The sequence below is a fragment of the Nuphar pumila genome, chromosome 3, assembly GCF_984573655.1.
Source record: "Nuphar pumila chromosome 3, dmNupPumi1.hap1.1, whole genome shotgun sequence".
Classification (NCBI taxonomy): domain Eukaryota; kingdom Viridiplantae; phylum Streptophyta; class Magnoliopsida; order Nymphaeales; family Nymphaeaceae; genus Nuphar; species Nuphar pumila.
In genome coordinates, this window is record NC_143251.1 from 142,539,799 (window position 1) to 142,611,887 (window position 72,089).

The 72,089-nt window shown below is 38.2% G+C and overlaps 5 protein-coding genes across 6 annotated transcripts; 2 read left to right on the top strand and 3 right to left on the bottom strand.

Annotated features, from left to right (window-relative positions):
• Positions 1–16,220: 16,220 nt before the first annotated feature.
• Positions 16,221–16,598, bottom strand: LOC149844180 (uncharacterized). The gene has a single exon (XM_090001054.1). It carries the CDS (start codon positions 16,596–16,598, stop codon positions 16,221–16,223), a length of 378 nt encoding a protein of 125 aa, XP_089857180.1.
• Positions 16,599–24,818: 8,220 nt separating this feature from the next.
• Positions 24,819–25,664, bottom strand: LOC149844181 (uncharacterized). The gene has a single exon (XM_090001055.1). It carries the CDS (start codon positions 25,662–25,664, stop codon positions 24,819–24,821), a length of 846 nt encoding a protein of 281 aa, XP_089857181.1.
• Positions 25,665–34,510: 8,846 nt separating this feature from the next.
• Positions 34,511–37,910, top strand: LOC149844182 (uncharacterized). The gene is made up of 2 exons (XM_090000378.1): positions 34,511–35,502; positions 37,191–37,910. The coding sequence occupies exons 1-2, from the start codon at positions 34,846–34,848 to the stop codon at positions 37,440–37,442; spliced, it is 909 nt and encodes a 302-aa protein (XP_089856504.1). The 5' UTR covers positions 34,511–34,845; the 3' UTR covers positions 37,443–37,910.
• A 6,100-nt stretch (positions 37,911–44,010) lies between these two features.
• Positions 44,011–51,877, top strand: LOC149844183 (putative pre-mRNA-splicing factor ATP-dependent RNA helicase DEAH2). Of its 2 annotated transcripts, none has more exons than XM_090000379.1 (7): positions 44,011–44,464; positions 47,947–48,134; positions 48,274–49,358; positions 50,036–50,161; positions 50,266–50,504; positions 50,581–50,699; positions 51,345–51,877. In XM_090000379.1, the coding sequence occupies exons 1-7, from the start codon at positions 44,198–44,200 to the stop codon at positions 51,475–51,477; spliced, it is 2,157 nt and encodes a 718-aa protein (XP_089856505.1). In that variant the 5' UTR covers positions 44,011–44,197; the 3' UTR covers positions 51,478–51,877. The 2 variants fall into 2 exon arrangements, with proteins under 2 accessions (XP_089856505.1, XP_089856506.1); XM_090000380.1 differs by having other exon boundaries at positions 50,581–50,721; positions 51,345–51,420.
• Positions 51,878–53,675: 1,798 nt separating this feature from the next.
• LOC149844184 (non-specific lipid-transfer protein 1-like) lies at positions 53,676–54,570 on the bottom strand. The gene is made up of 2 exons (XM_090002083.1): positions 54,179–54,570; positions 53,676–53,886 (listed from the first exon to the last, which is right to left on the bottom strand). Exons 1-2 carry the CDS (start codon positions 54,523–54,525, stop codon positions 53,877–53,879), a joined length of 357 nt encoding a protein of 118 aa, XP_089858209.1. The 5' UTR covers positions 54,526–54,570; the 3' UTR covers positions 53,676–53,876.
• Between the last annotated feature and the right edge of the window lie 17,519 nt (positions 54,571–72,089).

Consider the following 72,089-nt stretch of genomic DNA (forward strand, 5'->3'; position numbering starts at 1 on the left):
TAACGCCATGAGGTTCTACAAATCGATTGTTCTTATACATCATATAGGGGCACCTAATCCGACCTATGGGATCCACTGTACTGATACTTGTTGTTGCAAATTCAATAAAATTGTCAACACCATCCATATATTTAAGTGATACCTCATTGTCAACTATCCTACGGTACATCAATTCACAGTTTGCAGTCATTTTTTGTCGTATAATGTTACAGATATTATCCAAACTAGTTAAAAGAGAATCATCAGAATGCTATGATGAAGAAAATATCAAATTTATCATGCATTCGTGGTAGATGTAATGATTTGATATATCACACACACACACACACATATATATATATATATATATGATGTCATTCAATCACAAGAACAATGGTGCATGCATTGATAACTGAATATTTTCATGTGCAAAATCATTCATTTGAAGCATTGATAACTTATCATTCATTTTCATATGCAAAATCATTCATAACACAATACATTCATTTGAAGCATATTTTCATGATATAATTTCACATGGAAGTCATGATCAAATTGAAAGTAACTTCATGCAAGTATGGATACAATCACATCAAACATTGCAATACATTTAAATCATTCATATCAAAATAATGTCAAACATGTACCTACAGCAAACACACTCTAATGTCCTGCTAACTAATACCACGACTAGCATGGAATCCGAACTCCAAAAATAACAATACTTCTATTTTCATACATTAAAATCATGCTCAGCATGATATCCAAACTCCATCAAAGCAATCCTAGATATCCACAACTAAGTGAGTGTGTGAACAGAAAAGTGTTGCATCCAAGAAATTAAATAACCTGCAATGCACATGCATCACTTACTCACCGCGGGTATTTACCCGATTTACATTGCTTTTGTCACTTACTTACCACGGGTTGCGTGGCACAAACAAGATCCATTGCAGAATCTGCAGGAGACGCTGTGTTAAAATGATTGTCATTTACTGGATGACAAGGAGGGTGACGCCCCCTATCGGAAATGATCCCGGACAGAGAGACACATCCCTCTGCTGAAAGCAAGACAAGCAGGGGCGTTGGCCCCATGCCAAGGCAAAGTTTTCCGACAAGATGATCCGCCCCCTGCCGGGAAAACAAACAAGGAGCTTTGGTGCTTCGCCCCCTATCAAAATTATCGAGGACAGGGAGGGCGAAGCCACCCCCTGCCAGGGAAAACAAAAGGGCAGGGGGCTTCTCCCCCTGTCGATCATTCTTCGGCAGCGGGGCAGAGCCCCACTGCAGAAGAAGTCAAGAGGACAAGGGGGGCTCTACTAGAGATCGAGGCAAGGAGAGGGCCTGGCAGAGGCGATCGGGGCCTCTGCCAGCCCCCACCGACTATAGACGGGTGAGGAGGGCTCGACAGAGGCTATCAGGCCTATGTTGGTCCTCCGACAACCATAGGAGGAAGGGGGTGCAAGGGGCTCCAGCATAGGGGAAAGGGGGAGGGTTACCTGCCGACGGGTTGGGTTCATCGGCCCTTCGACAATGGGAGAGGGAACAGGAGAGAGAACGAGAGGTCATTGATAGAGTTCGTCGGTCGACAGGCGGGCGATGGGCTGAGGTCGGGCGGGCGACGGGAGGTCGACAGGCGGCGGGTGACAGGAGGTCGATGGGTGGCGGTCGGGCGGGCAAGCGACTGGAGGTTGACGGGCAGGTGACAAATAAATCAAAAAGAGAAAAAGGCTCGCATTAGGGATTTACGGGAAATTTAGCGACGGATTAGTGAAGGCAAAATTTCATCGCGCATCCATCATAAATTTGTGATAGAGTAGCGACAAAAAATTTATGTTGATGATCCATCGTGAAGTTTCGATGAAGTTTGAGATGAAATGTTTCTGTCGCGAATCCGTCGCTAAGTCGCGATGAATGCGCGACAAAATTTGGTTCATCGCTAATTCCGTAAATAATTTGAATGTTAGCGATAAATAGTTTTCTCTAGCTAATCCATCACAAATTTGCGACGAAAAAAATCAGTCACAATTTTTTGTCGCTAATTAGAGTTTTCCTTGTAGTGTCAGGTCCATTTACATCCATGCCCAATCTCGTGAACCCTACCAAGATTGTTAATTCAGTGGTAAACATGGTAGTCGACCTCTCCATTATAGGAAGGAGGCAAAGTGCCTTTAAAATGGTTTAAACAAAAATATTGTGATGTTATCGAGACATTTAGATTTATATTGGCTATATTTTAAGTTTACTTTTATTTCTTTTTACACAATTTTTAAAGTTTTTTTTTGTCGATTTTCCACCAATAAAATTGCAAGAAAAGAAAATTCAATCTCTCACAGAAATTTGGCTGCCATTGTTTGGAAGTCTTGAATTTCCATCTCACAGTGGGAAAGCATGCATCATATCATAACTCAGTTAATAAAGATTAATTTTGATGATAAAGTTTCCCGCTGAAGCCAGTACTCTCCTAGTGGGATCACCGACACCCAAGTTCTTATAAGCCCACCAGTTAAAGAGGGTAGATTAGGTGCAATAACATTGCACTTAAAGTGTGCCGCTATACTTGATCACCCTCCATCTTTGGTTGACAATGTAATGCCTCAAAGTCTAAAACCCCAAAAATTTAGCAAAGTTTTGATTTTTTTTTCAAACTTTAATTTGCAAAAAATGATAGCTTTTATACGAAAATTTAAACAACTTTGAAAAGGGTCACAGGCTTAATCAAAAGAAGATCAGAGTATCCATTTAAAAAACTCAAAACTATTCATACTACTTACAAAATTTTTCTCACAAAATAATAGATGAAAAGCTTAACAAATGCTTAAGTTCAAAATACACAAAATCCTAAGTCTGACCCTAGATCTTCATAAGTGTTGGTCCCTGACTATCAGTGTATCTCATCATCCATTATCCATCGTGTCAGTCTCCTAAAATCCCTTTAAAGTATTAGACTCATAAAAGCATGTTAAGTACATGTCATTTTACAGGAATAATTGATGCAACTTTTCTCAAAAGTATTTTTAAAAGATATTTTTAATAAAAAATGTTAGTGTAAATTATGCATAAAATTATAAATAATTAGTTTACACTAGTAGTGAAGTTCGGGTCAAACTCTAGGAACGGGTTTAACACCTTGTACTCCAAACAAAACAACTTTTATTGCCTTAAAAGGAAAAAGTAAACTAAGTGTAATTAACCTATCACAAAGGGACCGAGCAGAAATAAAATCATTACAACCCCAAATAAATAAATGGCTTAAGACCCCCCCCCCCCCCCCCAAAAAAAATAAAAATAAAGAAAATTAAAAATTACATGGCTCTATTTGCTCGCGATCTAGCTCCTTTTGTCCCCACATGTACTGCCTTTGCTGTCGCGTTCCAATGGAAATAAAAAGCTCGTGCCCACCTGTAAAACTCAAAACCAAAACAAGACGAAACAACTAGACTATCTAATCTAGTTATGGTTAGTGACAGTAAAATAACGATTAAAATAAATCTAAAAACTAAAATCTATATGTATCTAACTCTAAAGAAAAGACAAATCTAAACTAAAGAATTGGTTTAACACCCGATTTGCCAATGCGTGATTTCCAAAACAGATTTTTATTTTACAACTCAATATATAGCCAAAACCGAGAGCTAACAATGTTCAGCTAATACCAAAAAATAAATTTAATTAACTTATATCTATCACTAAACTAATGAAAAAGGAATGCTAACAAACTCAAGTGCATAGTCCAACTCAGTCGTGCCCCTACTAGAGTCTGATCAACAGATCGGTTTGGCAACTTATGGGGTTGGCAGATCAGGATCAGACTAACTGAACGCAGATTGGACTGGTCTGACAGGCAGCATACTACAGTTGGGATATATAAAATTAGGGTTGGCAAATCATGACCAACAGATCAGAATCGGCCTGGTCAAATTTGCTCATGTTAGATTGGTCAATCAGCTGACCAGGGTCAAGCTGGCCTGGTCTAGAGTCTCATCAGTCTGGTGTGCTAGCCGAAACTGACCAGATCTGAGCTGGTCAGATCAGACTGGCCCGAATATAGGCAGAGCAGGTCTGGTTTGTTGTTGCCAACAGATCAGATCTAAAAAAATTATCAAGCTGGATTGATCTGGTCTAATTTGGCTTAGATTGGCTCACAGGATCAGGATAACAGATCTGCTCGGCTGAATATGATTACAGACCAAAGTCGGCTAGATCTGAGTAATCAGATCTGGTCAGCTGAACTAGTAGGTCTGATCAGACCTAATCGGCTGAATGTTCAGCAGACCTGATCAAATCTGCCTGCTGCTTGTGCTAAATCAGATCTGTCGAAGATCTGATCAACAGATCATATCTTACTTTTTGTGTTTTCTAAAAAAAAAAAACCTAACTATGATGCTAACACGACTAATGAAAGAAATCAATTAATCTATATGCACCAGTTATGAAAGCCTAAGCTAAAAAGAAAAGAAAGTGGTCTTCAGTGCTTGAGTTGCTCATCCTCTCCCAGCATTTTGTTTATACTATGGTATTTTGAGGGCTCTCTGAGGGGCTCTGAGCGACCTTTTGAGGGGACCCTTTTGGGACCTTAGAGGGCTTGTTTGAGGGCTCACCACACGTCTGAACGCTTTTCTGCAAGAATAAAAAGATAAAGCACAAAAACGAGAAGGAAAACTACACAAAAATCAAAAGTCAGTATAAACAAAAATCACAAAAGTATGAAGTAAACTAACATGAAATAACAAACCACTATAAGACAAAATAGTAAAACTAACTATCTAACAAGAAAGAAACCAACCAATGTAACAAACTATGACTAACTAATTCTTGAAATAGACTAAACCGTGGATCTAAATTAGCTAAATTAACACTTAATTAAATCTAATTGAATATGTAATAAAATACACAAAGTGCTGATTCTAATTCAAGAAAACATTAAGCATGACATTAACTACTTTCTACAAACTAATGAAATCTATGTAATTTTAACTCACTAAGTTAATTCTGAATAAACAAGAACATTCATTAATTAACATGAAGTCTTAATCTAATTATCTTGCAATGAAAACAACTAATTGATCTTAAAACAAGAAATACGTGAAATAAAAAAATCTGTAGAACACGTTAGTTAATCTATCATGCACTCACTGATTAACGTCTAAATTACTAAACCAGTTGCAGTAAAATTAAACTATAAACTAGATAAAGATCTATCCTAACTAATTAATTAAAATTTCCTATTATAACCTAGACTAAACATGACTTAAAACTAACTAACAAGAATCAATGTCAATCACACTATTTGCGTGTTTGACGTTTATTGCCTAATGTAAACACCGTCTAACGCTATTTTTTTTACTAATGTGTGATATGCTAAAAAACAGAACAATAGCTGGTAATCGTGCATCCCACAACCCGTGATGTAGGGAGGTTGATTTGACTTTTGGGGTCTACAACAAAACTGCCGCGCCAAGAATAAAAAAAGAATAAAACTTTATTGTAAAATAGGGTTGCATGACCAACAAATCACGCAGCTCTATTGTCTTGGCTACCGACATGATTTCACGACCACACTGGTTTTGAAATCACGTCTTCATGGGTGATGCTCAGCTAGAACTTCCAACAATAAGCTACAAAATTTGTGATCACAACAATTTGTTTGATGGAAGAAATCACACAACTTTCGTTTGCTTGCGGGCAACCAAAATTTACACTAAAAGAAACTAATTTAACTATGCAGCTACTTCTATAAAAGATTAAGATTAACTAGAGTATCTACGATGCAATATGTGAAAATATAATATGTTGAAAATAAAACAAGTTCAAATCATGCAATATGCGATGAGGACAATAAAACTAACTACGATGCATGCTATGATCCTAAACACCACGGAGATGGGGGAAAAAAGGTTTACCTACGGCTTACCTCCGACGGAAGGGTTGAGAAGAAGAAGATGGTCTTTCCCACTACAACCAAACGAACTCCGCTCTCTCTTCGACAGAGGAGATGAGAAGAACCGACAATGATGAGGTTTAAAATAAGGAATGAAAAGCATAAGAAACAAGAAGAAGGAGGTAGGCAACCAGTCGATCGAACAAGGGAGAGAAAGGAAGAAGGGTAGGCAGAGAGGAGAGAGAGGGGCACAAGCTAAAAAGAGAAAAACGCTCTCTTTCTCCAAAAAAATCTTTTTATACTAGTCTAATTTGGTTTTTTAGATCTTTTTTCAAAAAGAGTCCAATAAATTTTCAATATTTTAAAAAAGGCCTCTCTTTGAAAAAGTAATTTCTAAAAAGTTAATTATTCTCCCCAAATTACTCCCCAAAGGCTTAGTTTACTCAAATTATAATTTTTGATAAAAACCATGAAAACCTTTGCAAATAAGCATTTTGTGATCATCGCAAAATTTTTCCTATTCTCTTGTGGTTTCTCTCTCTTCCTTCTCTTTTCCCTTTCTAACCTCTATTTTCCTCCTTTTTGAAGGGAGAAGAATAAAAGAAAGAAAAGTGAAAGAGAGAAGAGAAAAGAAAGAGAAAGAGAAAGAGAGAAGAGGAACTATTTTGCGCGGTCTCACTTGACCTTAATTTGAAAACATTTAGAAATTTAACTCGCCTCCGTTTTTGAAAATATTGCGGGAAAATGGAGAGACGGGATTCGCTCGTCGGTACGAGGTTCGACCGTTCCTGGCGCCTTTACCAGGGGTAATCGAACCAAGGATCGAATCTATGCCTTTTTGCTTTGCCTAAATATAATCTAAGAATTTATCCTAACTCTAAATACACAAAGAATCATGCTTGTGCAATGTAAGGATGTATGCTCTTTTGAAAATTTGATTTTAGAAATTTCCAAGTATTTTGAGATGAAATTTGGTAAAGGAGTGGAGAAATGAGTTGAATCTAACTTAGAACTCGAGATAGATCAGAGAAGTTCTAAGTCTTTGAAGTAAATCAGAGTTTGGAAGAATAAATGAGAAGGAATGACTTGAAGCTTTAAAATGAAAGGAAATGAAGTTTCAAAGTCAGAAATGGACTTTGAATTTGAACTTTGAATTTAGGAAAGGAAATGAATACTTGAGATGGAATTGAATTTAGATTTTGAAGTTTGAAATTTAGAATGGATTGAGAAAATCAAATGATATTTAAGAATAGAAATGGATTTAAAAGATTCAGATTAGATCCGAAAAATGGAATTGAAATCTAGAATTGGAATTGGATTCCGGATCCTAAACAGAATGGGATCCGAGATTTGGAATCCAAGATGGACTTAGGTTCTGGATCCTAAAATTGAATTGGATCGGAAATCTGAGATCCGATGTGGGATTGAGTTCTGGATCCTAAGATGGGATTGGATCTGAAGTCTGAGATCCAATGTGAAATTGGATTCTGGATCCTAAGATGGATTTGGATATGAAGTCTGAGATCCAATGTAGAGTTGGACTTTGGATCCTTAGATGGATTTGAATCTGAAGCCTGAGATCCAAGGTGAAATTGGATTCTGGATCCTATAAGGAAATTGGATCTGAAGTCTGAGATCCAAAAGTGAAATTGGATTCTGAATCCTAAAGGGGAATTGGATCTGAAGTCTGAGATCCAATATGGGCGTTGAATCCTGGATCCAAAAATGGATTTGGAGTTGTTAAATTCAGGAAATTAAGAACTTCCAAGTTTGAATTGAACTTGGGAAATGAATTTTAGAATTTGAATCTTGAATATACAAATGAATTTCAAAGTCAAATTAGACCTTGAATTTTGAAGGGAATCTCAAAGTTAAATTGAACTTTGGATTTGATTTGGAGTATTTGAATTTGGAATTTAGAAGATGAATCAAGAGTCTCAAGGTTAAAATTGAATTTGGAGTTTTGATTAGAGTTTTGAATATAAATTGAAGTTGGAATTTCAAAGTCAAATTGAACTTTGAAATCCGATTTGAATTTGAATACAAAAATGACTTTGAAATCTCAAAGTTAAATTGAACTTTGAGATTGAAAATGAAATTGAATTTGAAAATGAAATGATGAATTGGATTTTATAAGAATATATTGAGGAAGATATTTACATCACTTGGAGTTTTTTTTTTTGAAAAAGGAATTTTGAAAATATGATGCAGTTCTATCCTAAGTGATGAATAAATTTAAAGAATTTGAAATTGGATTTTGAAAAGCTATTCCATTCTTTAGATGAATTAAAATAAGATTGAAAATATAATACATCCTTGACTATGGTCATTAAATGTATTATATAATAATCTATATTTAAATTCAGGCGAAGAATGAAATATATTTGGTGCTTTTATAGAATTTAAAATGAAATTAACTCTCAATATACCCTGACTATGGCCATTGGTATATATTTTGAGTCAATTTTAAGTTAAATTCTAATAAAAGGAGAAAATGTTTAAGGAAATATGATGAATTTTGAAAAAGGGATCCAGTGTGGAACCAATGTTATTTCGTAAAAGATAAAATTCCTAAGTTTTGTCCACACCCTGACTATGGTCATTGATGCGGATCATCGACTTAGGATCAATTACCTCTTATGAAATGGTGCACGTGCCATTCATGTTTCACCATTTGTGAGAATTTGAGAAATAAATGAAATAATGCATGAAAACAGGCAATTGGTGAATTTATAATGTTCATTCATTCGACCTAAGACAGGAAATGTAAATTCTCATCACTAATCTAGCTATTACAATAGACACTTGAAAATGAAGCGCTGATTTAGAGGATAGAGTCAACATTTCTCATATACCCCTGCAAGACAAATTTTGGCATAAAGTAAGATATAAAGAATATATAAGAACTGATATGTATAGGAGGTGCCTTATTGTTAAAATCAGAAGGTATATTCAGGCAAGGTACCACACAATGTATTTATGCTACCTATATTCTTATATCACAAAAAAACAAATCAACCCCTATAGTATATATCGTTGAAGGCTATCAATAGAATCATCAGAGGGTTTTAAGAGCTTTACCTGATGTATCTTGATTAATTCCAATAAAAACCAGAATTACAGAAATGCAGAGAAGAGGGGATATGCTATGCATTTGCTTGTTCAGCCACTGAATGTTTGCCTAGCAGTCTTATTCCGACCGTGATCAGAGTTTGACATAACAGATTAAATTCTGTGGTTCAGCAATTCAGGAGGATTCTGTGCCGACCAGTATCTCGGATGTTTGACAAATCAGGAACTCCGATCGAGAATCAGTTTACATCCAAGGATCGAATTTCTTGTGAAATCGGTTCAGCAATTCCCCTTTTTCTGACAGCAATGACCCAATGAACTTCTTCCTTGACAATAAGACTGTTTCCATCAAATGGTCACTGTATCGGCTGGGAACTTATAGAGCAAATGGTTATACATGGATAGTATACAGGAGGACATAGGAAACCAATTTGTCAACATTAATACTACACAAGATTTTGCCAAACACTTCACACAGTTCATAAACTGCAGTCAAGAGGAGCTGACAAATGCATGTTACCATAAACTATGAAGTATAATGACATACAACAACTACAAGACCCCATGATGACCCAATTCAGCTTGCAAGCACGAAAACTGGTTACCACCTTTAATATCACCTTCAAGATTTCAGTAAAATTCACCAAATCCACCCTATTCGCCTCCAGACCATTATCAGAAGAATGCATACTAAAAAAAATGACCAAGGTACATCCAACATGGGTCATCAAAAAACCCTTAAACTGATCAGAATTTGCAGTTTATGCAAATCTGGTCATATGACACCTAATTTCAGAAAATAAAAGAAAATCCACATCACAATGCAAGACCAAAAATCAAGATTCTTGATTTGTTGAACTCCTAAAAATGGCTGCTGCCAAATCCCTATCTCAGTAAAAAAAAAGAAGCCCCCAATCACACAAGGTGCTTGCTGACATCAACTACTCTGGCACGACTTCCAAGGTGAGCTGCAGATGACGAAGGATGGAGTCTCCTCCCCTTCCGCTGCTCAAACTCAACCCACTTTTTTTATTTAGATATGGCTCTGACACCATGTCATAAAAGAAGAGAAGAAGCATAGAGAGGAACTCTTGAGGAAACTTCATTCAACTAAAATGCAAAAGATTACAGCAATATAAGGGGTTGGCCTCCTTTTCTAACAAGCAAAAGAAAACTGGACGAAAATAACACACTCCACAACAACCTTGCTAAAAGGACAAGAATACCCTTATAAAGGTAGCACTGACAAGAACAATACACTATGTTACACTTCTCAACTTTTAAACAGCAGAACCAGGAGATGATAGGACCTAATTTTTAATATGAAATGGAAAAGCTAATATGGTATTGGTAGGGATCATGCTACAAGTTGTAAGAATTATACATCAAATACCTATAACTAAAAGAAGAAAAAAAAAAGAACATCACAGGAAAAATATGATACCTCAGAGGTTCAAAAGAATGCTTATTTATACTTGGATGCAGTTTAGTTTTATTGCATCTCTCTGATATGGGCAACTTCAAGTGTCTATATAGAATATTAGCAACATCTGCAGCATTGTGAAGCGAAAAATTCACTCCAGCAAGTCTACATGCTTCTTCCTCCAACTGCCTCAGTTTCTGGATATTGGAATTTGTTAGACATTGGAATACGCAAAACTGAGGTTCATGCTAGAAACAATATAGCAGCAAATGTACGCAGCGAATGACCAAATATTACCTTAATAACAAACCAAGTCGAAGTGCTGGCGTCGGAAGCCAGAACACCTCTGATATAGGCACATTGTTTCGAGAAGTTTGTTCCACTCAGAAGTTTTTTTTGTTTTTTGTTTTTTTTTTTAAACTAGTAAGAGAATTCTTCATTTCTAGATTCAGAAAGAATTAATGCATCATCATAGAACAACCGACATATATATAGCAAAAAAAATGCATCTGTATATGATGATATGGCATCCTATTAGATACCAAATATTTGACATGTATATAGCAAACAAATATATCTGTATATGATGGTATGGCATCCTATTATATACCAAATCTTTCTATATACAGTGAGACAATTCAGCTATGTTGATGCAAAAAGAGATGGCACATTCATGGGATCCCATGCCATCAACAATGCCACTCTGCTTGACTTGAACTGGAAACGCCAAAAATTGCATCTGCAAAGGCATCTAGATCATGTGGACTTTACATCGTTCATTTCACGATTATGATCTGAGAACATTTTCGAATAACATCCAACCTTTCGCCTTAAAATTTTCTGCAGAACCACAGTCAAGTTCAATCTGCCATTTCATGATTTGATGAGATCACTTGCATCGCTGGAACGGTTGTAAAGAAACGCCAGATTCTTAAAAATGCTTGCTACCAAATGATGTACACCTTGAATCTGCTGCACAACAGCAGATGTATTGCCAGGTATTCTTTGGACCAACTGAGCTAGAGCATTTCAGGTGGATACAACGTGGATTTTATGGAGTGGTTGTGCCATAAACCCCTGCTGAGTACCTCAGTTAACTTCCGCTGTCCGAGCTGACTCCAACGTGATTTGCACCGAGTTCAAGCTTCAGTCAGGAATGAAGAACTTTGTCCAATGATTTACCTGCAGAACGACATCGAAAGCAGCAAAAGGAAGAAGCCAAGAGCCAAGTTTGAATGTCAAGGAACTGATTCATTCCTGTATAAATGTCCATATTTAGGCATTGATTTTGAGACAAACACTACATCCGACGTTATAACCATGAGGGTGTGAAGGGGAAATGTGAGTGTTGAGGGTGATTGTAAGAAATGAAGCCGTCATTGGGGTCACAGTTGGTGAGAGCTCGTATAACATTTGCCCAAATCTCACGATCATGATCATTGGGCATGTTGTGGTATGAAATACAGGCTTGCAGACAGGAACATCATTTCTCCCATGCATTCTTTCTCTGCTGCTTGACAAAAGTAGGTGCCAGGACACTCCAAAAAAAAATGACTGGTAATCATGTAAAAGAGCAAATTGTAAGCAGGGCCCTACCCAAACAGTTTCTATAATCAAAATGACAAAGCAAATGTTACCTGGGATCATACTGGAATTGAACGATCCATATCAATATATTGTTGCTATGTTTAGCATTGAAATTTCTAATATTAAATAGTTTATCACTAAAACAAACCTGCTCCAAACCTCAACTTTCATGCGTCCTGGAGGCAACAAATATGTATGACGATGAAGAGACTATCATGGTCTGCTATAATTCTGTCCCTGCAACACTTCCAAGCACATGAAGCACCATTATATGATGGCTGCACCCCTAACCGATACCCATCACCATGATCCAAGAACCAGAATATTGGAAATAACTTCATCAAACAGTGAAAACCCATTAATAAACCAACAAGCAAGCCATTAACACAAAAGATAGGCATATTCTCAAACTAACATTGAAGGAAATGGAGGCATATAAAGATCGATTCATAGAAAGTGATAGTAAGACAAGCACAGCAAGAGAAAAGGATGTACCAAAGTGAGATCGATGATCTCTTTAAACACAAGACCATGAAAAATACTTAATGATGCCAGAAGATGAAGTACACGCACTCGTATCAAGGCATAGTCATAAATGGTAATAAGAAGTCAGGGAATTATCAGGTTAGCAAAACCTCAAAGGGTCAATCGAAAATGGAGAACCAAATTCTCAAAACGAAGATAATAACCTAAACAAACACTTGAAATTTTATAGGAACATCAAAAACAGAAACGATATTGAGAATCAGCAAAAAGACCAAACTGAGATTCAGATGAATCGTGTATGGTTATTGAATCTGATGGCATAAAAAAATAAGAACAAGTAGATTACAAAACAGAGAAAAGAAAGAAAAAAAATGAAATAAAAGAAAATTAATTAGTGTAAAAGGGAAATGTCAGAATCCATGTTTTGTTGCTATTGCACATGGGCTGGTTGATGTTGCACAAGCAACTCAACGCCTCCGGAAGTGCATCAATGGGGGGGCCAGATTTGAAAATTAAGAGGAAAAGCCAGAGGGATAACACAAAAAAAAAAGGAAAACAAAGAAAAGGAGGGGGTTTCACCGTGGCTCTGCAGAAATTCTGAAGGATGGGATGAACCTTCCCTTTGGCCTACGGTGGGAACTCTCCATTTTAGAAAGACCAGGAGGAGACTTAGAGGGGGGGAAGCCCTTGTAACTCGGCGAATGAGAGATCAATCTTTGATTTGCTGAAGGAAAATACACCAGGGGGAGGAAAAACGGGTGCTGCTAACAAAGGGACGTAATTGATGATGGCGTTCCTGGGATCCCTTCCCCCCCCCCCCCCCCCCTTTCTGCCTCTCCCTTGCTTTCTCTTATAGGGTAGGGAAGAAGAACCGAGAACCTGTAAGCTGTTAGAGATTGACGAATGAGGGGAAAAAGAAGTAAGCGGTTGGTGATGGGCGGCGGCTATGGACAAGCTCATGGATGATCGGTGATGGAGGGTTTGGGAGAGGTGGAGAAGAAGAAAGGGTTTCGGTGAGAGAGGCGCCCTAACCCTCTCTCTTACGAAGGAATTTTGTAAAAACCCTAAAGGGATAGATTTTCATAGGGGGTCCTCTTATTTTCGGGACTTTACAAAGAGGAGGATTTTAATATATTTTTGCTAAAAAAGGTATTTTCATGAAACTCGATTTTTTCCAAAAGGTGTTTTTTAAAAGAGATTGTTTTGCAAAATGATGGTTTTCAAAAAGAGGTTTTTTTCCAATTTTTTTTTTGTTTCTTTTCTATTTTGCATTTTCCATTTTTTTTTGTATTTTTGGAATGAAAATCTAAGATTTTACGAGAAAACAAAGATTAGACACTAATTTTTTTGTATTTTTCTGAGAAATATTTACAAAAGCATTTTTCTGAGAATTTCGAACCATTTCGGGGAAATTTCTTCAGAAAAAGGTTTTTGACCCAGGTTTTGAGAAAATGTTCGAGTTTTGACACTCGAATCGAGAAAGTCAATGTGATGGATACAAACGGATGTCGAATGGACTATCCGAGTTATTTAAAGGCTATTTTTGGCATTTTCTATAATTTTAATTTAAAATTTGAACAAGGAGATTCAGATTTGGATCTGGGCAATGGATCCAGATCCAAAATCAATTTAAACATATAAAATGAATTTAGTTTCAATAAAACTCGAGAAATGAACCAGAATTTAGATTTAAAATGACTTATTTACTCAAAAAAATGAATTTAGGGGCAAAAGGGGAATATTTAAAAGATTTTGAAAATTTTGGGGTGTTCACACATTTTAAAGCAATTATCGCACATGATCATGCATGAAAATGTATGAAATTATGCATAAAAATCATGCATGATAAAATTCTCTCATGCTTATTATTTGCTAGTCCTCGAGCAAACTGGCCTAACGACAACAAAAACAAACTAAAAAAAAAAAACCGAACTCACTTTCATAGGATTCATGATTGCATTTAGCATATTCAACAAACCCTTTAAACCCCTAGGTTACCCCAGTGGATGAGTAAGGTCTCGTGAGGGTTTGCAGTAATGCTACCCACAAACATCTATGTCATGTATGCATAAAAATTCAACTTCAAAAAGCATTTGACAATTGAGGAGTTGGTTTTCACAAATAGTTTATGCCATTACACTTTCAAAACATAATTAGAGTCTTTTATAGGCCACCATAGAGTAAAACTCTTTCATTGACTTTTTTAAATATCACAATCATTTATGCTTTATTCTCAGAAAATTAAATATATACATGTTATTATTTACTTATCCTCACTCATATATTTTCTGCACAGATTTTCTCAATATTTATTTCTAAGCAGTGAACTTTTTCTTTTATGCTCTTTTTTTTAGTTTTTTAATTTTTTCACACTTTTTCTTTCTTTTTATTGGGCATTATTTTAAATTTCCAGTTTTTGTGACCCATGTAACGATCTTTGGGTCAGTGACTCCCAGACCAGATGACCTTAGGGCACCAGATATAGAGTATACCTCAAACTTAATTGCTCGAGTCACTAGACCTTCCATTTTCATAGTTTATGTATAGCTTACTTCTTGTCATGTGCAATGTCAATATCTATTAGGCTGTCTATAAAGTTTATGTAACGGGCTTTCGGGCTGATAGCTCTCAAACCAGATGACTTTAGCGCACCATGTGTAAACACCCCTTAGGCTCTACTCGCTCAAATCAAATAGGCCACAAATATCAACTTAGATAGAGAAGTGACTTCCTTCGCTATCCTTTTTGACATGGGAATCAAACAGTTCAACTTGTATATGAGCCCAACTACTAGAGAACACAAAGACATTAAACAACTAAATGTATGCTCTTTTTCACTTTTTCACTTTTATTTTCAATGTTGTTCATTTTCTTAGTTTTCAAAAATAAACTATGCATATCCATACTTATGATTCAAAACAAACTCTAACATGCATCTATCATCATTTCTTTGAAATCCATATAAATAACCATATTTTTCTAAATAAGTGTCAGAATTTTTTTTTTGGCTTAAAAATTCTCTAAAAATGTTAGATTATGTAAAGCATTTCTATAAGGTCAAACTCATTCGTTAAAAACCCAATTTTTATGAGTTTTCATCAATATGCACATAAACAAAAAAAATTGGGTGTGAAAACTACACCCTCCCCCATGCTTGAATGACACTGTCCTTAGTGGCACTCTCCCATGCTTGCATGAAACTATATGAATGCACATGAGAAACAGAAAATATAGGAGGAAAGTAACAGAAGTCACCTGATCCACACTGTAGAATCTTACTTGATGTTGCATTGTACTGGCTGTATAGAGATTCCACCTATCTCAATGAATATAATTCATAAAAAAAATGCATAAAATGCATAAAATGCAATGCATACATGATCTAACATTCATGCTCATGAACAAAGAAAATGACATAAAAATAACAAAACTACTAAAATTACGACACTAATATGGGTTGTCTCCCATAAATCGCTAAATTTTACATCTTCAGCCAAACGGATCTCTAGCGATCCTTCATCGTCCATGAGATCAATAGACATGAAGTCATGCTCAATCGAGAGGTCTGAGGAAAATGGTTTCATCTATGACCCTGCCCATAATATTTTCTTCAACTTTATCCCTCTAAACCATGTAATAGCTCTCTGGCATGCTAAGAGTGAGCTTAGTCTCCACGTGAACACTATTCTCATAATATGGTGAGCCATAAACCGAATATCTACCTATACAATCATCCAACTGCGGATCGAATTACTTCCGTTGAACGCCCGTCACTTAGAAGCATTCATCATTTCATGTCGCTCTCATGGCAACATCAAAGATATTTATGCTTAAATGCTTGTTGCCAAAAGAAACATCCATCTCCCCAGTATGACAATCAATACGAGCGTAAACAGTGGACAAGAGTGGTCTTCCCAAAATGATGGGGGTCTGGCGAGTGACATCAGTGCCTTCCATGTCCAGAACGAGAAAATCAATAGGAAAATAAAAGTCCTCGATCTTGACTACCACATCTTCCAAGATTCTGCGAGGGCACTTGGTAGACCTGTCAGCCAACTGCAAGACCGTCATCGTGGGCTTCAAATCCTCAATCCCAAAAGTATCATAAAGGGAACCTGGCAATATATTCACATTTTCCCCAAGATTGAGCAATACACACTCGATGGTCATGTTCCCTATAACACAAGAGATGATCGATGCCCTAGGATCTTTCAATTTAGGTAAAGCTTGGTGTCGAAATACTGAGCTCACCTGCTGAGTCAGGAAGATCTTCTTGGGCAACGATTTTGATTTTCTTTTCTGGGTGCAAAGTTCTTTGAGAAACTTTGCATAAGCGGGCTCTTATTGGATGGCGTCAAGCAGGGAGAGGTTTATGTGAACATGCTTGAATATGTCAAGCATTTCGTGCATTCTAGCCCCCTACTTGCTAAAACCGTTCAGTTTTGCTAAGGCCTGAAGAAATGAGGCTCTAAAAATATACGAAAGAGAAGGCACAGACCTTGGGCCCTGCCTGCTTTCCTTGGACCTAGTGGAGGAGATCAACTGGTCAATAGGTCTATCATTGGGCTCTTCGGTCTTCTCCTAAATAGAGTGGAGTTTCTTCTCACTCCGAAGGGTCGTAACACCCTTACACGAAGAATCAACCATCTGTCTGTCTTTCTCAGTCAGGCCATCATAAAAGTACTACACCAATTGCCAATGGGGCACCTGGTGGTGGGGATACTTTCAGAGAAGATCTTTTATTCTCTCCCACGTCTCATGAAACTGTTCTCTCTCAATCTGTGAAAAACTGGTGATGACTTTTCGATATTAGTTTGTCTTACCAATCAAAAAGTATTTCTTGAGGAACTCTCTTTGCATGTGTTCCCAAGTGATAATCTGAATTGTATTTAGAGCCTTCAACCAGTGCTTGACTTTGTCTTTGAGGGAGAAAGGAAACAATGTTAACCTTAATGCATCATCCCTGAAATTATTGATCCACACTATAGAGCAGATCTCAAGAAATTCATGGAGATGACAGTAGGGGTTTTCGTTGCTCAAGTTATAAAAGGATAGTAGCATTTGAATGGCACTGACCTTAATCTCAAAATGATTGGCTCCTACACCAGGTCTAGCGATGTAGGAGGCGTGAGTATATTCATTAGGTATGAAATACTCTCTCAGAGGATGGGTCATCTGTTGTTCCTCAGCCATGGGGCCGGATCGACGGACTCTCCTAATAAGAGACTTGGGGTCAAGCGAGCGTCACCCTTTCATGCACTTGAGGGTAGACTTGTGCAACAACCGTCCTAAAGAAAAGGCTTTCTACCTATCTAACGTGCAGAGCGACCAAACCACAAAGCAGGTAAAGAAAAATAAAAATAAAAAGCAGTAAACACAGCACCACACACTTGCACCCAACAGATATCTTTCGAAAATAAACTAAGAGCATGATACCAATCGTGCGTAGTCACCTCCTAGGGAAAGCCTAATAGGTGGGTCATGCAAGAAAGGTAAGTTGGTATCTAGGGTTTGCAAACACGTGGGTCTAAATCCTAAGTACTAAAAGAAACTAGCAATCTTAAATAAAAAACATAAAGAAAACTAGCAACCTAAGTAAACGAGAACACACAATGACAATAAAGTGAATACTCATATTTTAATCATCGTTCTCTGGCAACAACGCCAAAAATTTAATGCAACTTTTTTTATGAAGCATTTTAAAATAATATTTTCAATAAAAATGTTTGTGTAAATCATAAATCATATCATAAAAATCAGCTCGCACGAGTGGTGGAGTCTGGGTTGATCTTAGAGAACGAGAAAAATACTTTGTATTCCACAGAAAAGCTAAAGTACTCTTTATTGTCTTGAAAATAAAAATAATTAATTAAATAAATGAGAGTACGACCCTCTGTGGAGGGCTTAAACAAATAAAAACAATAAGTGTCTTATTACAAACCCAAATTGAATTGAATCAAATAAAATAAAATAAAAGCCTAAGATAAAAAGAAAAGAAAAGGGTCTTCAGTGCTTGAGTTGCTCATCCTCGCTTTGCATTTTGTTTATACTATGGTATTCTGAGGGTCTTTGAGGGGCCTGAAGAGCCTTTTGAGGAGACCTTTTCAGGACCTCGGAGAGCTCTTTGAGGGCTTGTTTGAGGGCTCACGGCATGTCTGAATGCTTTTTTATAAGAATAAAAAGACAAAACATGAAAACGGGAAGAAAAACTAAACAAAAATTGAAGGTAAGTATGAACAAAAATCACAAACATATAAAGTAAACTAACATGAAATAACAAACCACTACAAGACAAAATAGTAAAACTACCTATCTAACAAGAAAGAAACTAACCAATGTAACAAACTACGACTAACTAATTCTTGAAACAGACTAAATTGTGGATCTAAATTAGCTAAATTAACACTTAATTAAATCTAATTGAATATGCAATAAAAATACACAAAGTGTTAATTCTAGTTCAAGAAAACATTAAGCATGACATTAACTACTTTCTACAAACTAATGAAATCTATGTAATTATAACTCAACTAAGTTAATTATGAATAAACAAGAACAATCATTAATTAACATAAAGTCTTAATCTAACTATCTTGCAATGAAAACAACTAATTGATCTTAAAACAAGAAATACGTGAAATAAAAAAAATCTATAGAACACGCTAGTTAATCTACCATGCACTCACTGATTAATATCTAAACTACTAAACCAGTTGCAGTAAAATTAAACTATAAACTAGATAAAGATCTATCCCAACTAATTAATTAAAATTCCCTATTATAACCTAGACTAAACAGAACTTGAAACTAACTAACAAGAATCAATGTCAATCACGATGTTTGCGTGTTTGACATTGATTGCCCAATGTAAACAACGTCTAATGCTATTTTTTTGACTAATGTGTGATATGCTAAAAAAATAGAACAATGGCTGGTAATTGTGCATCCCACAACCTGTGATGTAGGGAGGTTGATTTGACTTTTCAGATCTGCAACAAAACAATTGTGCCAAGAATAAAAAAGAATAAAACTTTGTTGTAAAAGAGGGATGCGTGACCAACAAATCACGCAGCTCTATTGTCTTGGCTTCCGACGTGATTTCACGGCCATGTTGGTTTTGAAATCATGTCTTCGTGGGTGATGCTCTATTAGAACTGCCGACAATAAGCTATGAAATCCACGATCACAACAATTTGTTTGATGGAAGAAATCATGCTTTCGTTTGGCTGCGGGCAACAAAAATTTATACTAAAAGAAACTAATTTAACTATGCAACTACTTCTATAAAAGATTAAGATTAACTAGAGTATCTACGATGCAATATGCTGAAAATAAAACAAGTTCAAATCATGCAATATGTGATGAGGATAATAAAACTAACTATGATGCATGCCATGATCTTAAACACTATGGAGATGGGGAAGAAGAGGTTTACCTACGGCTTACCTCCGACGGAAGGGTTGAGAAGAAGAAGATGGTCTTTCCCGCTGCAACCAAACGAACTCTGCTCTCTCTCCGACAGAGAGGATGAGAAAAATCGACGATGACGAGGTTTAGAAGAATTAGTGAAAAGCATAAGAAGCAAGAAGAAGTAGGTCGACAACCAGTCGATCGAACAAGGGGGAGAAAGGAAGAAGGGGAGGCATAAAGGAGAGAGCAAGAGGGGTGTAGGCTACAAAGAAAAAAATGTTTTCTCCCAAAAAATTCCTTTTATACTAGTCTAATTAGGTTTTTTAGATCTTTTTCAAAAAGAGTCTAATAAATTTTTAATATTTCCAAAAAAGACTCTCTTTTAAAAAGTAAATTCTAAAAACTTAATTATTGTCCCCAAATTACTCCAAAAAGGCTTAGTTTACTTAAATTACATTTTTTTGATAAAAACCATGAAAACATTCGCAAACAAGCATTTTTAAGCAATTATCACACATGATCATGCATGAAAATATATGAAATTGTGCATAAAAATTATGCATGATCAATTACCTCAGTGAACGAGTGAGGTCTCGTGAGGGTTTGCAGTGATGCTGCCAATAATCATCTCTGTTATGTATACATTCAATCTTTTTTAAAAAATAATGGGCGTTCAAGAAAGCTACTTTAAACACATATTTCATGGAATTGCAGTCTCATGGCATATTAGAATCAAATCATGCCACCACAACAGTAAAATTTTTCTTTCTACCTTTTTAAAATTCACAAGTATTTATGTTTCTCTCTTAGAAAATCATGCATATTCATATTATTTTCCATTTATCCTCACATAAATGTTATTTGCACAAATTTTCATAAGTTTTCCTTAGCAATGCATTTTTATTAGGTTGTTCTTTTCTTTTCTTTTCTGAGCACTATGTTAATTTTCAAGCTTTAGTGACTCATGTAGCGGACTTTGGGTCAGTGACTCCCAGGCCAGATGACCTTAGGGCACTGGATACAGAGTATCCCTCAAGCTCAATCACTCGAGTCATTAGGCCCTAGATTTTCATAGCTACATATAGTTTTCATCCTATTATTTGCAATGCCTATACCTCTTAAGTTTTCTAATGGGTTCATGTAATGAGCTTTGGGTCAGTGGCTCCCAAACCAAGTGGCTTTAGGGCACCAGGTATAGAACACCCCTCAGACTTAATTGCTCGAACTCAAAAGGCTACAAGTGTATAATTGACAAGAAGTTTGACCATCTTAGTCATCCTATTCACGTGAGCGCAGACACTTCAACTTGTGTCTGAACCCAGTTATTAAGGAAGGAACAACTAAGAAAATCAAAGCAAATTACATGTGTGCTCGTTTCTTTTCTTTATATATCCATTGCTCTTTTTTTCTTATACTGTGTGTATTCATACATGCGATTCAAAATAAACTTTAACATTCATATATATTTTCTTTTCATAGAAATCTACATAAATAATCACTAGTTCTAGATTGGTTTTGAAAAAAAAATCACGTGGGGTTAAAAAAATCCTCTATGATTTCATGTCTTTGCAAAATTCACTAATATAATGCTAAACTTGTTTTCTCAAAGCCTTATTATTATTATTATTATTATTAGAACAGATATATGGACAAAAAAAAATTGGGTGTGCATACTATACCCTACCCCATGCTTGAATGACATTGTCCTCAATGACACTCCTCCATGCTTATATGCAACTGAATGCATGTACACTAGGGCATAAAATAAACACGAGGGAATGGATAGATACCACCTGATGTATGCGATAGAACCCCGCATATGCTGATTTATGCCTCATCAGTATACCACCACCACACACACGCAGATGCATGATTTCTTGTCGAAGTGGTTCTATAGTTGCTCTTTGAGAGTTTTCAAGTTGTCTTGTCACCTGTAACTCATAAATATTAACCAAGAAATGAAATGTATACATGATCTGTCATTCCTACTCATAGAACAAAAAGAAATAAATAAATATGCATCAAGAACTACTTAGCTGAAAAAAATGCACCATAATCCTAACATAATATACAAATGATGTGCGCTACTCTATACATCAATGAGGTCAATAACCTTGATGCCCCAGTTCACTGCGACATCTGAAATATAGGGCTTCAACCTCTGCCCATTGACCTTGAATCTTTTGCCCATTCTAGGATCCAAGATATTGATTGCTCTATGGGAAAATACCTCATAAACTATAAACGGGCCATCCCATCTTGATTTAAGCTACCCTAGAAAAAGTTGGAGTTGCGAATTAAATAGCCAAACTTTCTGTCCAGGCTTAAACTACTTTATCAAGATATGCTTGTCATGAAAGTTCTTGGTTCGAGCTTTATAAATTTTTTCACTCTCGTACGCATCATTTCGCAACTCCTTGAGCTCTCTCAACTGAAGCTTGCATTTTGTGCCAGCTTGGACCATGTCGAAATTGAATTTCTTTATAGCCCAATAGGTCATGTGTTCCAACTCAACAGGGATATGGCATAGCTTCTCAAATACCAACCGATAGGGAGACATGCCAATAGGGTTCTTGAAGGCAATCTTGTATGCGCATAAAGCGTCATCTAAGCGCTGAGAACAGTCCTTACAGTCTGGACTGACTGTCTTTTTTAAAATCGACTTGATCTCCCTTTTAGAGACCTCGACCTAGCCACTGGTTTGTGGATGGTATGGTGTAGCAATTCGATGATGTACTGAGTACTTCCTAAGTAAGGAAACAACTTATACATTCTTGAAATGCTTACCTCCATTACTAATTATCGCTCTCGAGACTCTGAACCTGCTAAAGATATTATTCTTAATTAACTTAAGCACCTTTTTATGATCGTTGGTCCGGGTGGCTACGACCTCGACCCATTTGGATACATAATCAACTGCCACCAAAATATAAATATTTTTAAATGATGGTGGGAAGAGACCCATAAAATCAATGCCCCAAATGTCAAAAATCTTAACAACCAAAATGGAAAGCAGGGGCATTATATTTCTTTTGAAAACATTTCCTGTTTGCTGGAACTGCAAGCATCGCTTGCAAAACTCATGCGAGTCTCTATGTAGTGTAGGCCACCAAAATTCAGATTGGAGGACATTGGTTGTAGTCTTTCAACTGGCAAAATGACTTCCATAGGCTAGGAAGTGGTGAAAGGCCAAGATTGATTCGCTCTCCTCTTTTGGGACACACCTCTAAATCATCTGGTCAACGCATAACTTGAATAACTCCGAGTTCTCCCAGAAATAGTGCTTCATCTGCACTAAGAACCGATCATTCTCATTTTTATTCTAATGTGCAGTGACCTTTTTTATCACAAAATAGTTGATAATGTTAGCGAACCAGGGAAGATGCTTAACATGCAAAATATGCTCATTCGAGAATGAGTCATCTATCTATCCCTAATCAATGGATGATTCCATTGTCAGTCTAGATAAATGATCTGCTACAAGATTTTGACATCCACTCTTATTTCAAATCTCGAGATTAAATTCTTGCAATAGTAGAATCCATCGTATGAGCCATGGTTTGGTGTCCTTTTTACTCATCAAGTACCACATAGTGTCATGATTTGAGTAAACAATGACCCTCGAGCCCAATAAATAAAATCAATTTTTTTTCAATACAAACACCACAGCTAACAGTTCCTTCTTTGTACTAGTGTAATTCATCTGAGCATTAAAGAGGGTTTTACTGGCATAGTAAATAAGGTACAATCAACCTTTTATCCTAAAATGACCCCTACTACATAGTCAGATGCGTCACACATGATTTCAAAGAGTAATGACCAATCAGAAGATCTCAAGTCGAGTGTTGTGGTCAGGGCTTTCTTAAGAGTGAGAAATGCCTTCAGACATGCATCATTAAAATTAAAAGGTTGATCTTTTGCTACCAAGTTATAGAGCGGTCATGAAATCTTGCTAAAATCTTTTATGAACTGCCTGTAAAAGCCTGCATGCCCTACAAATGATCTGATCTGCCGCACTGAGGTCGATGGAGAAAGTTTGGCAATAGACTCTACTTTCGCTTTATCAACCTCAATCTCCATTTCGGATACAATGTGTCTCAAAAAAATCTCTTGCTTAACCATAAAATGACTCTTCTTTCAACTGAGCACAAGATTAGTCTGCATGCATCGTTTGAGCACTCTCGATAACTTTTGGAGACAATCATCAAAAGATGAGACATACATTGAAAACTCATCCATAAAAATTTCTACAACGTCGTCCACCATATGCAAGAAGATAGACATTATGCACCTCTGAAAAGTTGTCTGGCATGTGAGTCGCTCTGAAATTTGATCGATGAATAACAACGGAAAATGATCCTTTCATGTTGCATTGTTCAACTTCCTGTAATCAGCACACACTCACCACCCTGTAGTAGTTCTCGTGGGGACACTTTCTCCTTTGTCGTTAACGATCACGGTGAGCCTAGATTTCTTAGGGATGACCTGAGTTAGACTCTCCCACTGACTGTCAGATATAGGATATATGATCCCAGTGTCTAACCACTTAACTACTTCCTTCTTCACCACCTCCTTCATGTGGGGGTTTAACCTCCTTTGCAATTCTCTAGAGGGTTTAGCATCCTCTTCGATGATGATTCGATGTATACAAAAAGAAAGATCTATCCCCTTTAAATCTACCACAGATCATCCTATTGCCTCTTTGTGCTCTTGTAAGACCTGCAGAAGTTGACACTCTTGAGTGTTCATCAGGTCTGTCATAATAATAACAAGCAAGGTCTGCTCTTTTCCTAAAAAGGCATACTTGAGAGAAGCTGGTAGAGGCTTCAACTTAAGATCAGGTGGATTCTCGATCGATGGTTTGGCATGTTGCTCTACCAAATTCGGGAGAGGCTCGAAGTGCCAAGTCCAATTCAACTCACCTGACAATCTATCAATCGATCCCAAGCCATCTTCTTTGAGTGATTTATCATCCTCATTTTAAGGCGGATCACTCAACGTCCAAAGAGGCTCTGCTTCTACCAGGTCTTGAACCAAATCGACCTGGAAGAAAACATCCTCGCCAGTAGGGCCCATGGCAACATTAAAAATATTCAACCTCATCTTTCTATTGCCAAATGATACGTCCATTGCTCCCGTGTGGCAATTGATGCACGCATTGGCTGTAGCTAAGAAGGGTCGTCCCAAGATGATGGGTGTCTGCTTAACATAGTCAACTCTCTTCATATTAAGAATAATGAAGTCGATAGGAAAGTAGAAACCCTTCACCTTGACCAATACATTTTCAAGAATCTCTCGCGGGACCTTGATTGATTTATCTGCTAAATACAGGGTCATAAGTATAGGTTTCATATCCTTTAACTTGAATGCGTCATAAAAGAAACCCGACAAGATGTTCACACTTACCCCAAGGTCGAGCAAAGCGTGTTCAACAGTAATGTCTTCAATGACACATGAGATAATAGGAGCCCCTAGGTCCTTGAGCTTGGGTGGAGTTTGGTGTTGCAACACCTCACTTACCTGCTCGGTCAAGTATACTTTTTTGGGTACATTGGACTTCAACTTTCTCTTCTCTGTGTAAAGTTCTTTCAAGAACTTTGCGTATGCAGAAACCTGTTGAATGGCATCCAACAAAGGGAGGTTTATTTGAACGTGCTTGAATATCTCAAGCATCTCTTGCATTTTCACCCCTTGCTTGTGAAAAGATTTCGGCTTCTCAAGTGCTTCAGAAAAATGGGCTTTGGGTATATACGATCTAGAAGGCTCAGGTTGTAAAGCCCTCCCACTTTTCTGGGGTGAATATAAGGAGATCGACTGATCACTCATCTATCTCTAAAACTCTTCAATTGTCTCCTTGGTACCATAAAATTTCTTCTCACTTCTGAGGGTAGTGATAGCCTTGGCCTGCTCTTGGTGTGAGTTAGTCATATGCAGGCTATGGATAGGTTCTTTTCTCTTCGGATTGACCATGAGTTGGTTAGGTAGTGTCTCCTCGCTATGTCTGCTTAACACCTCAGCTAGTTGTCCCATCTTAATCTCTAGTTTTGCTATTGATTGTGTGCGGGAGTTCAGATTTGCCTTTATGTCTGCAAAGGCCTGAAGCATCTTCTCTTTAAAGGTTTGACTTGATGTATGCTAGCTAAATATCGGTTGAGCCTGAGAGAATCTGGGACTTTGGTTGCTTGATTGATAGCTACCTGGCCTAATCTGGGTCTGAAAAGGCGCAGGGGGTTGTTGTTGTGGATTTCTCCATGAGAAGTTTGGGTGGTTTCGCCAGCCAGGGTTATAGGTATTGGAAAATGGGTTATTCATGAGCTTGACAAAACCTTGCATCACCTGAACTTGTTCTTGTAAAAATTTAAGGTATTGTGATGTGATGAGACAATCAATCATATGGTGTGCTGGGCTAGCACATTGCGTGCATACCTGCATGGCTGGGGTGGGATTTGACAACAACTGATCCAATTTTTGGGTCAAAAGGTAAACCTTTTTTTTGCAACTCAAGGTTTGTCCCAACTTCATACATACCAACTTTCTTCACTTTCCTAGTGGGAGGTGTTACCCTTTTCGCTCTTGAGGCTGATGCATAGAATTCTCACTCAGGGTCTCGAACAAGGCCCATACTTCGTCCTCACTCTTGAGCATAAATGTGCCTCCATAGGCTGCGTCAACCATTTGCCTATTTTTGTCTGTCAGCTCGTCATAGAAATATTGCACTAGTTGCCATTTGGGCACCCGATGGTGGGGGCACATTCGAAGAAGATATTTCATCCTCTCTCATGTCTCATGGAACTGTTCACTCTCTATCTGAGTGAAACTAGTGATAACCTTATGGAATTGGTTCATCTCACCAATTAAAAAATATTTTTAAAAAAAATTCTTTTTGCATTCTATTCAAAGTAGTAATTTGAACCGTATCCAAAGACTTTAGCTAGTACTTGGCTTTGTCTTTGACAAAAAATGAGAACAAGGTTAGCCTAAGCACGTCATTTCCAAAATTGTTGATCCTAACAGCAGAACAGATCTAAAAACTCATCGAGATGACGGTAAGGGTCCTCATTACTAAGGCCATAGACAGATGGTAATATTTGGATGACACTGACCTTAATTTTATACTGAAGTGCTCCTACATTTGGTCTCACTATGCAGGACACATGATTGTACTCCGTAGGAATGAAGTACTCCTTCAAAGGACAGACTTGGGTAGGATCTTCAGCCATGGGTCTAGTTCTACAGGATCTCCTTAGGATTAATTCTGAGTTCTCAACATGATCTACAAGTTCAAGGCCTGAAGAATGTCATCATTGCATACACTGTTAAGTTGAGACCCGATACATTGCTCATCCTAGGAGCTTTCTACTTAAACTAGCGTGCAATCATAATCAAGCCACACCACAAAACAAGCAAAAGAAAAGTACAAAAATAAACAACCACCACCCAAATGCAAGTATAGAGCTTAAAAGCAAACTAGATGCTCGGTCACCTAAGATGGTATCCTAGTAGGTAGGTCATGCAAAAACATTAAGCTGGTTCTATGGTTTGCACTCAACGTGGTTCTAACAATCCTAATTAATGAACAAAAGCAAACTAAACAATCCTAGATATCAGAAGAAATTAAACTAGGCAATCCTAAAAAAAGTGCGAAAGCAAACTAGCAGTCCTAAATATATGTGAAATAAAAGCAATAAAGTGAGTACTTAGTCTTAAATTGTTGTTTCCTGGCAACAATGCCAAAAATTTAATGCAACTTTTCTCAAAAGCATTTTTAAAAGATATTTTTGATAAAAATTTGTCAGTGTAAACCATGCATCAAATTATAAATAACTGGTTCACACTAGTGGTGAAGTCTGAGTCGAACTTAGAGAACAGGTTTAACACCTCGTACTCCAAACAAAACAACCTTTGTTGCCTTAAAAAGAAAAAGTAAACAAAGCGTAATTAACCTATTACAAAGGGTCTGTGTAGAAATAAAATTATTACAACCCCAGATAAATAAATGACTTGAGGCTCCCAAAAAAAATAAAAATAAAGAAAATTAAAAATTACAAGGCTCTGTTTGCTCGTGATCTAGCTCCTTTTGTCCCCACGAGTACGGTCGTTGTTGTCGCATTCCAATAGAAACCAAAAGCTTGTGTCCACCTGCAAAAGTCAAAACCAAAACAAGACAAAACAACTAGACTATCACTACAAGAAAAATGTTAATTAGCGACGGAAATTTGCGACGGATTTTTTCCGTCGCAAATTAGCGACAGATTAGCTAGAGAAAACTTTCTTAATGAATCCGTCGCTAAGTAGCGACGGATTAGCGATGAAAGTTGTTTCATCGCTAATCCGTCGCTAATTAGCGACGAATTAACGACAACAAGTATTTCGTCGCTAATTTTCAATACAAGAAAAACATTTTAGCGAGGGAAATTTTCCGTCGCTAATCCGTCGCTAATTAGCGACGGATTAGCGACGGAAATTTTCCGTCGCTAATCCGTCGCTAATTTTCGATTTAAACCAAGCGCAAAATTTTCCCTCTCTCCCTGTTTGAAATTTAAATCGACCGCGCTCGATTTAAATCGACCGCGCTCGATTTAAACCGAGCGACGTCGGAGAGCTTATTGGAGAGCATGTACATGAGAGTGGAGGACGGTGACGCCGGAGGACAGTCGGCGATCGCTGGAGGACGTCGGCGCCGGTTGACGGAGGACGACAATGCCGATTCACGGAGGATGGCGACGCCGGAGGACAGTCGGCGATCGCTGGAGGACGTCGGCGCCGGTTGACGGAGGACGACAATGCCGATTCACGGAGGACGGCGACGCCGGAGGACGGTCGGCAATCGCTGGATGATGTCGGCGCCGGTTCACGGAGGACAACAACGTCGATTCACGGAGGACGGTCGACGATCGCTGGAGGACATTGGCGCCGGTTCATGGAGGACGATGACGCCGGTCCACAGAGGATGACGGCGACGCCGGTTCACGGAAGATGACGGTGCCAGTTCATGGAGGACGGCGACGCCGGAGAGCACCAGTTCATGGAGGACGGCGACGCCGGTTCGCGATGAGGCAGAGCGATCGTTATGTGCATGCAATGCCTGTCGGGTGCGGTATAAGTCCGGCTTAGTGCTGCCGGAATACCGCCCGACAAGGATCAATTTTTTTTTATTTTTTTTTTAAAATTTAGCGACAGATTAGCGACGGATAATTTCCGTCGCTAATCTGTCGCAAATTAGCGACGGAATTAACGACAGATAATTTTTTTCGCTAATTAGCGAGCAAAAAATCGCGATGGCCTCTATCCATCGCTAATCCGTCGCTAAGCCGTCGCTAAACAGTTTAGCGACGGCTTAGTGACGGATTAGCGATGGATAGAGGCCGTCGCTAATCCACGGTTTTCTTGTAGTGTATCTAATCTAGTTATGGTTAGTGGTAGTAAAATAATGATTAAATTAAATCTAAAAACTAAAATCTATATGTATCTAACTCTAAAGAAAAAAAAATCTAAACCAAAGAATTGGTTTAACACCCGGTTTGCCAAAACGTGATTTTCAAAACATATTTTTATTTTATAACTCAATATGTAGACAAAACCTAGAGCTAACTATGATCCGAATTTAATTCACTTATATCTATCACTAAACTAATGAAAAAGGAATGCTAACAAACTGAAGTGCACAGTCCATCTCAGTCATGCCCCTACTAGAGTCCGATCAGCATATCAGTTTGGCAACTTAAGTGGGGTTGGCAAATCAGAATTAGACTAGCTGAACGCAGATTGGAGTGGTCTCATAGGCAACAGGTTGCAATTGGGATATATAAAAATTAGGCTCGGCAAATCAAGGCCAACATATCAGAATCAGCCTGGTCAAATTTGCTCATGTTGGATCGGTCAGTCAGTTGACCAGGGCCAAGTTGGCCTAGTCTGGAGTCTGATCGGTCTGGTATGTTGGCCAAAACTCACCAGATTTGAGCTGGTCAGATCAGGCTGACCCGAATATAGGCAGATCATGTCTGGTTTGTTGCTGCCAACAGATCAGATCTAAAAAAAGTATCAAGCTGGATTGATCTGGTCTAATTTGGCTTAGATCAGCTAGCAGGATCAGGATAACAAATCTGCTTAGCTGAATATGATTACAGACTAGAGCTGGCCAGATCTGAGTAATCAGATCTGGTCGGTTGGACTGGCATGTCTGATCAGACCCAATTTGCTGGATGTTCAGCAGACTCTATCATATCTGCCTACTGCTTGTGCTAAATCAGATTTGTTGTGTATCTGATTTGTAGATTAGATCTTATTTTTTGTGTTTTCTCAAAAAAAAAGAAAACCTAACTACGATGCTAACATGACTAATGAAAGAAACAAACTAATCTATATGCAGCAGTTATAAAATTATATTATATGCATAGAGAAACTCAGAAAAATTGATCTATGTGCAAAAAATACAAAGAAAAGGGAGAGAAGAGGCTTATCTGGGGTTCACCTTCGACGGACTGGGTAAAGCAGAGCGAACTTTCCTCTTCTATACCATGTATCACTCACCTCCAATCGAAGAGAGGAGAAAGAAGAAGAAGAAGAGAGAGGAGAGAGAGAGATAGGCATGAATCTCAATGAGGGAAGACACCCCCCCTTAACCTCTAAAAATTATATTTATAATGAAGGTTAGAGTTAGAGGGTTGTTTTTAAAACTTTTTTAAAAAAGTATTCTAATTTCGAAGAATTTTAAAAAGCTTCCCTTGTAAAAAAAAATAATTAATAAAAATTTGTTAGAAAAACTAAAAGATTCTTAAATACAAGTGGGTCCAAATTGTTTCCTTTTTTTCATTAATTGCCATAACAGGTGACCATGCAGGACAATGCATAAAAATCAACTAAACACAAGCTTTTAATACTGATTTTGCATAATATCATGCATACAAAATATATAAAATTATGAATAAAATGTGCATGATCAATAATAGCATTGAAACTATCATGATAACATACAGTTATTCGAAAACAATAAAACATCTTATACATTTCGTGCAACATATAGATATTCAGAAGTAACATTTAAATCATGTTCATTAATTATGTTAAATTAACAAGACATATCTTTAGTACCAAAATTGTGGGAGTCATGAAGTCTTTGTTTCACTTATTACCATTCACTCCGGGCATGTGGGAGACGATATCCACTAACGGCTATAACATCTCGAGGGTATATTATTCTCATAAGTTATATATCTATAACCTAGAACACATTTGATAACACTGATAACCTAACCTACGAGTGATTGGAGATCAATGAGATGTCATTGCTCTCGAAAAAGTTACAACCAAAGGTCACTTGAGGTTGTACCCCTTACCCTCTTCAAGGTAAGTAAAACACTGAATGGGTTATCTGATTTTATTAAATTAAAGCATGTCTATTTATTTACTGATGTCTGCCATAACCAGGCATCTCAGGAGTCATTAACCCAAGTACCTCTGAGTACGAACAAGTCACAAGTTTTTATAACTCATTCATTATACTCAGATGTTTAAACCAAACGAGCATCTTGCCTGTGAAGGCGATCCCAGTATTAATTGTGCATGTATATTATCATTTCATAAATGAGAGCGCTTTGTGCCTCTCTTTGGATTTACAACAAACCCTTGCTCTGCCAGAGCGATACCCATACATGCATGTCGGTGCACATCTTATGGTATCAAAACACACATATTTCAATAAATAATTCATAGATGGTTCCTTGAACCATAGGCTCTGTCACGAGCTATAAACATTTTTATGCATGATATCTATTTTTTCAGCAAGTAGTATCATTCATCATTTCATGCATGAAAAACACACAAGTAAGCATTTGTTTTATGATCATGTTAGTATATTTTTCAATTAAAATTCCTTGAACTATCATGCATGTGAAGCATTTTATGCAAACTTTATTGAAAAGTGTGCGTGTGAGCTATCATGTACAAGCATGCATACAAAGTTTCATATTTAAATCATTCTTGAAAATCATGCATGTGAAGCATCTTACACAAACTTTATTAAAAAGTGTGCATGTGAGCTATCATGTACAAGCATGCATGCAAACTTTCATATTTAAATTATCCTTGAAAATCATGCATGCAATCTTTTATACGTAAAACAACATCAATGAGTATGCATGCAACTATCATATGTAAAAATATTTTGCATGCGAGTTTATTTTACGTATAAATATTATGGATAATCATAGATGCAAACTATTTTACGTAAAAACATCATTGATAAGTATGCATGCAACAAGCATATGTAACATCTTACGAAAAAGTGTGTATGAAAACTATATTTCACGTATTTTGATAAATACATATATTTTAACATGAAAAATATACAAGAATATGTATATACATATTGTCAATATTAGAAAGCATACATGATTATTTTAATATTAAAATTTTTATATAGAGGTATAGAAATTCTTTACCTCGTAATCCGTAAAATTCTATGAGAAGCAAAAAATCTTGAAAATGACCCAAGGGATTTTCTTAACAAACTTCGCAATACAAATCATGCTCTCGTTGTCACCAATTTGGAAGTGAGCGGGTGCCTCATGTCTTGTGTCGAGGAGGGGCACTCAGCTTGGTTTGAGCTTAGTTCGACATGCTGGAAAGAGAAAGAAAAAGGTCACTAGAACAACAACTTTCTTGTCGGTGGTGGCAAAACTGAGTGAGGGTGACAGGTGCTGGCATCGCTGGTGGTAGTGTGGCGACGAGGCTCCGTCAGCCGACCTTGAATGAGATAGAGAGGTGGCAACCTCGGTGGCTATCGAAAATCAGAAGACGAAAAAGAAGAGGGCGGTTGGGGCTTTAGGTCACTGGAAAAGCAACAACCTAAGGAGAAGAAGAGGAAGGGCATGAGTGGCGGCCATCACCTTTCTCCTGTCCTACTGATCTAGAACAAAGAGGAAGGGGAGGTTGGGGGTGTATGTTTACCGACAGGGAGGTGGCTGATGCCTGTGGGATCTTGCCTACCAAAGGGAGGAGACTCGGTGGTGGTGGTGTCCAACCAATTGAATCAAAAGGAGGATACCCAACGGCAGTGGTCGGGTGGTCCTTGCACCATCAAGAAAGTAGAGGGGGAAGGCACGATTGGTCCTTTGGGTGCTCAACAGGAGGCAAAAATAAGGGTGGTGAGGCAGCGGGAATGTTTGCCCCCATCCAATAGAAGAACAAAAGGAGGAGAGAAGAGGTGTCAGGTGGTGGCGTTCAACCAACCTCTAAATAGAGAGAGTAGGGAAGAGGTGCATGGAGATGTCAGTGGTGGTAATTAAAATCAACCTCCAAATGCACAGTCGGACCCTCACATGTTAATTAAAAAAAAACCCTAAAATTATCATTTATACTAATTAAACAAAAAAACTTTAAAATTCTAAGTTCTAACCAAAATTAAGTATTAAATACATGATACCATAAAAGCATAATCCAAAATTCATATAATTTAAACAAATACAAAATTGAAAATTTATTTCTTACGTCATCAAGTATAATTGTAATATTCAACATTTTTTGGCATTTTTTTAAAATTTTAGATTATCTAGATAATAAAAATTTGATGCATTATTCATGATTTTCAAGCATTTGGTTGCGTTCGTATTGAAATTTTGAAAAGTTCGGTCTTTGTTTCATAAAAAAACAAAATTATATCGAGTTCGGTAGGAACATTTTGAAGTTGTTTTGAAGGCATTTGGGTCTAGAAGGACATAATTATCCAACTCAGTGTTGACCACCCAGTCAACTGTAGGAAGACTATTATTGGCTGACCAAGTGACATGGTAGTGAATTCTATGTTTGACTAGGGTTTTAAATGGGTCATGAGGACGGGATGGTGGTGGAGACCTTGTCCTCGCTCCCGCTCCCGCCTAGTCCACTACCATCCCTATGTACTACCAATGGGTTTTGAACCTGCAACGTCGCAACCCAGCTGCTCCTACCAGATATGCGGAGCACCCCGTTGGTAAACCAAGAATGCCTTCGCATAATACATAAAACATTTTGTAAATATCGTGATTTTTCGATATCGGACGTTTTTTTTCAAAATATCGGCTATATTTGTGACATAGCCCTCAAGGGCGTTCACGTCTGGGAAGGTTTCGAGTTTGCTGCACCGTCCATCCATTAGATCTACGGTCAATCTCTGTGAGCGTCTTGTCTATTCTTTGAATGCTTGAATGGCCTTGGTGTAAAATAACGTGAACTCTCGGCCTACTCTTCAAATAGCGTAGGTCGGTTCCATGATCCATACAACTCCGGCAAAAAAATACCGCCGATATTTTGCATATATTTCAAATTTCCTGATGCTGAACACCAATATAATCGCAAAGATATCGCGATATTTTAAATGTCATCCACTTGAAAATACGGTGATGTTAACCAGATATTTAACATTTTAAAGAAAACTTTAACTTTATACTTTTTCTTTTCATACAATAAAAACCACTTTTATCTTTTCGAATTTCTATTTTTAAAAAAGGAAGGTCGAACTTTTAATCATCTCTTTTTGACGCTTTTTATATATTTCGCGACTACCGATTTGTACCGATATTTTTCAGAGAAAACAAAAAGGTTTGATTTATCGTCTCTTTCCGTGATGACGTAAGCCCTAGGCTCCTATTGGGCTCCCCACAAGTGCGAAGACAGAGATAGGAGAGGAAAACAGCGTGCTATTTGAAAGCACAAAAGGGAATTAGGCGTACTCGAGGGAATCAACGTCCGATCGACTGCCAGGTCATCGATCCAATACATCGGACGGCTGTAAGATGAGACGGAGGCACGCAGGGTTCGTGTAAGCAGGAGAGAGAGAGAGAGAGCTCGAAACTGGTGGTGGAATCGATCCCCTTTGTTCCTTTCTCTCTCCTTTTCTTTTTTTATATTTCCTTCCTTTTCTTTAATTATCCGGAAATAGAGGGAGCGCTTGTACTGTTTGAGAAAAAGTTAGGGTTTCCTGGTTTTTTAAATTTCCGGATTTTATTTTTTCTAGAGAGAGAAAGAGCGGATGGCAGCCATGGGTGGGAAGGGAGAGAAGGAGAAGGAAGTGAGGGTTCTGAATGGGAAGGTTGAGTATGATGTTGATGTTGATGTTGATGTTGATGATGATGATGATGATGTAGAAGAGGTGCTTGAGGTGAAGGACGACGATGAAGAGGAGGTGGATGGGGATGAGGATGATGGTGATGATGACGACGACGATGATGATGGTGATGACGACGATGAAGATGATGATGATGATGATGGGGAGGAGGAAGAGGCGGAGGAAGATGATGGTGATGATGATGTGATGGTGTCTAGACCATCCGCTCCCCAGATTCAGGAGATAGATGGCGAGGATGATGACGAGGACGATGATGATGATGATGGTACTGGGGGAGGTGACGACGACGACGACGACGACGACGGTGATGATGACGATGATGGGGAGGAGGAAGAAGCGGAAGAAGATGATGAGGATGAGAGTGTGATGTTGTCCAGACCAACTGCTCCCCAGATTCAGGAGATAGATGCGGATGATGATGATGAAGACGATGAGGATGATGGAGGCGATGGTGGTTCCGGCGCATCGGGTCGTGGTGGTGATGAAGATGATGGGGAAGAAGTTGATGATGATGACGATGATGATGAAGGGGAGGTCGATGAGCAAGGAGAGGAAGAAGAGGTAATTTTTCTTCTTTAGATTGTGACGATCTTTTTCCTCTTTTTTCTCTCTATGTCCTTCTTTAGGATGGATTGAATTAAGCATGATGGCCATTATTGGAAGAGCTTTTTTTTTCAAAATTTTCAATGGTGGTAAATGTTATTTTCTCGTTTTATTCTTAAAGATAAAGACTAGACATAGAATTCATTTTGGTAAATGGAAACTCTTTTTTTGTTTGACGGCGAACGATTTATTGTTAGACTGTGCTATTGGTGGATGAGAGTTTTTGCAGTGATTTCCATATTCTATTTTATTTATCTACTCTTGTAGTTTTTTGTGGGGTAAAATATAAAAAAAACTATTTAGGTTTTCTTCTTCTTCTTTTTTGTAGAACATTTTTTTTCTGAAAATTCAAATTTTGAGTTTTATTTTTCTTCAGGAAGAAGAGGGTGAACAGAGGGTTATAAGTTTCTGGTATATTTTCATTGAATTTGGGTTTCTTCTTAATGGAAGTAATAGTGGTTATTTTAGCTTTCTCAATATTTAAAATAAATTTTTTTTCATTTCCTTGTGATATTGGTTTTGGATTTTTATTCGGCGATGAGAGGTCCTCTAGGAAGAAATTTGGAGAAGATCTGTGGTTTGTTCTTATTGCTTTTGCTGCTTTTTTCCTTTTCTAAGCCCTCGTGCAGTCATGCTCTCTTATGTAGTTGTTTCTCTTAATTGCTTTTGAGTATTCTGGTTACTGCTTATTTTGGGTCATATTGTCTGGATTTTTCACCTGGGTAGTGCTATTTCTTTGATTCATTCCTTGTTCTCTCTTCTTTCTCGAGTATTTTTATATACACTATTGCACTTACCGTATGACTGCTTCATAATTACGCTTGTCCTGTTGGATGAGTGATTCCTTGATCTCCTTTTGGTAGTTGGTTTAATGCCTAATCTTCCCTTTGTTCCTTCTCTACCATTCAAAAGTTTGAGCATCCACACACCCTGTATCAACTTGATATTGAAACTCTTTTTAAATGATTGGAGACCATAGCGTCTCCATATAAGACAAGGTAAATTTGTTGTTGGTTTTTGTTATTTAATTGACTATAAAAATAGATTTATGCCCACAAACTTGTTTAATAGTGCTATAGAATCATCATATGGTTATTAAAATCATCTAAATCTTCATGGTTTAAAAGATCGAATTGGATTTTTGTGTAACTTATCGAGAGAGAATTTTATTTGGTTATACAATGTGTAGTTGGTTACCATACATCTGTTTTTGGCGAGTTAACTCATAAACTTTGATCCTTATCATGGTAGGTATGTTGTATTGCTTCTTAAATGGTAATCAATCTATTATCGCCCAAATGGTAATTGGTCTCCATCGTCTCCATTGTTTGCAGAACATTGAAAACACTTTTGGTATAATTTTGTCTTTTTTTTTTCAACTTTTTTATTATAGCGTTTTTTTCACTTTCCATGCCGTTCTTGTTCTTCATAGGATATAGTGTTTCTAAGATTGGTTGGAGTTATCTTTTCTTGGCTTTCATTGCTTACATTGGGTGTTTTTTGACTTGACATTTTTTTCTTTTTTTCAACGGGTATAAGGATCTCTGCATTCATCAGTTTCCAATCTGCTGTATGTTTCGTTTAATTGTTTAGTCGATGTGTTTGTCTATCTTAGCTTATTGCCTGAATGTTTACTGCGAATGCAGGAATTGGGAACCGAGTATCTTGTTCGGCCTATAGGGCGTGCTGAGGATGAAGAAGATGCTAGTGATTTCGAACCCGGCAAAGAAAATGGTGAGGATGAAGATATAGATGAAGAAGACGAAGATGATGATGAAGATGATGACAGTGATGGTGGTACTGGTAGTGGAAAAGTTGAAGTTCCTGTACAGAAGAAGAGGTCTAGAAGTGCTAATGTCGGTGACAGGGAGGATGATGAGTGTCCATCGAAGCGATAACCCAACTTGCTAGCATTTATAGACTGCTTACACAGTTCCAGATCAAGCATTCTCAATCCACAACGATATCTGCAGAAGGCAGTAGATAACAGAAAAGATGGTAAGGATGGCCAAGATGCATCAGGTGCTAATTCAGAATCGCATGGTTCAGTGATGATAAAAACGATGGTACTGGGTTTTCTACAAAGGTTTTGGATGGTGCAACAAGTTTCTTTTGCTTCACAGGAGCTGAAAACTAATGTTTTCTCTTTGATGTTTTCTGTTCCTGGCATTTTCCTACATTCCTGCTCTTACCCATTGAGTATCTTGCTAGGCACATCTGATACTTAGTTTAGTACTCTTTTTTTAAGTTAACCTTTCCTTTGTAATTATTGTATGCAAATTTTCCCGTCCTTTTTATTTGCTCTTTCTCTCTGACTTTTTATTTGCTTGTTTTTCTTGGATATTGATGGTTTTTTTTATGTTCAACACTTCGTTTAGTGCTCTTTGTTTAAGTTAACCTTTCCTTTGTAATTGTTGTATCCAAATTTTCCTGTCTTTATGTGCTCTCTCTTTCTCTCTGGCTTTTTATTTGCTTGTTTTTCTTGGATATTGATGCCTTTGGATTTTTGATGTTCAATCCATCAACTGACATGGATAATGTGGCACACTTTAAAACCAAGAATCCTTTGGTATGGTTTTAAATGATTGTATGTTAAGTTTATATTTGGTGTGGAGTACATGTATTTTTATAGTAAAAAAGATACAATTTCCCGTGTGCTATGTTCAATAAAGGGTGCATGACCCCAACCAAGGTAGTTGATTAAATCACTATTTGTTAGATTTTTATGTAAATTATAGTGAAAAACACCTTTCATCTTTAATCTCTTTAATGGAAAAAATATAAAATAAACCTTTCCTTATGTCTTTTCTGTGGGCTGGCAACCTTCAAAACCAATGGGCATTCAAGATATCTCTTTTCTTGGATGCGGTCATTATGTTCCATATATTTTGTTAATGCGGGTTTAGAACACTTTTATAACCACCATGACTCCATAAATGAACCAGCCTCTCTCTCTCTCTCTCTCTCTGTGTGTGTGTGTGCCCGCGCGCTTGGAAAGTGGCAGCTGCCAATTCTTAGATTTGGCTATTAGCTTCTTTAAAAAGTGGTAGTTATCACCAAATACATAGACTGTCATCATAGCTTCCAGTTCCCAAACATGGTTTTACTGTTTCTTCAAAACAGGCTGTTCAATTTGACATGATCTAAAACCTATTTTCTACTAAACAGACTACGTAGATCTAAAACCTTCTTACATTTTGTAGATCTATAAAGTTAGAGCTACAAAAAACTTTGGAAAAAAACTTTAAAAAATGATGTTTTCTAATATATTGTATATGCACAAATGACTATAGCAAGTATTTATCATTTATCTTTTTGCAACTAAATTGAGGTGCAGAACAATAATAATGAACTAGAAGAAGTCTGCTGATTATGTCTACAAGAAATCTACGTACCATGACATCTACTTCCCACATCAAACATTCAAAGATGAGGAATTCAGAAGCTTGGGCATAACCACTTGAAGCTAGTTTCGGTTATGTAAGTGGTGGATCATTACATAAAAACTATTAGATGGCCAATTGTACTAACTGATTATAAGCACCCGCAATTAAATACTGGGAAATATTTTATAAGTGCAAATTCTAAATAAGAAGGGAACACCTGCTTGTGGCTGAATACAATAAAATCATTCACAAGGGTATGTATTTTATAGAAAAGAACATGACGGCATTGATTCAAGACTATTGTAAAAGAAAATACCTTAAATGAATAACCACGTATTCCATTTTGGATACCCAATATACATGATAACTCAAATCAGATTATAGAAGTGTCAAGGGTTTTGCACCTTTCTATATGTGTTAAATTAGCAAACAGCCTACATAGAGTCCATAATAAAAATGATTTCAGGGTTTAAATAAATGTGAGGAAGAAAAAAGCATATAACCTTGACTCCCATGAGAGAGAGAGAGAGAGAGAGAGAGAGAGAGAGAGAGAGAGAGAGAGAGATTTTGTATAATACAGTGCAATGGGTATACATGAAATAAGGTAGAGTTTTTTTTTACTGACGGCAATTGCAACTTTCAGACATTGAATAGGTTGGGAAAGAAGCAACATGGGAAACTTTGAACACAAAGACAAAAAGATTGGTTTGAGAGTAATTTAGTACTTAAACTTATTAATTCAATTTGAGTTAGTGATAACTCGAGTTAAATTGACAGATGCTTTTCTATTAACAAAACATAAATAGGTTGACCTGGTCCAGTTTCATCCACATTTTAAGTGTATATTTATATAGAGAGAGAGAATTTTTAGTTCATTACTTTGTTCACACACACACATATATATATATATATATATATATATATATATATATATATATATATATAATTGTTCCAGTGTAACATTTTTTTATCAATACACAGGTAGTAAGGATCTCCCAGCTTGCACAGTTGGTAAGGTCTCATCAGATCTCACTATTATCAGTACACAGGTATAGGGGTCTGCCTATCCTATAATATATAAAAGCAAAAGTAGGGGTACAGTAGATTTCGATTTGTACAACTATTTCAAAATTGACATCTTTGTCCTATGCCTGTGAGTTTGAACTTCAAATTCTTTAGCCAATTGTAATTAAAAAAAAAAGACTGGTTTTTTACATGGCATTTGATGACTAGGGTCTCTCTCTCTGCATTTGATGGCTATATGACTTAAAAGGGTCTCTCTCTCTCTCTCTCTCTCTCTCTCTCTCTCTCTCTCTCTCTCAACGGGGGCAGTGGACTGGGTGTAACGGCCTCAGCCCCATCTCGCCCCGTTTGGACTAGAGATAGAGGACATGAAACCGGGGATAGAGATTAAAAACAAAACCCATGCAGGGATGGACTTACCCTTTCTCCCACCCCCATTGATCCTGTCTTGCCCTGTCCCCAATCCTTGTTTAGGAATGGCAATAGACCGAAGGAAAATGGGGCTCCTCCCTACCTCGCCCCGTTTGGACCAGGTATGTAGGACATAACTGGAGGACATGAAACGAGAAAAGAGGTTAAAATCCAAACCCATGCAAGAATGGAGGTGGGGATGGAGGGCAGAATTTTGAGACGGGGCCAGGGTTGAGACCACCCCCACCCCGGTCTACTGCCATCCCTAATCTTGCAACAATGCACTCCATCTAAACGGATATACTTGTTCAATAATTTCTTATAACTTAATTTGAAACAATTTACTCCTTGTTCATAATTTTCTTGAAGTCATCGGATATGTAAATTCCTTCGTTTTCATTATTTTCTTCAATCTTTTTAGGTATTATAAGTTGTGCTAGTTCGTGCATATTATTTTTGTTGTTTATAAATTATGGTTTTAAATGATTGTATGTTAAGTTTATATTTGGTGTGGAGTACATGTATTTTTATAGTAAAAAAGATACAATTTCCCGTGTGCTATGTTCAATAAAGGGTGCATGACCCCAACCAAGGTAGTTGATTAAATCACTATTTGTTAGATTTTTATGTAAATTATAGTGAAAAACACCTTTCATCTTTAATCTCTTTAATGGAAAAAATATAAAATAAACCTTTCCTTACTCATGCCTTATATCATATTCCTAATATATTTTATTTTCCCATTTTTATTTTTTTATAACAAAAAATTAAATTTCTACTTAGTTTGCTACAGTCTGGCCATACAGATGTTCCACAATAGCAATATCATTGAAGCTGGAAATAGAGACGAGCTGCTCATGGTTCACCTCGTGCTCAGCTTGTAAGGAGCTCATTTGAACTCGAAGGATAACCTTGGCTCTAGGGGTGTCCATCAGGTCGGGTTGGCGGGTCAGCATACCTCAACCCGAACCCGACCCGTTTATTAAACGGGTCGGCTGTGGCAAACACAAACCTGACCCGTTTATTAAATGAGTAACCTGACACGACCCGCCAACTCGCTTAATAAACGGGTTGGGTCGGGTAAACGGGTTGGCAGGTCAGGTTGGCGGACGTGTTGGTGGGTGGCGGGTTGACCCACACGCCTAACCCGTTTATTAAACGGGTCAGCCAGGTTGGCGGGTTGCCATACCCCTAACACAAACCCGACCCGCTTAATAAACGGGTTAGGCAGGTCAACCCGTTTATTAAACGGGTTCATTTTTGCCAAACCCGAACCTGCTTAAGAGGCGGGTCATGTCAGGTTTTGCCACCCCTACTTGGCTCAGCTCGGCTCATACAAAACTCGCTAAGTAGTACTAAATATGCCTTCAAATATTTTATATTAGATAATGAGTAATGGGTCGGTGCTAAACCCATTTCGTGCTAAAGTGCATGCTAAATGGGGTTTTCAAGCTTTTTTTTATTTTATTTTTAAATTCTGACCTTACATATGTGATCTATGTATGGATCAGCTCTTGAAGCGTTTGATTCCAACAAATGGGTGGGTTTTTATAAAGTTCGAAAAATCAATGGTTCAAAATCTTTGTGAATTTTCGAGGCTCTAAACATCATTTTTTTTCATCCAAAATACATGATCCAAGTGTGGATTCTTAATAAATCTACCATGCCCAACACATTTATGGGTGCATAATCACAGAAAAAGCACCGAAGAAGCTGAAAAACTCATTTAGCACCAAATGGGTTTAGCACCGACCCATTTTCAACATAATATAATATATAAGAACATTGCATAATATAATATATAGAAACTAACCAATGTGTTTGACTCACAACTGATAGGTTTGGAGTTCAAATCCTATTGCTTCCGGCTTTGAAAGTATATATTTTTCTAAGTAAATGAGTCAGCTTAAACTTGGCTCACAAGTTCTAGAGTTCAACCAACGGGGGGCTCCCCTTGTCTGGGTAGTGCACGTCACTTGTGTTGAGACGTTGCAAGTTCAAATCCCAATGGTATCGTTGTATAACTAGTATGGTTCTGCCTAACCTCAACTTGCCTTAAAAAAAAACTAGTTTTAGAGTTTAGTGGACCCTAAGTACTAGAAGGGTCCACTAAAATCCCCGAACTAAAGGGATCTAAACAGTTAGGTTCAGATCGTATATCTGACTGAATCCGAATTAGTTTAGTCAGATTCAATAGCCCAAATGAGTTCCCATTAATCATCAGACCCAAATCTGAATACGAATATGAGAAAAGTCTGAATCCAATGAACAAGACGGATATCAATTTGGTTTTGGCTGATCCCCATCCGATTATGCTAGATTCGATTAAGTTGGACTTGACAATGCCAAGATCTGATCTCACTCCGACCTGTTTACATCCCCACCCATAGTTAGCATAACTCTGTTTATAACACGTTTCTTTCAATAAAACTTTGGAAATGAAAAAGTAAATTGAAACTCTATCATTTTTTCAAAAATCATCTAAAGAACACGTTATTTTGAGAGAAGAATTAAGAACACCAAAACTTATATTTAAACAAAATACTTAAAAAAAAAATCAATTATAGATTCAATTAGATCAGATCTTGGGTTTGTATCATAGTGATTCTTGAATATGGATCTCATTGTTCTTGTATCCAAACTTGTTCTCATAGAAAAATCTCATGTATATGTGCATTTTTTTACCCCATTTTATAAAATTAAAACTAATTAAACCCGTACCATGATTATTTTGCAACTTGCTTTTTTTTTTAAATTTCAAATAACTTATTAAATATTTAACTATTTTGCTGTTTCTCGCATTGCTAACTACGCTCCATAGTGACAAACAATTTTTTTGGCAAAACCTCGTTTTTCAAAAAACTCGCAAGAAATTGAATTTTTTTCATAAATCTCGACAATAAAAAAATAAAAAAATAAAAAAAATAATAAAAAAATATTTTTATAAGACAATATTAATAAAAAATATTTAAAAATAAAAATACATGAGCTTTTCATGATAAATAGCCATTTAAAACGTAAATATCATGTTTAAATCGTGATATTTATGTTTTTTCATAAATCTCACGATATTTTGAAAATCTCACAAAAAATTGATGTTTTATACTTGCAGGCAATTTCTCACGATATTATCACGAGATTTTCATAAATCTCGGAATATTTGTGATACCCACTCAAATTCGAAGCGGATCCCGTTGTGATACCCACTCAAATTCGAAGCATGGACATCCCTGTCAAGCATGTATTCAGAGTTCGGATAGGGTACAATATGATTGCACAAAAAATTGTGCATTAAGCACCCCCATCACCGTCCATCAGGCCTTGGTTCCACACCTGACAGGCCCTGCCCCCAAGATGGAGGGTGATAAGGTGCTTAATGCACAAATATTTGTGCAATCATATTGCACCTGATCTTTTCACTGTAATTCATCTCGAATGCAAGAGCAAGGCTTGGCAGTTGGCCCGACCTTGATGTCGGATACCGGTTCGGTCATGAAATCCTTATACCGAATCCGAATCCGAATCCGATTAAAAGGATTCGGTATCGTTGGATATCGGATATATCCGACCCGCTGACATCCTTAGCCCCAGCCGTCTCCCTTACAAAGTTTACAATAGAAGAAGAATCGAGAAAACCCTATTGTTTATTATTTTGGGGCTTTCATCCTTCCTTTTTTAGGGCATCCAAGGGCGACGAGTTGCAGAGCGTCGCCTCCTTTCCCACTGGACGGGAAGAAGAAGCAGAAGGAGGAAGCTCCAGATCTCAGAGACTCTTTCTCTAGGGTTTGAAGAGAATCTCGTTGGTTTGGTTTTCTCTGGTTGGTGCTGTAGCGATGGCGATGGAGAGGAAGCGGAAGGTGAGCCTCTTCGACGTGGTGGACGACAACAAGCTGCTGAAGGCGAACGGGATGGCGGCCGTGAAGATCTCGGCGAACGTGAATCGGTGGACCGGGCGGCCCTACTCGGCCCGGTACTACGAGATCCTCGAGAAGAGGCAGACGCTCCCCGTGTGGCTGCAGAAGCAGGAGTTCCTCGACGCCCTAGAGAAGAACCAGACCCTCATCTTGGTCGGAGAGACAGGCAGCGGCAAGACGACTCAGGTCCGTTATTTTCTCTCTCTCTCTCTGTCTCTTGGCTGCTTTTCTTTCCGACGATGGCGAAAAAATTAACGCAGTGCGCGGGTGTTATCTCTGTTTCCTTGATAAGTGGATGAGTGGTGCACCAACTCCTCTCTTTCTCTCTCTCGGTTTTCTAATTTTGCGTTGTCGATTGGTCTTGTGTTTGTTGTGGATGTTGCGTCATGATAGTTTAGGGTTTTTTCTTTTTATTTCGGTTTGTGCGATTTGTGGGTGTTTGTAGTTCTAATGAAAGGTTTTATTTTTTGGTTTTCTATTACCCGAAAATGGGGCCTTTGGAAGTCCCGTGTTGTTCTCTCCCCAGGCGAAGCATGTGTTCTGTTGTTTTCTTGATGGTATGGGTAGATACTTTTCTAAGTGGGTATGTGCGGTGTTGTTCTGGTTATCCTGTATAAATTGAAGGTTCTTTTATTGGATTTGGTATATCATATCGATAGGATTTGAAGGTTGTGTTGTTGTTTGCGTTTACTATGTTTTTTGGGTAGTTAGTTACTGATTCATGGTGATGGGATCTTGCTTGTTTCCATTCAAGTTTTAACGAACGCTTTCAGAAATGGTTGCGATTGTGAGGATACATTTCATTGTTGATCAGAAGCTTATTTTCAAATAAGATATTTTTTACATGCTTTGTCATTGGAAGATATTGCTCTGTATTGGGGTTTACGATCTTTCTAATTTGTAAAGAGAAGAAAAAGTTGTTTTGTCCGCTTTGGAGGTAGCATTTTATGTGCTTTGGAGGTGGAAGATGGGGTCGTCAATCTGAACACTTAGGACTTACCATTAACATTAGCCTCTTATGCTTGTAGAATATTTAATGTTTACTTTACACTTTTTGCATTTATATGTTTATGTTCCCCAGCTTTATGCCTTTCATGTTGTTTCACTTCACCTTCCCTTCTTGCATTCAAATTTTTGGGCTTTCTTCTTTAGTGTCTCATGCAAGCTAAAGATCATGATGTTCTTCCTTTTCAAGTAAACCATGTTGGATTATTGGAGTTCATGTGCTCTTCCAGATGCAAGATTTTTTTTTCCATTATACCTTTATGACTTATAACTTAACCTAAATTCAATAAGTTTCTTATAAGGGTAGATGCGTACCCGATACAGGATAAGCTGCGTCAAGCTGCACCTTAATCAGATAAAACCCTTGCCTATCCTTGGTTCTGGGTTAAAAAAAATTTGGTTGGGCCTGGCCTGACTTGACTTGAACCTAGCCAGGTTGTCCACATGCATAGGTCCTTGCACTGAATAAGTTAAGATTTAGGTCAGGTCGGAGCCTGAGCCTCTAGTGGGTATGGTTGCATCAGAATCATGACTACTATATCTTAGGCTTAATGTACACGTTGTAACTTGAAGGCGCTCATGTTTGGGGTGAGCATAGGTCAAGTAGAACCTTTGGTTCGGGAAGCCTATAATGTATTAGTTACCATGATATTTGTTCATGGCAGCTATTTTGGGCTTTGAATAGATGGTGCTTCATTTTCCGTCATTTTAGATAGTTGTTGCTATATTGTGTAAAAAATGAGTAAATAAGATGAAATTGCAGGAAACTGGTATTGATCTTGCAGCTATAGATCCCAGGCTGTATACCCAGCTGAAGTCTCATACAATTTTTTTTTGCTTTGAGGTATTTGTTTTAAAATGTTAAGAGTTTAAATGACTGTTAAACTGGAGTAGTAGTTGTGCTCTTGTTGCTATTCTATCTGCCTCCTGCTGATGTTGATTCTACTACTACTAGTGTTGCTGCTGCTAGGACATTTTTTAGGAAAACCTGAGCTCGAGTAGAACTGAAAGTTGTGCAGGAAAAAATGTCATATATGCAGTGTGCTCATAGCTAAAAATGTGAGTTGTTTTCTTCCATAGGTGTGGATGACTTGCTGATGTCTAGTTTACTAATAATATATAGAATTATGTCATCATAGAATTATAGCCTTTGTGGTCTAGCCATCGTGCACTTGGGGTACGTTAAATATAGGATATTAGCCAGACCCCTGGAGTACTATTTTGTGTAAAAAATGAGTAAATAAGATGAAATTGCAGGAAACTGGTATTGATCTTGCAGCTATAGATCCCAGGCTGTATACCCAGCTGAAGTCTCATACGATTTTTTTTTGCTTTGAGGTATTTGTTTTAAAATGTTAAGAGTTTAAATGACTGTTAAACTGGAGTAGTAGTTGTGCTCTTGTTGCTATTCTATCTGCCTCCTGCTGATGTTGATTCTACTACTACTAGTGTTGCTGCTGCTAGGACATTTTTTAGGAAAACCTGAGCTCGAGTAGAACTGAAAGTTGTGCAGGAAAAAATGTCATATATGCAGTGTGCTCATAGCTAAAAATGTGAGTTGTTTTCTTCCATAGGTGTGGATGACTTGCTGATGTCTAGTTTACTAATAATATATAGAATTATGTCATCATAGAATTATAGCCTTTGTGGTCTAGCCATCGTGCACTTGGGGTACGTGAAATATAGGATATTAGCCAGACCCCTGGAGTACTATTTTGTGTAAAAAATGAGTAAATAAGATGAAATTGCAGGAAACTGGTATTGATCTTGCAGCTATAGATCCCAGGCTGTATACCCAGCTGAAGTCTCATACGATTTTTTTTTTTTTGCTTTGAGGTATTTGTTTTAAAATGTTAAGAGTTTAAATGACTGTTAAACTGGAGTAGTAGTTGTGCGCTTGTTGCTATTCTATCTGCCTCCTGCTGATGTTGATTCTACTACTACTAGTGTTGCTGCTGCTAGGACATTTTTTAGGAAAACCTGAGCTCGAGTAGAACTGAAAGTTGTGCAGGAAAAAATGGCATATATGCAGTGTGCTCATGGCTAAAAATGTGAGTTGTTTTCTTCCATAGGGGTGGATGACTTGCTGATGTCTAGTTTACTAATAATATATAGAATTATGTCATCATAGAACTATAGCCTTTGTGGTCTAGCCATCATGCGCTTTGGGGTACGTGAAATATAGGATATTAGCCAGACCCCTGGAGTACATTTTTAAGGTGACATATCTTTCTAAATGAGTGGTTTAAACAGGCTATAAGGTATCTTCTGTGGCCTCTTTTTTTTAATGGCTGTATCCCTATTCAACTGATGAAACTGGAACAGGTGAGATAAAACTGGAGCGGCAGAGTCTCTATGTCAGATCGAAACCCACAAGCACTATTGGTCAGCTTCAATGTCTTACCTCCCTTGACCTTTTCTGTTGCAATTTGCAAGCCTGTTTCCCCATTTTTATCCATACTTCAACTTGTGTTACATGGTTGTAACCATATCTTTGTGAGGTAGCTTGGACACTGTGCTTTTAATGCTTTGTGCTTCCAAAGATAAGAGTAAATATACCCAATGTGATCAACCATGATATTTGTGGTTAAATTGTAGATGGTATGTTGCTTTTTGTTATTTCATACAATGAATATTTATGTGACAATGTTACTGTTAGGCAGATTCCTCAGTTTGTGGTTGAGGCTGGTTATACAAGCAACCGCAAGCAGATTGCATGTACTCAACCTCGTAGAGTGGCTGCAATGTCTGTATCTCGGCGCGTTGCAGAGGAAATGGATGTCACAATTGGAGACGAAGTTGGTTACAGCATCCGATTTGAGGATTGTAGTGGCCCTAAAACTGTTCTAAAGTAAGTTTCTGGCTGTCCCTGTTGTTTTTTTATTCATAATTTGTGTATTACCTAATTCTGTTGCTATATTTGTGCTGTGGATGGATTTTATTTTGTCATATTCATTATTCTTGATTTTCCTGTTCCATGGTTCCAATAGGTATTTAACAGATGGTATGCTTTTGAGAGAAGCAATGACGGATCCACTTCTGGAGCGTTACCGAGTAATAATTTTGGACGAGGCTCATGAGAGAACCTTGGCAACAGATGTACTGTTTGGGCTTCTTAAGGAAGTTCTGAAAAATAGAGCTGATTTGAAGCTTGTAGTTATGAGTGCAACACTTGAAGCAGAAAAGTTTCAGGGTTATTTTTATGGAGCACCACTCATGAAAGTACCTGGAAGATTACACCCTGTGGAGATTTTCTATACCCAGGAGCCTGAGAGGGATTATCTTGATTCAGCAATTAGGACTGTTATGCAGATACACATGTGTGAGCCAACAGGTGACATCCTTGTTTTCCTGACAGGAGAGGAAGAGATTGAGGATGCTTGCAAGAGAATCAACAAGGAGATCAATAACCTGGGTGACCAGGTTGGGCCGGTCAAAGTTGTGCCCCTGTATTCTACTCTGCCTCCTGCATTGCAGCAGAAGATATTTGAGCCTGCACCACCATCACTGAAAGAGGGTGGGCCTCCTGGTAGGAAAATTGTTGTGTCAACTAACATTGCTGAAACTTCTCTGACAATAGATGGGATTGTTTTCGTGATTGATCCTGGATTTGCAAAACAAAAGGTTTATAACCCAAGAATCCGTGTAGAATCTCTCTTGGTTTCTCCCATATCAAAGGCTAGTGCACACCAGAGGGCAGGCCGTGCTGGTAGAACACAGCCTGGAAAATGCTTTAGACTTTACACCGAAAAGAGTTTCAATGAAGATCTTCATCCGCAAACATACCCAGAAATCCTTCGCTCTAATCTAGCTAATGTTGTACTCACTTTAAAGAAGCTGGGCATTGATGATTTGGTGCACTTCGATTTTATGGATCCCCCTGCCCCTGAAACTCTAATGCGTGCGTTAGAGCTTTTGAACTACTTGGGTGCACTGGATGATGAAGGGAACCTGACAAAGTTGGGAGAGATCATGAGCGAGTTTCCTTTAGATCCTCAGATGTCAAAGATGCTTGTTGTTAGTCCTGAGTTCAACTGTTCGAATGAAATTCTCTCAATCTCTGCTATGCTTTCAGGTAAGTTGGTGACCTGCTGTTTCAAATTTTTCCTTTTTCTTCCCCCACCCCCAAACCAAAAAAAGGAAGAGAACTTTGTTTCGATATCTGTTATATCCTTTAAATTCTACATGTTTTACCATTGAGTGTTGCATTTTAATGCATGTAGATGTTGTCTAGAATTGTTATGCCATGAATATCATGGCAAAATAAACCAATAAAAAGTGATTTATGTTGACTGATGAGTTTTTACATAGTCTGATCATGCATCTCACTCCCTGATGATGACAATGATTCGGCATTCCTTGTCCCAGCAAGTCGGCCATGTCTGTGGCTTACTTGGAATCCATGTGGTTATGTGTGTGTCCCAAATGCATCTTGTACTCATTGCATTGTGCACAAAAATATGCATATCTGCTGTGTATTATATGCACGTGTGCATGTATTTGTGCAATGATGCATTAGGAGTCTGTGTTGCCCTGTAGGCTGTCATCAGCAACTGTCACGGCCAAGTTTAAGTTGTGCTCCGTGCCACTATTTGGTCGGTGCACACCATAGGAATTCTTAAGTAAAGTGCTGATGCAGATAGTTGCAGTTCTCAGTATAACTCTAATGAAGCACATGGTGTCGTCTCGCCTCTATGCATCTGCTGACCTACCATGGGCCTCCTCTGTCCTACCAAATTTCTCTTTCTTTAGTCCCAAATTGCTTTCTCCGGCCTAGGGATGCTCAAAAAGCGGCAGATGAAGCAAAAGCTCGGTTTGGTCATATCGATGGGGATCACCTTACACTACTCAATGTCTACCATGCATACAAGCAAAACGGTAAGTATTTGTTAGTGTTTTTTGTTCTTTTAGTAGTAATGGGTATGTACTTGTGTTGCATAGTGCGAGTCACTTATTTTCATCTTTCAATTTATCTGCTGCAGATGAAGATTCAACGTGGTGCTATGAGAATTTTATCAATCATCGAGCTATGAAGTCAGCTGATAATGTGCGACAACAGCTTATGCGTATCATGGGCAGATACAACCTCAAGTTATGCAGCACAGATTTTAACAGCCGCGACTACTATGTCAACATAAGGAAGGCTATGCTGGCTGGGTATTTTATGCAGGTTGCACACCTTGAACGTACTGGTCATTATTTGACAGTGAAAGACAATCAGGTTACCTCCTTCATTCTCAGAATCTGCGACTTACTGGATTTTTACAAACCTAGTAACTGTGAATTTTCATTGGCAGGTGGTTCATTTGCATCCTTCAAACTGCCTTGACCACAAGCCAGAATGGGTTATATACAACGAGTATGTCTTGACAAGCAGAAATTTCATTCGTACAGTTACTGACATCCGTGGAGAATGGTAAGTTGGTGTCTAGTTACTGGTACGGTCCACTCAAACTTTTGTCCCTTTTCCTCCAATCCGTATTGAGATCCAAAATTTATGCTATGAAACTTTCATGTGTGTGCACGGTCGATCCATTCATGTCCTTCTGTTGGCTTATTGTTATAACCGATAATACCTGAAGTGCCTTTTAGGTTTGAATCTTGGAACATAATTATGTTGAAATCATAGTCTCTTGGCTAAACATTGCTTGAGCTTTGGCATTGTTGTGAAGCGACTCTTGTTTGGATAGCAGTCTTTTACTCCCTTGCTGATTTTCGTTTTCTGGTCAGCGGTCGTGTGCTGTTTCTTTTTTCTGTTACAACCTATAAGACTAGAGTTTGGCTTTTTAACCTACAGTACTAAACCTTGATGTTTTAGCACTCTCGTGCACGGATAAATGCATAGTTTATGTCAATTCAGAGTGCCAGTGATGTCTTTCCTATTTTTAGGATCGAATATGATTAGCTGCTATCTTGTTGTGTTAGCGTCTGAAACGCGCTTGCGCACATGCATGTGTACCGACATATGCACCAACCACTTGTGCACACATGCTTCCTCTGTGCCCTCCATGACAGTATGATTCTATTTGATTAATTGCTGTTTTAACTCTTTTATGTGTAGGCTGATCGACATTGCAACTCACTACTATGACCTTGTCAATTTTCCTAAATGTGAAGCAAAGCGAGTTCTGGAAAAATTGTACAGTAAGCGTGAGAAAGAGAGAGGGGAGAGCAAAAGCCGGAACAAGGTTTAGTTCTAGTTCCTTTGCTGTAGCAGCTTCCATCTTGTGACTGTTAACAGTCCAGTTGGGTAATCTTGGAAAATGGACTTGCCCTTATTTCCTGCACGCAAGGTATTGATGTTAGGAGTTGATGAACGTGTGCTTTTATTTCATGAATTCCGTGACAAAAAGGCGTTAATCAGTGCCACGACAGCTTAGCTTGTTGCAGTGAAGGCGCTAAAAGTGGTTATGTGATCCTTTTCAGCAGGTTCTGTTGTATAAGTTCTCACAGGATGATCTATCCGGAAAATTGTGCTGTAATTCACAGAATGCACTGTCCGGCTATGTTTTTTCTTTCTTGGTTACAGGCATTCTGTTAAATATTTGGACTTTTACGGATGCTCTTTTTAGATTCATGAAATTATTTACAGCAGGTGTTGGTATTAGTCTAGTTTATCTATCATACTTCTACTGTTGAATCTTTTAATCAGACATCTTTTTATGGGATGCGTCATGAATGGGGTAGCCCCAAGGGGTTTAGTGCTGTGTTAGGTTCCTTGGCCACTAGACGGGTGGTCAGGGTTCCATTCCCATGAGCATCAGCCCCCCTCATTAATGAGGACAAGGGATAAGCCCTTGTTCAGCTGAAGCTTGGCGACTTCCGGTGCGCCACTGGTTTATACCATCGTGACTGTAATTTCAGCAGGCTTAGCCAGCGATATTAGGTTTCTGATTCCTATGTTGGGTTTTCTGCCTTTCATGAAAAAAAAATCATGAAGGGGGGGGGGGGTAAACCTTGGATGAATGATTTAATTATCTCATTATGTTCTTGGATTCAGATCCATGCTATTTTGGTTTTCCCAGATTTTGCAGCATGCAAAACTTTAACCGGCCATGTCAAAGTTGAACGGTGCCAATAGGTTTTCTGAAGTTTAGGGGTCATAATCGGTAGTGTGTTTACATGGCGTTATATCCATGGAGGTCTTTTGATTTTGATTGTTTACCGAGCAAAAGTGAAGATATTGAGAATCAAGAGTCTTCCCGAGTTGCTTTCCCAAGCAATAAAAACGATTCCGCTGCGTTTCTTGGTAGTTTTGATCTTGAAAGCCAGATCGGTGGCCTGGCCCATGTGCACTAGCAAGTATCCAGAACTTTTCCAGACTTCGTTACCAAGCTCCTAATTCTCACTACTGCTCTTGTATTTGAAGTCTGTTTTGTTTTCCCAATCCATGTTCCAGAAAAGCATTACACATCTAATACTTGTGATTAGGAAAGAAAGAGTCTGATTTTGTTTTCCCACCAAGGTGATCCCATGTGGTACGGCGGGGTCCTGTGCGATGCTGAAGGACCAGGTTCGAATCCCTCTGCCGTATGGAGTTTTAAGAGATATCTAGTAGGGGTCTGCCTAACCCCAATTTGCCTTTAAAAAAAGTGATTTATTGTCCTCTTGTGCATATTACGTTCCTTTAGTACTAATACATGCTCTCTCTCTTCTTTCTTTTCTCTCTTTATTCCACAAAGAAACCATTTCTTGGATCAGAGAGGCCTGGTCACACAGTTTTCTGGTTTTCTTGTAGAAAGGAGTGCCTACATGGAGATTCGACCTTGGGGTTAGAGAAAAGCTCCCTAACCACAAGCTCCAAGACCGCACATTACTTCCTTTAAAACTGCTCAAATTAATGACTGCTGATAGTTATTACTTTATGAGAGCCACATTTCATGGGCTCTCTCTCTCTCTCTCTCTCTCTCTCTCTCCGTTCCAGGCGCAGAGACCTAGCTTTACTGGCTCAGCTTGCCATACTTACTGTCTCTGTTCATGCCAGAGTAAAACTCCAAGGGCTTACCCCTCGAGCCCAGGGAGTCGCCAGGCTTCGGCTTTATCCATGGAGGTGATTCCCATGGGATTTGAACCTAGAGTGCCCGTGAAACAGTCAAAGGCCCCATATCCCACTATGCCAAACCCCTTGGGTCAAAACAAGCATTGTGAGAAATGTACCTTCTTTTATGGTTTAATATTTTGGTTCATAGAATGTATCAGGAAACATTTTTTTTAATGAAGTATCAGGAACCATTTTCAAAATGTATAATCTTTTATAAGATCTTTTTGCCTTTAAGGGTCCACCTCCGGCCAATTGGCGTTTGAGAGAGAGAGAGAGAGAGAGAGAGAGAGTACCACTATGCGTTGGTGCAACAAAATCTTTGAGCCAAAGAAAGTCCATGAGATATATAAAAGCAACTATTTTATTGCTATGTAGATATAAGGAGAAGAAGAAACACACTAACAAAAGACCAAAAACTACAAAAGGACGGCCACAACAAAGTGGTATCTCTCTATGAGCCGCCGGTGAGACCAGTCTCCCTCTTATTCCTACTAGATATCATCATCATCATCATCATCATAGCTAAAGTGCTATGATGATCTTCATACCTCCTTAAAACACTCTGCCAACATATAAAAACATAAACAAAAAGATTAGTAACAAAAACAATATGATAAAACTCATGTTTCACAATGAATACTAAGCCAACTTCACAAAGTGTGATCAGCTATTATCCTTGACATGTCTACCATGATATTTAACTGTTTTGCTAGGTTATATATATATATATATATATATATATATATATATATATATATATATATATATATATATATATATATATCATGCAAGGGGAAATTTCAAAGTTGGTGAGGCACCATTATGCACCACAATGCTAATGGCTGACCACAGACCTGGTGCAGTCAGTGCCTGGCGTAGGAACAAAAGGAAGCTGCACCCCACAGGACCGCGGCAACGAGCTCACTAGCTTAACATTGAGCCCAGACATTCCCAAAGCATATTTCTTGATGCAGTCGCAAGCTGTCCTCCTATCAGGGGTTGCACTAGCAGCTCCATTGAGGCTCCTGACGCCAATGCAGCACGCGCTCGGCACCGGCCCACCGTTGCTCATCAGGTAGCCGACGCACGGCATCAGGTATCTTATAACATCAGAGCATTGGATGGCCTCACTTGGGGGTGCAAAGAGCAGAATGAAAGCAAAGGTGATGCACACAAGGGAACGCACAGAAAGGCTAGCCATGTTGATACTGATACTCTCTTTCACACACACTCTCTCTCTAGAAAAGGCTACTTCTTACTTGCGTATTGAGGGAGTGAGAGGGGGTGTTTAAATAGAGAGTGAAGGGGTGAATGCAGTTAATGTTAGTGCCATCTAACTTTCCCTCAACCAATAGCATTTACTGCTTTTCCTTTTCCAAGATACTCTTGATTGACACTTGTCAGGTTTCCTGTTTGGCTTCCTCGTTGCAAGTTTCTATCGTTCAGTCATTGTAGAGAATCTTGAGTTGGATGCACGGTTTAAATGAAAGAAGGACAGCTCATATTTTCACACTAGGATTATTGGGACTTTGTTTGGATTGGACTAGTGGGGCTAGGTCTGGTCTTTAGGAGCCCTTACCGTGGGAGTGATGTGGATAGATCAACTTTGAAAAGGCTCAGTTATTATTCAGATTAGCAGTGGTAGTTGGGCTGATGGGTGCAATGTATATTTTTTTTCTCAGTTTGCTTACTTTCGGCTTTAAAACAATGTATTCTTTTTATAAAACTTGTCAGCTCCATGCTTGCTTGTTTACCTTAGGCTCATCATGAGTTCGAACTAATTAGCTTGTTTCTTCACATGAATAAGCCAAGCTTGAAGATTTCAAACTTGGGTTATTAGAGAGATACGTTGCTGTTTGATGATTTAAACTTGTAAATTACTGTCAAATGTCATATAATAGGACTTGGCGTTCTCTCTCTCTCTCTCCTGAACAAGGGATCCAAATGTCATATAATAGGACTTGGCGTTCTGTCTCTCTCTCTTCACATGTCACTGTAGGACTTGGCACTCTTTATAAGAAAATGTCAGGTTTCACTCAAGGACAGTAGCTGATCAATATACACATGAGTCTTCCACTGAGCTATAGGCCCAAAGGTACATACATCACACATGTGGCTTCCCGCTTTTTCAGCATGGCATCACATACTTGTAAAGCAGGTTTTGTCTTATGATGAGTTTGGGGTCGTGTACCTTATATTTAGCAATTTTTTTACTAGTTGGCCTATTCGGTTGGTTCACGTCACTGACCCAAATGACCAATCAACAGTACAGTGTGTTAAATGGCATCACAACCTTCACCTGTGAAAAGTAAATGAAATTGAAACCTCCTTAATTAGGTTTGACTCATTATAATAAGGTCTTGATGGGTTACTTAAACCCCCACGATGGAGGTGGATGACCCATCTTCATCATTCCCTAAGATGCCTCCATTTAAGCATTTTTATTGCATGCTAAAACCACCCACTGGAGCTCTTTCATGGCTGTGGAAAATAATCATTTTCTGAAACTCTAATTTCAATTAGCACCCGATGGATCTGATATTAGGATTTGGTTTTGATTGGATGCAGATATGGTTTTGATTTTTTGCTACCGAATCCCATGGATTTCCATATTCAGTTACACGTAAAAAAATCAGATTTGGTTTGAGGTTTTCACCATCAGATCCCAAATCTGAATCTGAATATGTTTAGCTTAACATCTGATAGTTGGATTTAGTGTTGGTTACATGCCTTCCGAATCTGAACCATTTACTTCTTTACACATAGGGGCGTCATTGGGTCAGGTTCGACCCGAACCCGACCTGTACCAAACCCTATAGGGTCAAGGTTTGGTAATAAACAACCAGGTCCGATTCGAATCCGGGTCAGATTCAAAGGATCCAATTAATATATCGAGCCAGGTATGATTTATTAAATTTCACACCAGACCCTAAGACTGACCTAAGTTCCAACTAAGATTCACAACTTTTCAATGTAAAAATACAGAATATTATTTAGTGGGTATGGTACGGGTCTAGTTCATGCAATCCTAATAGGATCCACCTATAGTTTCTACTATGGTAGGTCCCATTGAACCCGAGCCCAGATCCGGTACCCGCATCTTAAATCAAATATTAGTTTGGTGGCACTTGAGTCCCAACCAAACGCGAGCAGTTGACACCCCTCTTTACACCCACCTTTCCCTCTCCTTGTTTATTTTCATTCAGGAAAATCATTTATTTTCACCTAATTTAAAAATGGGCCTTACTTTTCTGAAATTTCAAATAAGACCGGAAGTCAGCATCCATCTTTTTGAAAAAAGTTTCTTTTATTTATTTATTTTAGTATTGTCCTTCAAAATTTAAAAAATGTCCATTCATCCCCATAAGAAAAGAAAAAAGTGATTTTTTTTTTAAATTTTGATTATGAAGTTTATATTGTAATTTGACTTGAAATTTAACTTTAATTAATAGGCAATAATAAATGCAGACCTTTGTTCGGCAGTTTTGAAGAAAATAGAAGCCTATATCATAAAACTAAGAAATCTGAGACCCGTTTTTGCCATTAGGGGCAAAATGTTGGTCACTATTAAATTTTAAAAAGGCGTAAAATCTTATAAAAAAGTGAAGGAAGGTCTGCTATCCTTTTTTTTTTAGGAACAAAATATTAGAGGTGAGCAACGGACCAGGTAGGCTCGGACTCAGGTCATCTAAGTCTGGTCCGGGTTCACCCAACAGAGTAAATGAGGAGAGCTTGATTAATCTCACTAAACTCGATAGAGCCCCATATATTTGTATATAAGGGGTTTATTTTGCATAAATTTTAAAAAAATAGCAAGTGCAGAAGTTTGCTCTCTACTCCGGAGGTGGCTGGTTCGAATCCTGCCGTCTCAGAGCATTGCAACCGGTTTTTTCTTTTCTCAATAATTGCCACAGGCTCAGCTAAGCTAAGCCTTACCCGAGCCAAGGCTCGGGCTCACTTGGTCCGTGAATTCTGCTATTGGCATCTTATGAAATGCAAAGATTAAACTTAAAATGCATGTTTTGGTCATATTTTTCATATCACATGGGTCGGGGCGGAGACAAGTAGAGTCCGGGGTGGGCACGCGCTCACCCTGACCCAAAACTCCCCCACAGGAGGGTTTGGGCCAAGGTGGTCACTGCCTGCCCTGATCCAAAACTTGTGCCCTCTCCAAAGCTTGATCCAGAGCTCGTTAAGGCCTCATGAGCCCAAAGCGCGAAGAAATTTGTACATATGTCCATTAAAATCAGGCTCGTTTATCAAATGGGTCAGATTCAGATTGAGCAGTGTGAAATTTACTTGAGTTACAAACGGAGAGATAAATATGTATCCAACCCATTTTACATATTCAATGAAAAAACCAATATACTTGATCTTTTTGGCAAATCCAGTGTCAGTGGGGGTTGGATCACATCTAGATCCATAACTCTATCATGTGTTCGGAGAGTAAGATCCACATGCAAAATTAAATCCACTTATTCAAAGTTGGAGTCATCACCGGATGAACACAGACCCAGCCTGTTTACAAGCCACATACCGATGTAAAAGTGAAAGATTCATTTTGCATGTCTGAATAGTATTATTAATATGATTTGGATCATAGTGACAAATACCGCGAGATTTATGAAAATCTGGCGATAATATCGTGAGAAATTGCCTGAAAGTTTAAAATGGCAATTTCTCTCAAGATTTTCAAAATATCAAAAGATTTATGAAGAAAACATAAATACCGTGATTTAAACACAATATTTACGTTTTAAACAGCTATTTATCATGAAAAAATAGTGTAATTTTATTTTTAAATATTTTTTATTAATATTTTCTTATAAAAAATAATTTTTTATATTTTTTAATTTATTTTTTTATTGTCAAGATTTTGCCAAAAAAACTGCAAGATTTATGAAATATTTTCAATTTCTCGTGAGTTTTTTAAAAACAAGAAATTGCCGATAAAAACGTTTGTCACTATGATTTGGATACACACACACATTTGCTACCAACATTACTCTGCATTTGTGCCCACCCGAATTTACATTCCTGGCTCCACCCCACCGATCACATATTGACTGAGCTTTGTTTGGTAAACTCAGCTTAGATTTTGTGGCAAGGGGTGCTGCCCATGGGTTTCGAATACATTCACAGGTGGCCATGGTTAGATGAGTGGAGCCCTGGACGTTTGAAATACTGTTGAGATCAAATCAAATAAGCTTGAATCTGACAATTTGAATCAAAGTGACACCTCATGAATTTTATGAAAAAATGGCCAAAACAGTTGGGACTAGGGATGGTAGGGGACAGGAGAAAATAGGGTCCCTCCCTACCTCACCCCGTTTGGACTAAGGATGGAGGACTTGAAACAGGGATGGAGGTTAAAATCAAAACCCGTGCAGGATGGAGGCGGGGATGGACTTATGCTTTTCCTCGCCCTGCCTTGCCTTGCCTTGCCTCGCCCCATCCTCAATCCTTGTTAGTAAACCTTCCTTTCTTTTTTTTAAGAATAACGGTGGATCGAGGGGAAACGAAGCCGCATCCCGCCTCGCTTCGCCTGAACCAGGGATAAAGGACATAAAACGAGAATGAAAGCCGGGATGAACGGTAAAATCATAACCCGTGCAAGAATGAAGAGCAGAATTTTGAGATAGCGGGGGTTGAGACCTTGTCCCCAGGACCCGCCCCGGTCCACTGCCATGCCTAGTGAGAGATCACGTAAAGGCACCACTCTCAGGCGGGGCGACATCTTGGATGTTGTTCATCTTGAGAATGAATGACACTCATCAAAACAGCTCATTATGAGCCGTTCATTTTAAACCATACCGATGTCGTCCATTTAAAATCCGAACAACTTGGGAAAAAAGAGTGAGGCCCATCCAAGTAGGGGTGGCAAAACCTGACACGACCCGCCAACCCGCCTCTTAGGCGGGTTCGGGTTGGGCTTAAACTAACCCGTTTAATAAATGGGTCGACCCACCTAACCCATTTATTAAACAGGTCGGGTTCGTGTTAGGGGTATGCCAACCCGGCTGACCCGTTTAATAAACGGGTTAGGCGGGCGGGTCAACCCGACCACCAACCTGCCCGCTAACCCGCCAACCCGTTTACCCGTCCCAACCCGTTTATTAAATGGGTTGGCGGGTCGTGTCGGGTTACCCGTTTAATAAACGGGTCGGGTTCGTGTTTACCACAGCCGACCCGTTTAATAAACGGGTCGGGTTCGGGTTGAGGTATGCTGATCCGCCAACCGGCCACTATTGCCACCCCTACATCCAAGTGATGGGCATCCCATTCATACTGGTTTTGAATGCCATTCATCTTGAGATCTGTGGCATCCAGAGGTGCTCTGACTGCCTCTGTTATGATCTCATATCTATTTTTTAAGTATTAAATGTGTATTTGAGATTTTTTATTAAACCCTACTCGTTATTTGCTTCGTTTGAGTTTGTTTTTCACATAATTTTTTTATTTTATTTTAAAACCATTTTTTAAATAAACCTATTTAAAACTAGTGGATTTGATCCATTCAGACCAATTTTTATGCTAAAATGGTTCAACTCACCTACTCTGACAACATTGATGGGGATTGCCAATAGGGCCATACGTAGCAATAATGCTATGGCCTCTCTTTCAATGAGCCATAAATCCTTTGGATGGTATGCAGGGTAAGGGTCCTAACCAGGGGCCAAGTTCACTACCCTTGTCTGTCCCATTTGCAAGTGCAGTAATGGAGGAAGGTGCCTCACCACATGGGTTAGTACCTGGTAAAACCTTTGAGGTCCTTCCTGCCCACATGGGAGTACACTCAGCTTCCACCAAAGGATGCCATCAGTGGGTTTCAAACTTGTGACATCTTGTCAACTTAGTGATATTCACAAGTCCCCTTTAGCCATCCCGGGCAAGACACAAGGTGATCTTGATTTTATATTCATGCTTCCCCATATTTGATGCATGTATTTTGTATTTTGCACTTTTTGTTTTAAAAGGTAAGGGTTAGGCTGACCCCCTACCAGTTACATATCTATACCATTGGGTTTTGAACTTGCAACGTTCCAACACAAGGTGACATGTACTAACTGCTCCTACCAGACAAGCTGAGCCGCACCTTTGCTTTACTGTGTCTTAAAAAGAATCTCTGAACATGCTAGTGATTTTTAAAAGAACTCTAAATACAAAAGCAAATTTTTTTTTTCACTGCAGAACTGTCAACTGTTGTTGGTTTATCATGGCTGGGGCATGTAAGGCTGGGTAGTCGTGTCCTCAACTCGGTGAGTTTTACCTCACAGTGCGAGCCCATTAAGTGACCCAATTCTCGGCGAGGGTTCCTTTGTTATATAAAAAAAAAACTGAAATTAAATTAAATTATGAGTAGATGTTTCAATTTTTGCAAAAAGCCTAATCATGGAGCTTCCTCGACACGGTTTTTTGGGATGTGGGTGGTGGTGGTGGCGGCGGTGAAAAATTATCGTGGGGGAGTGGTGGTGGTAGAGCTTCTTCAGTTTCGTTTTTCGAGATATGGATGACAGTGGTTGGTGATGGATGGTGGAAAGGGTGGGTTTTTTTGGAAGGTGGACAGTGGTAGTGAAAAATCATAGTGGTTGGTAGTGATAGAGCTTCTCAACCATAATTTTTTAAGAGGTGGGTGGTAGTGGTGAGATAATGGTGGTGATGAATAGTGCAAAATCATTATGAGTAGGTTTGTTTTTCGAGATGTGCGTGACGGTGGTGGTGAAATCTAAGGTGATGGTGATGGTGGGTGGTGGGTGGTGAGTGGTGAGGAGTGAACTTCACCGTTTTTTCTTGATGAAAAAAATATGCATCCACCTTTCTCGAGGAATGTATACTTTTTAGAAAACTTTTAAAGAGAATTTTTCTCTTGTTTAAGATGGTCAGAAAAACTGTACGATTTTTTTAAATTTTATATCACTTTTACTTACGTCATTGTTCACTCAGAGAAACAGGTAAGAAAATTGAATTGAGGTCGAAAAACCTTTCCAAATGAGAGAATATATTTCTCTGAGAAACGTTTTGAAAAAAATAATATTTTCTATCAAAAGAGATGCACCCTCTCTCACCCCTCCTCTGAAGCTGAGAAAGAGAGAGAGAGAGAGGAGTAGCAGCTACCCTCTTCCATGGGCGCCACCATCACCTCCTTGCCAATGGTGACGCGGTCCTGGTGGAGGGCATCGATAGTGGGAATCGCCGGTGGCAGCTACCCTTTTCATGATCTTGTGGTGGAGGGCATTGTGATGCTAGGCCATCGCTACCGACGACAAGGAGGATGCAGACTTTTCTCTGCTTTGTTTTTCTCATATGGTTTCAATTAGGGGATTGATGCAGACTTTTTTTTGTTCTGTTTGTTGTGTTTGGGTATCTTGAAACCATTCTTTTTTTTCTGTATATTGTGTTTTGGGGGACTTGAAACCTTTAAATTTTCCTATTTTTATTGCTTTTATATGGTGTCAGTTTTCCCCATTGGTCTTCTATTCTGATAGAAACTCTGACCTCAGTAGTATAGAATGGGTTCAATTAAGGGGATTCATGTAGACATTTTTTTTCTGTTTGTCAGATTTAGACTTTTTTTTTATGTTTGTTGTGATTGGGGGTCTTAAAACCGTTAAATATTTTCTATTTTTTTGTTCTCAGACGTTTTTTTTGCTGTTTATTGTGTTTGGTATCATTTTTTCCTTAATCCAATTTTTTAATTTTAATTTTTGCATCATTTGATGTTAATGGGGCTTTCTGTGATTGGTAGGAGCTGTCAATGCACGTCTCGTTGTGGTGTGATGTTGCAGGTTCAAACCCTACGTTGAATAATAACTGTTGGAGTCTGCCTAGCCTAACCCTAGCTAGCCTTTTGAAAAAAAAAAAAATTACTTGCCCGGACTGAAGAGAGTACTCGTGGAGTTTTGCACGGTAGACACCAAAACATGGCCATGATCAACGTGTCACCTCTTGGCCCGTAAAGAGACATGAACTAGGGGTGTCAACGGGTAGGGTTTGGTTGGGACCTGGGTAGAATCAGCCCTGATTTTCGGGTATGATATCGGGTCCGAACCTTGGACTAATCAGATGCACCGTAAGAAAAATCATATATCCATATCTACACGTGTAGAGACAAGGATTGGGCAGACACAAACAAGCACGTGGCCGTATGCCTTGCATCCAGTTAAACACAGTTAAGCTGCAGTTGTGAGCAAAAGTTAAAAATGATAAAATCTTGGGAGTCAAAAACTATGAAGATTTTGATTTTTTTTTTATAAATCTTGGCAATAAAAAAAAATTAAAAAATTAAAAATTAATTTTTATAAGAAAATATCAATAAAACACATTTAAAAATCACTACAAGAAACATGCATATTAGCGAGAGATGCTTTCCATCGTTAATTCGTCGTTAACGTGTTTAGCGATGGATTAACGACGAAAAGCGTCCATCGCATAATACCGGTCGCTAAATTATAACAGAATTTATCTGTCGCCAATCCGTCGTGAATCCATCGCTAAATAAGGACGGATTTGGTTTTGCGTTGGATTTTATTTCGTCGCGAATCCATCGCTAAATAAGGACGGATTTGGTTTTGCGATGGATTTTATTTCGTCGCGAATCCGTCACTACAATTTAACGACAGATATGTATCTGTCGCTAATGTCTGTCGCCAATTTAACGACGGATTAGCGACAAATTAAATTTCATAAAAAAAATTGACTAATTTGAATTGGCATCGGATATTAGAGACAGATATCATCTATCACAAACTTTTAAAAAAAAATTAAAAAACAAAGAGCCCCAAGGCGTGCGCCTCATACGCCTCGAGGCGAGGCGTGCCTCGAGCCGAGGCGTACACGCCTTGAAATTTTTAATCAAATGAGGGATAAAGTCCTCATTTGAATTAGGGTTTTTTTACGCAGTTTTAACTAAGCCCACTGATTTGTTTTCCCCCGGACCCGCACCGGAGGGAGCCCCCGACCCCCCTCCTGTAAGGAAAAAAAAACTCTAAATCAGGCTATGAAATTGGAATTGTTTTCATTGAGATTAGTATAATATTTCCACCCATTTGTTATCACTACATAGATGCTTTGGCACATATTAGTTAATAAGAAATTGAGATAGAGAAAATATCTTGTTAAGCAATTCAATGAGCTCCAGAGGAAATTAAAATGAAAGGCATCTTGAGCCAAAAAATACTTTAGATGCTTGAGTTGGCCAAACAGAAGACTAAACAGTTTTGATGTTCAAGAATAACAAGTTCAAACAAGTTTTCAAATAAAAAAAAGCAGTATACAAATAAGAGCTTGTGTTGGAACCGTAAACCATAAAAGCATTATGAATCACATGATTACATGGGAAATAATAATTGCAAAGAACAATAAGAAAGAAAAAGGAAGAGTAAAAAAGCTAAGGTAAAACGATTATTTGATCAGTTAAGGATTTCTGTTACTTGGAAAGCCCACTGATTTTTTTTAGGATGAAAAAGAATTAAATAAACTTTCCAAGGATTTGCACAAGAGTACAAAATCTCCCTTTCACTAAGCGGATAAATACAAGAGGCAAATACCCTTAACCAATAATATTAATACCATCTTTGACCAAGGCTCAGTGCAACAGTGAAGTGCTCAGCCTGTCAGCATGGAAACATGGGGCTTGAGTCCTGAGAGCAGCCCTCCAACCCAGAATACAGGTTTCCTTGGTATTCAAAATCACAATGGTTAATGTGCTTTTGTAAGGATCAAATGCATTTGGAAAGTGTTGCCACTAGTAATGTTGCATATGCATGTGTCTTGGTGCTACTCTCTCTCTCTCTCTCTCTCTCTCTATATATATATATATATATATATATATATATATATATATATATAGTTTTTACTGGATAGTTTTTATCATGTTATGGCAAATAGTGATAACAAAAACCATAAATGCAAGGGAAAAATGACATAATCCAGTTATATGCTTAATCACACTAGGAAGCGGGTGCAACCTCACTTTGATCTTCAATATTTAGTTGTACAAGTATAGACCCCCAAGAAAACAAGAGAATAATTGATAAAAAGCAATGCTTCCAGTTAGTTTTTAGAATGTATACCCATCCAATTGATTTTGTTAAACTGCAAATCTAAATACATTTTGAAAGTGAACAACCAAGTGACATTAGCATCATGCCAACAAAAAAACATCCAAAGGCAGAAGCTGCAGTGAAGACCAGATTGATGGTCAGGAATCACAACCATACTACACTAAAATTTTCAGGCATCAGTTGAATCTTCAGATACACACCTGAGAGTAGTTTTGCAAAGACTGGTCCCATTAGAGTCTATGGCTTGACTGTAAATTACGATGTTATGATCATCCTGAATTGCTTGACTTATCTATTTAAAATTTTAAATAGAACATTTCATTTGAAAGTCCTGATATCATCAGCTCTGGGTACAACAATGATGTGGTTAAGCCAAGCCAAACCATGGAATGTTAGAAAAAGCACATTGAGATACAAGTTTAGAAGTCTTCAAAGATGTATCTCCTATTTTAGCATCACAAAATATTAAAATGATCATAATTACCATATCTTAAGATTAGTTAGATTAGTTGCAGAAAAAATACTCTAAGCTCTATGTAATAGTAAGAGTTTTAAGTAAATTTAAGATAGTGATTTAGTTTTTGTTTTTGGCAACAATCTTAAGCCAAAATACCAACTTTCTTCTTTAGCAATATGTTTGCTCACTCAAGCCATGACCTATTGATTTCTTACCAGTAGGCACCTCCCGATGCAATGATCAACTATCTTAATGTCATCATGAAATGAAATATCAAACTAATAGAAAATCAATTCTTGGACTTGTCTAACCAAATGTTTCTGGTTCGAATCCCACGGGAGTTATCCCGCAGTTTACCTATCAAAGAAAGGAAAACAAATTCTTCACGCAAAAAAGTGTAAATCTAATACTGGCAATATATTTAGTCATGTTTCATAGTCCAGAAACGTGTGTACAAAATAAAGTAATAAATACATTATATGTATATCTGTTTTAAGACACGAAAACAGAAAATTCAAAAAATTACAGTTATGCTAAATATGATTATCATAGTCCATGACCAACTCCACATTCATATAGAAATCTCAACTTAATATAAGTTATTAGCATGAAACTTTAGATTCAACCAAATCTCAAATAAATATAAGTTATTAACTAAATTTAAATTCAACAACAAAAAATAACACAACAACGGATGCTCAAGCTACAACCCATGTACTCATAAAACCTACATAACTTTGGAGCATTACAACAAAAAATGTAAAAATATTACTAACCTGCAACATCGTTTGCACCACATTGGAAGAAGTACATGTGCAGTGAAGGTATGTGCATGTGTTGAGGGAGTGGAGAGAGAGAGAGAGAGAGAGAGAGAGAGAGAGAGAGAGAGAGAGAGAGATTAGAATATTTTCATTGTTTTCCTGTTATTCCCTTGTCCCTAATCTCACACTTGGAGAATCAAAATTGCCGACTAAAGGACAAGACTAAATTTTCTCTTTTTGATATTGTATTGCCATACACCCAAGACCTCATGGTATAGTCCATGAACAATGACAATGTGATACGATGGATAATGTAGTGCTTTTGCTCATGAGAACAGAATAACCCCATCATGGTATGACCACTCTATATGGTGGGATGGCACCCACAATGCATGCTTTGAATGCTTGCAGCTTGTAAGAAAAACATACAGATTGGTCATGAAGCATACAAACTTGCCTGGTCATGAAGCATACGAAATTGCTTGCAAGTGCCATGGCACCATATATGCCTGCAAATTTCAAAGCGCAAAACTTTTAGCAAGAAAAGTGGTTGAGATAAAAAAAAATCAGAGCAGAAGCATCCGCAAACCAAGCCACAATCCAAACATAAACTTTACCTTAATTAAGGAGATAAACAATATTAAGGAATCAGATTAAAAGTATCTGAACTTGAGCAATCATTGTCCCCGATGCATATATTGGGAAACATAAAAAAGGGCTGTTAGGTTGTGTTTAGAATGTAACGCCCCGAAACCTTAACCCAAATTTTGAATTTTTTTTATAACATCGGAAACAATTAATATTATAAGGTTAAGTATTTCATAACATTACAGAGGAGCAAGACCAAAACATTTATTTCATTTCATTATCAATGAATAATAACATCAGAGTTTCTCAAACTATCCCTGAAACAGTAAATCCAAAATCTCGATCCTATGCCTCATCCTGCAGCTGCTCATAAACTCTACTCTTAACCTGAAAAATGATAAATATATAAGAATTAGACTACAACTGTCTAAGTAGGAATTACTGTAAATTTTCTTGCGGCTGCAAGTATGTGGTGCGAGTGCCGAGTGTGATTTTCAGCCTATACAAGAATAAGTAAAAGTTTATGCTACGACAATCAACAATTTATCAAAAGCTAACTGACAGGTAACATCAATAACAATATTTAAATATCTCATAACCACATATACGAATTCATGCAATAATTCAAAGGAATGCATTTTATGACAATTACATAATTCAGGTAAGCATTCACACAACATGGTGCATCTATTAGGCATAAAACAACATTAATCAATACCATGAATTACAATTCAAGTAGAACAGAGCATTTAACATGCATTAGAAGTTAACATCACGCATCCACCAAACATATAACAATTAAGGGAACAAATATCATATGCATGTTCTAATGCATAGCATGAATATGCATGATTTAGTGCATAACAGGAAAATGCATGATTTGCATGAATCCTTTTATTATCTTACATTTAAGTTTTCTTTTTCTTTTTCATACGCATGCCCTATTAAATACATACAACTTTAAGTTCCTCTTTTTAATTACCATTGCTCGCGGATACACCCAACGGTTATAATCTCCGAGGTCAAGTTAGGTTTTCAGAGTAGCTTAGCACATAAATTTATATTTTATTACTGGGTTCCAAACGTAGCCCTCGACCAAATCACCTTCGAAATATTAGACCTCCACATCTAATATCAGGAATACAAGGGACACCCCACGCCTACAAGTGTCATTTCCTTGGTACCAAAACAACAACTGTGTCAAAAACACCACCCTAGGTAAAGTGGCAGACTCTCCCTAAAATCGTCGTCAGGAGAAAGAACCTCAATATCAAGTTCAATGGACAAAATAAAGCACATAAAGTTTTTGTATCCTCACAGTCTCCCCAAGACCAAAACTCTAAGATCCTTATTCTCTAGATGAGAGATTTGAGAACGCATATTACACTGTTCTTATTCATTATCTTTTTATTAAAAGCCAATTATTGATTTTTGCAATTCAGCATGCAAAAACAAGGCAAAAGCTTGCATCTACCCTTATGAAAGCCATCACGGGACTCCAACTCATGAAAATACATCGAACAGTGCAATATAGTGTAATAAAATTTTATTTGCAAATCAACATGCAAAATTAATAACATAGGCTTGCACATCAACATGTTACCATAAGCTCGTAAATCAGCATGCGCAGCTCTTCACGGTCTACCACCCGTGACAACAATAAAACACCGCAATTAAAACCATAATATAAATGTGATTTTCGTGATGCATTTAAACAATTAAAGAAAGAGCAACTAAAGCTCAAGGCTCTCCAGGCCTGTGATGATTCATTTAGACCATCGATGCATCGTATGCAAAAATCATAACAATATGCAATTTATACAATGATATCAACATGATTTCAAATGCACATTCATTCATACCAATTTAACAATGTGCATGAGCTACCACAGTCATATGCATGTGTTCATCATTCATGTGCAAGTGCTTTCATGTAATCACTTAACACACATGCATTTATCCAAAATTCATAAGTACATGAGAACATTTATGCATGATTGTACATGCTAAACACACATCGATTTCATGTATGCACATGCACTTGAAACCAATCCATAAATGCACGATAAATAAACATGTCCCATAAATGTAGGCACATGAAACTTTTCATTCATAACATGCGTTAACATCCACACACATGAATATAACCCGGATCTAGAAATTGAGTTTTTAGGGTTGCACTCATTCATATTATGTATGCACTTCCCAAAACAAACTTTGCAATAACATGATAACAGACATGCTTTAATATCTAACATGCTAAAATCAAACTAAAACATGAGAAGAACTCCATTCATCAGATTAAGTCCACCATTCTTATGTCACATGAAAGTTTACATCCATGGGTTTCTTTAAACATATGCCCCCTTGTGCAACTGCAACATGACCCAACATTTCATATTAGTACATATTCACAAAATACCCATGTAGTTAACATTGCCTTTGAATACCGATCACGCAAAACATGTTAATCATAAGTAGGTAAGAATCTGGAATCTACAACGGGCAGCACACAATGCAAATGATACATGCATATTTTTTTTGTTTTTTCTAAAGAAACTTGTACCCAAGTTGAGAGTCCAAGTACCTGCATCAGGTACCCAACCCATATTGCCCATTAGGCAAGGTTTCCCAAATACCCACTCAGAGTGCTCCGGTACCTTTAGACCGGTAAAGCACAATTATTTAATTGTGTTTGTGTGTAGTCACTTCAATCACACGTGAGTTCCTACGGAACCCTCACCCTTAGCCTTGGTAGCTCGGGTGCCAACATCAATAATCCTTCTTGTATAAGTCATACCCTTTTCAACTATAAGCATAATGCCCATACATAGACAACAAAGGACAAACTCAAGTTGCACCAGTGTTGACTCTTTGTTCTTCCCAATATGCCTTACTGCACTAGGGGTCAACTCACTAAGGAAGAGGTCGGCTCCCATGTGTGGTATGTGGGTGTGTGTTTAGTCATAACGACAATAAGAAGCATATATTTAATTATCTATGTAGGTGTAGCAGAATGACATTTAATAAAATTGTAGCACCTAAACAGGGGCAACAGGCAAGATGGATATACTTGATACTTGATAAGCTTTTTTGCTTGAACAGAAGCCTTTTTTTTTCGATAAAGGATAGAACCTTCACTTTTACAACCAAACAAGTAATAGCAACTCGACCAAACAACTATTACCAAATAACATTATCAGAAAGGAGACCAAGTACAATAGAGAGGTGAATCTGATAAAAGAAACAACAGCTCTATGATCCAAAAAGGCTGCCAATTATTCCTGTGAGCTCAGGCTGACAGAATCTTTCAGCTCTATATGAATAGTACAACCCATAGTAGGACAACAATGAACAACAGAGTGTGGTCACTTATGTAATGAAAATTAACATCAATATTAAGTCTGGTTCAAAACATTCATATTGCAACCTATTAGTCCAGTATGGCTTCACATAAATAATGAAAATTGACATCAATACTAATTCTGGTGATTGAGGGTAACCCTCCCTAATCCTGATATCAAGTCCTAAGTTCGGCCACAATGACTGAACCAACATGCAACGTGCAGCTAGATATAATGGGGATTGATCCACGATTCATACCACCCATGGATTGCTTTCATTAACAGGTGTTATATAGCAGGGTCTTGTGTAACTATCAGAAATTTAATTGTTGGCAGACAAATTCTTCATATCAAGCCCACACTACAACTATGTCAGGTACATACTGAAGCTACAACATATAACTAAAATTCACAGATTCCTCATAATTATTTAAAATTTATAAGAAGCTAAAAACTGATCTTTTGTGAAATTATTTAAACAACCTAACATATGAACAAGCATCCCTAGCAGTATGAAGAGCTAATGCAATGGGAAAGAGCTAACAAGGCAGATCGGTTATTACAAAAGAACTTCTCAGGGAAATAAAAACAGAGAAATCATGATTTTCACGAACGCAGGGCATCTACCCCTATCATAAATCTGTAAAACCCCCTTTTGAGCAACATATTGGAACCCCCAATTCCATGATTTGGGGTTTTCAGACTGGGCTTCACTGAGAATCCTGAGTCCGATGATCTGGGACGTTCGACAACCCACACATCTTACACGACCCTATGGTATCACCTCAAGCAAAAAAAAAAAAAAACTACAGTGCATCCTACTATCGGAAATCCAAAATCCATAACTCCCTTCATAATAACAATCCGAAACCCCAAAACCTCCTCTAGGTGATTTGGATTCTACAACCAACCTCCTGTACCAGAGTGCGTATACCCAAATCGCAAAGGACAGTTTAGCAACACACATACCCATTTTCAGGATTTCAAAATCCCCAATTCTAAGATTTGGAACTTCCAACATCGAAAGCCCAAAATCCCCCCCCCCCTTTTTTTGTAACCCTCCTACTATTGTACGAAAAAAAACCCCAACATCACTCGGGTTTTCGCAGCAGCTGAAATCTGAACTGAGCAAAGGCTTAGCAGAGGTATTGGTATTACCTAAACCCCCTTTACAAAAACAATCTGAAACCCCCAAATCGTAGATTTGGGGTTTTCGGTTTAGGGTTGACAAAAACCTCCAATTTGGGGATTTTCCTTTTGGTTGCCCACGCACACACCCGCGCACATTCAATAACCAAAAAAAAAGTCACAGCATCCTACCTGTTTTGGCGAGGAGGAAGAGACTGCTGCGGTTGGGAAGTCGGTGGCACCGGTGGTCCCATTATCGCGCACGAAAATGAGAAATCGGGGTGAGAGACAGAGAGAGAAGGACAAGAGGGTGGAAGAGAGGGAGAAAGCCAGCGAGAGTGGGAGAGGAGGGTTTCGGGGCACCTTTTTGTAGAGGGGAGCCCAAAAAGGGAGGGTTGTTACCCTCACCTCCGGCGGCTACGCAACCCCCCCCCCCCATCGATCTCTCTGGCGTTAGGGTTTTGAGAGAACCCTAACGCCCTTCCTTATCGGGCAGCCCTATAGCAGTTCTTAACATATATCCTCTTTCTTTTTGTTTTTTTCACTTTATAGGGTACACGTCGGGTCCGGTTCAGAGCCCCGCGATACGTGACTCGGGATCCAACAGTAAAGTGGATCCGGGTCCGGTTTTGAATGTTGATTTGATCACGTTATAAAGGTGGATTCACAGGTTCGATCCAATTGGGTCCAACTGTGACTCAAACCCAAAATAATTTTATTTATTTCTTTATTTTTTTATTATATATATATATACTAATTTACATAGGTATGATTCTTATGGATCCGGGAAGCGGATCCTAGGCCCAAAACACATAAATTCTACCTAATTGCATAAAAATTCGCATAAAATTTTTGGTTATTACATAGACTCTTTAGATTCAGGGATTCGATGAAAATGGAATAAGATTCCACCAAACTCTTCTTTATGGCTACAGAATGGCCACCAAACTCTTCTCGAGATTCATAAGAACCTGTCTAGTTAAGTTGAAAAAAGGTACAACAAACAGTTTCTTGACATCAATATCAGAATCATCGCTTCCAGTTCATGCGATAATTTCGCACAGAGAGACATTTCTTACTGATCCCGCAGCTCAGGCGAACGACGATGCCTAGCTTCTCCCAGACGGGGTACTCCGCCTCTTCGTACCTCCGATCAATCGTCGACGTTGACGCAGAGAACGTCGATGGCAATGTCGTCACCTCCATCCCTTCCCTCACCCTCTCCACCATCGACCTAACCCTACCGACTTTCGACGTCTGCAGTGGAGGGTTTCAAAAGAGAGGGGGTCGTTAGAATGGCGTGGGAACTATGCACCCGTGGATGCTCAGATGAAAGGGGAAACACAGGAGAAAGAAAGGAAGAGGGGAAAATAAGAAGGGAAGGGAAAGGAGAGGAGAAGGAGGGGGAAGACAAGAGACGATTG

Bases quoted from the DNA above. Each gene is read 5' to 3' on its own strand.
- LOC149844180 (XM_090001054.1), bottom strand. From the start codon at position 16,598: ATGACCATCGAGTGTGTATTGCTCAATCTTGGGGAAAATGTGAATATA.
- LOC149844181 (XM_090001055.1), bottom strand. From the start codon at position 25,664: ATGAGTGATCAGTCGATCTCCTTATATTCACCCCAGAAAAGTGGGAGG.
- LOC149844182 (XM_090000378.1), top strand. From the start codon at position 34,846: ATGGCAGCCATGGGTGGGAAGGGAGAGAAGGAGAAGGAAGTGAGGGTT. The intron at 35,503-37,190 runs GTAATTTTTCTT...CTGCGAATGCAG, and splicing joins AGCAAGGAGAGGAAGAAGAG to GAATTGGGAACCGAGTATCT.
- LOC149844183 (XM_090000379.1), top strand. From the start codon at position 44,198: ATGGCGATGGAGAGGAAGCGGAAGGTGAGCCTCTTCGACGTGGTGGAC. The intron at 48,135-48,273 runs GTAAGTTTCTGG...TGGTTCCAATAG, and splicing joins GGCCCTAAAACTGTTCTAAA to GTATTTAACAGATGGTATGC. The intron at 49,359-50,035 runs GTAAGTTGGTGA...CTCTTTCTTTAG, and splicing joins AATCTCTGCTATGCTTTCAG to TCCCAAATTGCTTTCTCCGG.
- LOC149844184 (XM_090002083.1), bottom strand. From the start codon at position 54,525: ATGGCTAGCCTTTCTGTGCGTTCCCTTGTGTGCATCACCTTTGCTTTC.